At 35.7% G+C, this 72,089-nt stretch overlaps 7 protein-coding genes and 2 pseudogenes across 7 annotated transcripts; all 9 read left to right on the top strand.

Annotated features, from left to right (window-relative positions):
* Positions 1-3,085: 3,085 nt before the first annotated feature.
* On the top strand, positions 3,086-6,733 carry LOC116117262. The gene is made up of 4 exons (XM_031403296.1): positions 3,086-3,610; positions 5,224-5,407; positions 5,750-5,846; positions 6,250-6,733. The coding sequence occupies exons 1-4, from the start codon at positions 3,213-3,215 to the stop codon at positions 6,537-6,539; spliced, it is 969 nt and encodes a 322-aa protein (XP_031259156.1). The 5' UTR covers positions 3,086-3,212; the 3' UTR covers positions 6,540-6,733.
* Positions 6,734-9,104: 2,371 nt separating this feature from the next.
* Positions 9,105-10,151, top strand: LOC116117271 (germin-like protein subfamily 1 member 19). The gene is made up of 3 exons (XM_031403303.1): positions 9,105-9,161; positions 9,273-9,402; positions 9,547-10,151. Exons 1-3 carry the CDS (start codon positions 9,105-9,107, stop codon positions 10,149-10,151), a joined length of 792 nt encoding a protein of 263 aa, XP_031259163.1.
* A 4,423-nt stretch (positions 10,152-14,574) lies between these two features.
* On the top strand, positions 14,575-15,509 carry LOC116117275 (germin-like protein subfamily 1 member 13). Its single transcript, XM_031403305.1, has 2 exons — positions 14,575-14,734; positions 14,842-15,509. The coding sequence occupies exons 1-2, from the start codon at positions 14,617-14,619 to the stop codon at positions 15,372-15,374; spliced, it is 651 nt and encodes a 216-aa protein (XP_031259165.1). The 5' UTR covers positions 14,575-14,616; the 3' UTR covers positions 15,375-15,509.
* An 11,054-nt stretch (positions 15,510-26,563) lies between these two features.
* Positions 26,564-27,363, top strand: LOC116117264 (germin-like protein subfamily 1 member 13). The gene is made up of 2 exons (XM_031403297.1): positions 26,564-26,723; positions 26,831-27,363. The coding sequence occupies exons 1-2, from the start codon at positions 26,606-26,608 to the stop codon at positions 27,361-27,363; spliced, it is 651 nt and encodes a 216-aa protein (XP_031259157.1). The 5' UTR covers positions 26,564-26,605.
* Positions 27,364-31,375: 4,012 nt separating this feature from the next.
* On the top strand, positions 31,376-37,593 carry LOC116117265 (annotated as a pseudogene).
* Positions 37,594-39,564: 1,971 nt separating this feature from the next.
* On the top strand, positions 39,565-40,367 carry LOC116117270 (germin-like protein subfamily 1 member 17). The gene is made up of 2 exons (XM_031403302.1): positions 39,565-39,634; positions 40,072-40,367. Exons 1-2 carry the CDS (start codon positions 39,565-39,567, stop codon positions 40,365-40,367), a joined length of 366 nt encoding a protein of 121 aa, XP_031259162.1.
* Positions 40,368-48,979: 8,612 nt separating this feature from the next.
* Positions 48,980-50,112, top strand: LOC116117269 (annotated as a pseudogene).
* A 7,671-nt stretch (positions 50,113-57,783) lies between these two features.
* LOC116117268 (uncharacterized mitochondrial protein AtMg00810-like) lies at positions 57,784-58,461 on the top strand. Its single transcript, XM_031403301.1, has one exon. It carries the CDS (start codon positions 57,784-57,786, stop codon positions 58,459-58,461), a length of 678 nt encoding a protein of 225 aa, XP_031259161.1.
* An 11,747-nt stretch (positions 58,462-70,208) lies between these two features.
* Positions 70,209-71,194, top strand: LOC116117278 (germin-like protein subfamily 1 member 13). The gene is made up of 2 exons (XM_031403309.1): positions 70,209-70,366; positions 70,473-71,194. The coding sequence occupies exons 1-2, from the start codon at positions 70,249-70,251 to the stop codon at positions 71,003-71,005; spliced, it is 651 nt and encodes a 216-aa protein (XP_031259169.1). The 5' UTR covers positions 70,209-70,248; the 3' UTR covers positions 71,006-71,194.
* Positions 71,195-72,089: the final 895 nt, after the last annotated feature.

The raw sequence follows: 72,089 nt of genomic DNA, 5'->3' as shown, positions 1-72,089 counted from the left end.
TGAAAATGAAAGATAATATTAAAGTTTTGGGGTCACCAATAATAAAAGAGTCAACATGGATAATGAAAGGTATTTAATTCCTCAATACGAAACTGTTTAAAAAACAATTCACACGAAAATTTTTTATTTTCAAATAAATGTTTAATATATACCAACCATTTTACATGTTTAATTACATAAATATAAATATTCTTCACAAGAATTTTGACCATTATCAATTTAAGGGTGTTCAAAACCGATTAACTGAATTTGTGAACCGAACTGGTTTTTTGGTTAAGAAATTTTCTTGAACCAAAACAGAACCGGTTAAGGAAAAAACCGGTTAACTGGTTTTAATTTAATATTTTATATATTTTTATAATAAACCGGATTATTTTAATAAATAGTTTTATAATAAATCGGTTAATAAAACCAGTTTCCATATTGTCCCAAACTGGTAACCGAACCAAAAATTCGGTTTTTTATTTTCTTTGAATTGAAATCAACCCGGTTTTTTGGATAACCAAAAATTCAGTTCGGTTCGGTTTCTGCATTTTTTTGAACACCCATGACTATCATAAAACATATGTGGTTATATTCATTACCTTTTATAAACAATTGTCCCTTATTAATAGATATTGTAATTTTTATAGATAAAATTTCAAATTCAACCAAAGAGAAGTCAATCTTTGTTATCAATTATTGATAGTCATTAGGTTTCCCCATCCAAATGTAGAATGTTTTTTTTTTTTTAATGATCGAAGGTGTCCGGGTCAGTTCACTTGCACCTTAACTATCAATCGAATAAGAGTTCTAGCGACTATCCTTATTAGTAACTGGGGAGAGATTTGAATTTAGAATCTCTTGATTCATACACCCTAAGTCTTTATCGATCCACTCGATCACCCAGAGATATAATGTTTATGCTTTCACGATGATTTTCTTTTTAAGTTATAAACAACACAATCTCTTTTTTTTTTTTTTTTTCTCTTTCGTTGTTTAAGAAGTATCGTAATTCGTGATATAATAATTTATAAATTTGACTTAATTTAAAGAGTAATGTTACCGTCACCGAAGTATTGCACCAAATTTATGCAACAAATGACGTAACAAAATCCTAATCGTTGATTAGTATTAAATTAAAATTAATCAATAGTTAGAATTTTGTCACGTCATTCGGTGCACTACTGTCGGTGACTATCTTATTTTCCTAATTTAAAATACATTACTAATTAATAGTTATTTATAAGTCACGGCTTAAAACATAATGAAGTGACACATATGAAATAATCACTCCGTAGTTTCTCGTCTATCCACCATTAGATTATATCAAATCAAATATTTAGAATTTGTATCACTGTTTTAAATTAAAAATTAAGTTGATATAACCTGACTAAAAAAATAAAGAAAAGAATAAGGACTTTATTAATTACTATGTTACCTTATATTAAAAAAAAAAATCTCAAATTATAAAAAAATTAAATGATTTTATAATTTAATCTTTATTAAGTATTACCATACTACACAGTTTTGCATTTTAAAATTGAGTAATGCTACAGTTACCGACTGGTGTGTACCGATTTTGTGCACCGAATGACGTGACACAATCCTGATCGTTTATTTATTATCAGTTAATATTAATCAATGGCCAGGATTTTGCCACGTCATTCGGTGCACAAAATCGGTACACACCAGTTGGTAAGTCTATCATTTTCCTTTAAAATTTTCAAAATGTACGGCAATATAGCAAAGTTTAACCTGTAATTTGCTGGAGTTGTAACAATTTTTTCTCTTTTTTAATATTCAGGAGTGTCCGAGCTAGTTTGTGCGCCTCTCAACTAATCATTTGAGATCATAAAGTTAATTATTAGATAAACTCTAGTAGCTATCCCTTATTAATAGTAATGCGAATTTGAATTTAAGATATTTTAAGTAATACACTCAAAAGTTTCATCAAACTATTTAGAAGTAGTTAATTGTAACAATTTTTTTGTTTTAATCAATTAAATTATTAGATTAATTAATTTTGGTTTGAATTTTAAAGGAAAAATTTGGAGAAAGTCATTTATTATTTAAAAAAACGTTTAAAGGGAGGAAGCATGAGAGAGACAAATCGGATAGAAAATGGGATTTCTTCCAGTTCCATCCTATCCAATTATCCACAAACACCGCTTCAAAAAAGTTTCAGTAAAATAAGGTAGGGCTAATTCCCTGCTTGCCCCTAATTTTTAGATTAAATTTTAAAACCCCTTTAGTTTTCAAAATTATCTCACGCCTCCTTCATACATTCTCTTAACCTTTCCTGTTTCTGGAAGGTTAGTGATGGTTTAAAAAAAAAAAAAAAAAAAAAAAAACATTTGTTTCAATATTTTTAAAACCAAATTCTATTTTATTCAATTCAAAACATTTAATAATTATATTTTTAGTAAAGATTATCCAACTCAACTCAATTATATTTGTTATGCATAAAAAAGTAGGGCTGACGTAGAGCCCTATCAGCATAAACAATCAGAGCTTAGGTAAGTCCTATAGTCATTCAGACACAGTCACGTCACACGCTGATGCAAGTAACATGCTCCTACTAGTGCAGTGGGTATGCGCCAGACTGGTGAAAGGTTGGAGGTGATCCACGTGTCCAATCCCTGCACACGTCGAGTAAATCACTCGAGCAGGTGAACAACAAGACGTAAGGAAGGATTTGTATGGCAATTTGACCCACTCACAGATTTAGTAATCATTACCTTAACTAATCCCACTATAAATAGAAGGTTCATCTCCCGTTTGTGGGATTAGCTAATTTCTCCATGGAATAGCATATATACTCTCTCTCTCTTGTAAGTCAGCTCGTTGAATGTGACCTGATCTCGTATATTAATACAATACTAGTAGACGTATGATTCGTTTACTTAAGCATCTGAATCACTTTAAACATTATTCTTCATCTTTTATTCAGTTCAATACTTCCATACATATAAGTCTTCTGAGTCAACTCAATATTTTTTAAGTACGTTTAGTTGGTATAAAATCACACATTAACAATATTCATTTTCAAAATACTATTCTAAAGGGCATCTGAACAGTAAACATGTTTTTGGAATTACGATAAAATTTAGCCAACCAAAAAAGTACAGTAGAACTAAAAGGAAAGCAAACGAAAACGCTTTTATATTTTAGTACAAAGAAAACGGAGAAGATTGCAAAAAAGGGCCATTCATAATTACTTTTATCAAATCATGTTTGGTGGAGGCAGAAGCATGGGAGGAGGGATGTTAAGAACAGTTGGGAGAGCAGTTACGAGAACTGGAGTTACAAATCTCCAAGAACCCATTTCATCATCTTCTTCTTCAAATTCCACTACTACTACTGCTCCTACTTCGCCTAGAAGGACTACCCAGAGCAGGCATAACTCTCCCAATCATCTCTCCTTGTCTGCTATCACTTCGTCTTCACCTTTTTCTCCGCATAACGTACCCGTTACGGCTTATGGGGTGCCCACCTGGCCCTCTTTTGGGTGTGAGGATTATGAGTGGGTGTCTGTGGATGGTGATGATGGAAAGTCTCATGATGACTTTATTCTTGGTTCTGTTCCTTCCGTTGATGAAGTTAATAACGCTGTCTCTGCGCTTCAACAGTAAGGAATCCTTTATTTTCGAGGCTTTTTCAATTTTTTTTTTTTTTTTGTGTGTTTGTGTTGAGATAAATCTGTCGTTGCTTTTGTTGTTGTTGGGTTTTATGCTATGTTTGAATGGAAATATTCTAATTCTGTACTTCAGTATTTCTGCTGTTAATTGCAGTGTTGAAATTACAGATCGGTTTTTGGATTTGTAAAATTGTTGTCGCTACTGTTAGTTCAGTGATGGTATTAGTCTTGGGGCTACTGCTAATAATAGTGGAAGTAGTGGTTATTTTTGTGTTTGTATTTTGTTTATGTAGTTGTGGTGGTGGTGGGGGCCGTGGCGTCATCCATGAACATGATGATAGAATATGACATCTGCCTCAACTTATTCACAAGTGAATTCCCCATTCAAGTGCTGTAGATTAGTAGAAATCATATCAAGTATAATTTCGCAATCATTCTTTTTGTAGTGGGGATGATAGTGATGGTCATGGAAAAGTTCATGATCGATTATGTGTAAGATAACCTAGTTTCTCACAAAGAAAATTTTCTGCAAGACGTCAGTCAGATAAAGAGTTGAAAGAGAAATAGTTTGGTTAGCAGATTATTGACAAATAGGTTTTTGTTGCTTTCCTAGCAATATGAAGCAACTGTTAGACTTTTCAATTTTGAAAATTGGGGAACTGACTATAGACTTACTGCGCTTGTTATCTGTAATAGATGAGAGAATATGTTTTCAAAAATCAAAATGCTGAAACTGGAATCAGAGCTTGATGGGAAATGGGGAACAAAAAGTGGAACTCTTCTTCAAAGTAGTTGGCTCTTTGCTTCTAACATGATACCTGGATGAGAATAGTGTTGTTTTTCCCTATATTCACACTAATTCTAATATATAATAGGATTCAGGAATTTCTTATTTTAACAGACAAATGATCGCTGCATCTTGATCAATGGAGGAGTCCAATTTAATATCTAAAATAAAGTTATCAAAGGTTAATCTTTCTCATTATAGAACACCATTTTGCATAATGATACCCCTGAACCCAACTTATTAATTTTAGTACTGTGCAATGATGATTATGTTGTCTATTTTAAAGTAACTTGATTTGTGCAATTGTATTAGAATTCTTAATTTGTTTTGTTTGGAAGGTATATTTATAGCCTCAATAATAAATAGTGTGAGTTTTTATTTATTTATTTTTGGTTGTTTTGTTTCAAGGTCTATTACTTCACCTGATGAAATCCAAAATTCTGCCTCTTGTCTTAATCTTTTAATTTAATTTTCTTTTTCTCCTTCTGAGCTTTATAAATCCTATGCTAATGGTTTGTTTGCTGTTCATGGGTTTTGCATACGTGGAAAGGAAAATTTGGTCGACTTTGTCATGGTGGAGATTAATTAACTATTACTTCAACCTCGAACTTTTATAACTTGGCTGATGCATAATTTCGACGGCTTATGTTTAACCTTGATTCTTGCCTTTGCACTTGTTTGTTAGTTTTATCCAACTTGAGGCTAATGTATATGCCTAATTATAAGTCTGTTATTTTTCTGTTTGAAAACTTTAAGCATTGCAGATTTGAAATCATACTTACAATCGAAGTTGACTTGTAAGATTTTGAATTTGTAGGGCTTTCGACCCTGCTTCATACTCCCTCGTGAGAGATAAGTATGCCTATAATTTGGACAAGGATGCTGAGTTGGATTGGGTAGAGCCCTCACTGCATCTGAGTAATTCAAGAATGTTGCAGCCTTATGGACCTGACAGAGTTTATGATGCTTTTCATTTATTACAGACGGAGCCATCTATTCAGGTGCCTTCCCTATTTCAAAAAATTGAAAGAATAGAAATTTGCTGCTTTTTGGATTTTAAGTGTCAATTCAGTGCATTTTCCTGGAGCCAAGTGCAATAGACTGCATAAGTATAGGTAGTATAACGCAAATAGAATACTTAAGTCACAAAAATAAGAAACATGAATATGTCACCGAGCTTTTTACCAAACTTAGATGTAATCAGAACAGTGATTTTTCTGTTTCATTTTCTAACAAGAAGGGAGCATCAATTTTATGTCTAGAACTTATCACAGGTTTTTTCTTGTTTCAAATTTTATCCGTAACACTATTAAGGGTCCCTTTTTTTCTTTCAAATTTTCCAGAGAATGGTCGTTTCATTATCTTCAGATCAAGCTGTTTGGAAAGCTGTTTTGAACAATGAAGTGGTTCGGGAACTGAAGGAGTCTTTCTATGCAGCAGGTTGGTAGAAAGTTAGTGAACATCTTTAAGTTAAATTTTTGACTTGTAATCATAATCTCATGAGGAAAAGTTATATAATTACTACTGGAGGGGCCTTATTTGTGTTTCATTGACCACAAACTTGGTGTCATATCTTGATGGCTTGAATTGGGTGTTCTTTTTATTTTGCAGCATGTTTTCCTTTTAGATTCTCTGCTAAGTTTTAGTGTGGTATTTTTGACATACAGAGGAGAAAATCTAGTCATGAGAGTCAATACTTGTTATTTCGTCGAAAACATGATCATCAATTTATTGTAAGGGATATTATGGATCCTTGTTAATGGATATTTTCTAGTTGATGGTAGATTTAAGTAAAACTCATCTAAATTGTTTACAAACATGAGATTTTGGATTATATATGCAGCTGAAGACAGCGAATCAGAGTGTTCAACTGAGATTTGTGATGACTCCAACCCTGCAATGAATATCATCAAGTGGATTTTTCACAACACTAAGGCCAGACTCATTGAAGTAATTGATAAAATTACTCATATCGTGAATGAGGTGTTCAAGCCTTCTGATGACGAGACGCCAACAACAGGATCTAAAACAGCAGGAGCTACAGATCCATTTGAGGAAAAGCTGAGAACTTCATTCCTTCTATCCGTCATGGTGCTGTTGTTTGTGGTTGTGACTAGAGCTGGCAGGGCTTGACTGTAATTTGACGACATGACAGGTAATACATTCTGGTAGGGTGACTTGTACTGCTAGTCTTATATATGAAGTTATGCTTGTAAAATTAAAAACAATGAAAGTAGGGAGACTGAAGTTAGCACATTGATGTGCAGTATGTAATGATATGAATATTGGGACGTGTTTATATTTTGTAAAGAGAGTGACTTTGACTCTACTGTGCTTACTGCTTAATTCACTCTGGGGGATTTCAAAGTTGAGCTGTTTTTGTTCTTTTCGTTTTCTACTTATTTAAGTCTTAGTTGCTATGGGATGTCTGGCCAGTTTACGCGTATTTTAATTAATTGTCTATTAAACACTTTACAAACTCAAAGGACCGGGTCAGTTACAATATTATTGTGGTAGGTAATTCTAAGATTTGAACCTAAACACTCAAGGATATGAGAAAACCTTCTTGGCCGTCAGACTAACCTTTTGGAATTTATCAGTAATGACATTATGATATCTAGTAATATATTTCATACAAAATTACAAATAATTATATTATAATTAAAGGATGCACATAAATAAATTTTAAATTTAATTGAATAAACAAAAATATAACTAATTACTCTACAGAAACAATAGAATATAAATTATATTATATTAATAAAAAATAAGAATGTATATAAACCAAAATTTAACACTCCATTTTAATAACCTAAAGCCTAGCTCTTCTTCTACAAAAAAATATTAAAGTATATTTCATAAAAATATTATATTATAATTAAAGTATGCACGTAAAGAAATATTTCACACTTTAATGACCAGCTTTTTCTGATAATGTTTTACGACTTAGCTTAAAATGAAATAATATAATTATGTCATCAGGAGTTATTATTATTTGCAAATCAAAATAACTAGAAATTATTTAGAGAAAGGGATTGAAATTGTATAAAATATTCAACTAAATGAAAAATAATATCATAGAAGCAATATAAGAATATATATATTTTAAAGCTCAGATAAATATTTTCTTCAATTTATTGTACAAATTGCACTTATATTATTAAATATTTATGCTGAAATTGTGTTGCTGCAGAAATTACAGTTTTTATAATTTAATTAATTTTTATTAGAACTTAAAAATAGTTAAAACTATTAAATAAACAAGACCATGAATGAAATTAAATAAACTATTAATTAATTTAGAGAATAATTCTGTTGATCTTCATACAGATATTGGCGGATGGCCAAAGCATAGTCATCATTATAAAGCTCCGTCTCATCTTCAAGTAGTAATGGTAGTTGCACCATGGTGGTGGTGGTAACGGTTGTAGTCCTAGCCGGCAGTGCTGTCGAGTGGTAGCGATTGAGAACACCTTACCCCTCTTGTTCTTCTTTTCAGAATCCACTTCTTCAAACTTTGCCCTCTTGTTTTTCTTCAGAGCTGGTTCGTTCTTTCTTATACGGCAAACCACGTAATTGTTATGTTGATTTGGACGCAGCAAAGACGAATCCAAGCTATACTCGTGCATGATCCGGCCACCATGCTGATCGGAGTCTTTGTTCTCATATCGGAATATCTTTTTAGACCCAATTTTCTGATTGTAAACTCTGTACCACCATCTTCTCCTTGCCATGTCCCTGTTCCAACACTACGATTGATTCTTGAACCTTTTAAAGTCTTTTTCTTGAATTGGGTGAAGATATATAAATCTTCATCACGCTCCTCTCCAAGCTGTTGTTTAAAGATGTTCCAGATCTGTCACGGCTCTTCAGAACTATAAAGGTTATATTCTGGAATTAATAGATCAATACCAGGGATGGGTTGGTTTGCTATCTTGTTGTAAAGATAGAAACCCACCAATTCAAAGTCTTTGGGATCGAAGACGTATCCAAAGGGATGACAGAACTCAACTACTTCCATGGTTTTTTTTCTTCTTGTGCTGAATCAGATAATTTGTTACGGGAACTTTCTCATATTATCCCACCAAATCTAAGTTGTTCCAGGAACTTTCTCATATTATCCCAAGTTAACCACATTACTGAAGATGGAACCAATGTCTGGAGTTGCAACACAGCCCGTTTAACAAGTTCTCCAAGAACGCAATAGGTTTCATCTTTTTGGTTGATTGCCGCAACATTTAGAACAGACATGCAATCTGAACCAGGTGAAAACTGCAAACAGTTTGACTCAACATACAATCAAAACAAATTATGACGAGATTTCAAAAAATTATAACTTATTACAGTGTAAAATTTATTCTTATTTATAATTGACCTAAGTTTAGGCCAAAATTTGTTATAACTACATAGAGGTTATTCCTATGTAAAGTATAGAGGTTGTTTTATATATATATATAACATGCTACAAAGATATCTCTTTCTTTGGTGATATTCACTTTGTTTAATAACTACTCACAGAGTTCACTTTGTTGGTATCACATTTATTCATAGAACACATAGATCAATAAAAGAGAAGGGCATATGCAAATAACTGTAGACAGAACAATAATCACAATATCATTTAAATTGTTTTTGACAAAACAAGCATCATTTAATGGTAAATGTATTGAAATGCATGACAGCAAAATAATCCTGATAATGGAAATTCTTCCAATGAAGCAGACAAACCATCCATCGTTTCATTATTCTAGAGCTGTCGGACTTCAACCTTTATCTTCAGCCGGAGCTGGTCCAATGCACAATCGGTGTCTCCCTATATAAAGGAAAAAGAAATAAAATCATAAGCACAAAAAAGCATGCCTGAAGTTAAAACTACAAAGCTTGCTGTTTCTTTTGGCTTTTGTTCTCTTGGCTTTGGCTTCCTCATTGGCCTCTGCTTTTGATCCCAGTCCTCTTCAGGACTTCTGTGTAGCCGTTGATGATCCCCTGCACGGTGGTACGTTTTAAGTTTCTGTCACAATTTCTATTTTTATATTTTTGAATGTACATTAGCAGCGCACATGCAAACACACTCACTGTATACATCCTTTCTATGGCTAGGCATGTATTCGATATTAATTCAATTCTTTCATGTTTTCAGTGTTTGTGAATGGGAAGTTCTGCAAGGACCCCAAGCTTGCCAAAGCTGGGGATTTCTACTTTTCAGTTAAGATGCCTGGAGACACAAACAATCCAGTTGGTTCAAATGTTAGCGCTGTGAATGTCGATCAAATTCCAGGACTTAACACACTTGGCATTTCAGCTGCGCGTATTGACTTTGCTCCTTATGGCCAAAACCCACCTCACACTCACCCTCGTGCCACTGAGATTCTTGTAGTCCTGGAGGGTACTCTTCTTGTTGGTTTCGTTACTTCCAATCCAAACAACACACTTATCAGCGAAGTTCTTAACAAGGGTGATGTGTTTGTGTTTCCTATTCGTCTCATTCACTTCCAATTCAATATTGGAAAAACAAATGCGGTTGCTTTTGCTGGTTTAAGTAGCCAGAACCCTGGTGTAATTACCATTGCAAATGTAGTATTTGGATCAGATCCTGCCATTGATCCTGGTTTTCTCGCTAAAGCTTTCCAGTTGGACAAGGGAGTACTGGTGGAAGATCTCCAGAAAAAGTTCTGGATGGATGAGAAACATATTGTCAAATCCAGTGAAATATGTTTCCTACTTCTGGCTAAATGTTTTCATTAATTTATTTTACAAGTTTCAATTGATGACGTAATAAAGAGAGGCTACATACATGTTATGTACACCTCGAGTGTGTTTTTTTTTTAGTTATGTTACATTTTGTTGCTTTACTCTTTCATTGGACTCCCTCATCACCAAAATACTACAAAATTTCAATGTGTAAACTTAATGAGAATAAAAAATACATAAACTACAAGTCATTGGAATATTTTAATTAGGTATTACACTTTAGAAAATGATATCATGGATAAGTGTGTACTTCTATTTTAACGATACATCATGTATTAAAGAATTAATTACTTGTATTTAACACATTTGGCAAAAATCAAATGCTTTTCGGCGTTAATTAAAACATTGCTATAAATCATAAAAAAGTGAACTTTTTGGATAATCCAATCTCAAAAGGGCAATTAATTTGACTTCCTCCTAATTGTAATTGACCAAAATGCTATGAGCCAGCATAATATCGCTAGGATGCCTAACTTTTATAAAACTGACAACTCCCTCCCCTTCCCCTGTTCATTTGACACGTTTTGTTTATTATATGTTGAATAAGGATTTATATTTTATTTATGATACAATTACACATGCATTTAAGGGTAAATGCGTAATATTTTACAGTTTATGGCTTTATGCTATTTCTTGCATAAAATAATAATTTTGGATTTTCATTAGTTGTTTTTTTTTTTTTTTTTTTTTGTAAAACCTCGACGAACTTCTTGTTATTTATAAAGCAAAATCTAAAATATTAGCGAGGTACTACGTTATCCAGAAAGGGGGCTGCGGAAAACTTTGATGATTTATGAAGACCCTTTTGCTGAGTGATGCTATTTATCAAACTGGTAAGGTGGAAGTATATAGTAACAATTTGAGGTGTTGATCAGTTATAGAATGTAAGGAATACTTTGTTTTTTAAACTAAGAGGAAGTTCATTATAGTAGTATTTATTTGATTTTCAGCTGTTCCTATCCGATAAGGTCTCTCTGATGGTTATGTACATTATGATGCCTTGATTAATAAGTCAGACTAGATTAAGAGCCTCGATTATCTATTAACTTGTAGTAGTCTCCATGTAAGACAAAGTCCTCCTTTTTTAGAAAATGAATTAATGCAATAAGACTTTAATGCATGGATGTCTTGTTAAGTAATAGCATATAGTCTCAGAGTTTCCTAATAGAGTGAACGACTTTTTCACACCCAAGGTTTGCCTTAATGACAATTTCTTACTAAAAAGGTTTCAAATTATCACTTTCTCACCTAAAGTTTATAATCAGTTAATACTCAAAATATACTTTACTTTCTCAATTGGTGTTCAACAGTTACTAGAAGACAGGGTAAGAGGGGTTTTGTAGAGTAGAGGTCGTTGGATCGAATGGTGATGATCAATTAAATAGTCATACACAGAATCGGTCAGAAATCAACTAAGAATAAGAAATCCTAAGTTTGCCCTTTGACTGTCACAAATTAATAATTTTTTTTTTTTTATGCTTTTGATAACAGTAATTGTGTTTGAATCATATATAACTTAAAATAATATATTTTGGTTCAAATACATTTTGATTGTGAGTCAAGTTCAGAATTTTGTCTAACAAAGTGGTTTGATTAATGCATGCATTAATTCATTTTCAGAATTGATTACTTGTTCATAACTTATATTTAACATATTTTGTAAATTCAAATGCTTTTCGGCGTTAATTAAAACATTGCTATAAATCATAAAAAAGTGAACTTTTTGGATAATCCAAATTAAATTGACTTCCTCCAAATTGCAATTGACCCTTGTTAATCAATTGTAAAATGCTATGAGCCAGTATAATATCGCTAGGACGCCTAACTTTTATAAAACTGACCCCTCCTTCCCCCTCCCCTGTGAAATTTACACGGTTTGTTTATTTATGTGTTAAATAAAACAAAACGTGTAGGACAAAGTCATTTGTTGCCATTTGTCATGCAATTGCTGCCTCCCCCTAGTCTCATCCTTTTTTTTTTTTTTTTTTTTTAATCATTAATAAAATTTTAATATCTTGCATGACATCGAGATTAAAAAAAGAAAAAGAAAACGGCTGCCTTATTTGAACCAAATAAAAATTGACTCTCATTCCTTAATGAAAGTACTGAGAGATATTGAAGAAAAATATCGAACAAATAAACATAGATGGATTAATGGTAACCTTTAATTCAATGAACATGTGAAAAGTTTGATAGGACTATTGTATGGGCTAAAAATCATGTTGGACCTTATTAGACCCAATAACGAAATAAATAATCCACAGCCCAATGTCTTAACCCATTTCCGACTGGACCCACACTTAAATCCATCTTGTGGATTGACCATCTAATGAGATGTCCCATATTGTAAGAAGATCCATTATATGGGTTGGACCATTCTACGGATTGGTCCATACCATGAATCAGCCCTCTCCATGAGCTGGGCTACTTTACTAGTTGGATCACTCTACGATCAGGGTCATTCTACGAACTGGGACAAGTTTAGTTCCGACTAACTATACATCCCGCAGTTGACGTAAGGCCGTGCTCCGACCACTTTATGCTGATAGTCTTGCCTAGTAAACACTTCCAATAAACCCTTTCCTGCTCTCAGCCTTAATTATATATTCTCTTCAATCGTATTGACTTAAGCATCGGAGTGCCTAAGACAGACACCACACTAGTGTCCCTCGAGCCTTCACGTTCGCTTTCTTTGTCCTTGTAGGTCTATGCGATTGTTAGTGGCCTCGTCTTCATATGATCATTCTCATTCGAGTCAACCATAGATTTTGCCGTCTACAACTACAATTTAAAATTCTAATTACTTAGGTCATGAGACATTTTTTATTTTTTTTCATTTCAATCTCATTGTAATTTAAAGACTTGTTTGGTCTGTAATGCAAATATGTTAGTTTCTTTCTCATCGAGAAAAAAAGAAAAAGTAATGAATTTAATAATTACAGTCATGAGTTTTCATAAACAATTTTGGAAACAATTCTTACAAACTACACAAAAAATTAAAAATCAATATATATATATATTTTAATGTTTTTGATAAGATTAATTCTGTTTGAATCATATATAACTAAAAAAAAAATATTTTGGTTCAAATACATTTTGATAGCGAATCAGAAGTTTAGAATTTTGTCTGACAAAGTGGTTTGATTAATGCATGCATTAATTCATTTTCAAAAAAAAAAAAAAATAAGACTTCAATTCATGGATGTCTTGTTAAGTAATAGAATATTGTCTGATAGTCTTGTAATATTACCAAAATCTGGATGTACAAGTAAGACCTAATCCAACTCTTTCACATTTGCAATTAATAATAAGTTTTCCTGTTTCCAACTGCTCGCATAGACCAAAATGATTTCTCTATATTTTTTTTTTTTTTTTCCCAATTATACCTGCTCAATATCTATCTTGTATGACTGAGTTTACATTATATGGGGACTAACCGACCTTATGAATTTCAATATGTTCAAATATTGTGAGATTATATCTCTAAGACAAAGTAAAAATGTTTAATAGCCTTAAAATTAAGTCTCTCCAATTGTTGAACTAATCAGAAAAATATAATTTTCATGGTTTGACATTTTCAAATTGTAATTGAACAATGAAATACACAAAAAGACTCTCCGTCTCTGAAAACAAAACCTAAGAGTCAATGTAGACCAGATTAGGTGTGACCTGATGGCAATTCTGCCTATATGGCTACATCTAGAACTATTATTATATTAGTATAATTATAGAATGCGTCACCCAGTTTATTTATTAAAGTCGAAAGGGCAGTGCATTGTTATCAATATTGGATCAACAGTTCTTGCGAATATTCTAACCTCTAGAATCGTTTTATAAGAGATTAAAAAATAAATAAAATTTAAATAGACATTTATTTTGTATTTAGAAGTTAATTATATATTCTGTGATTCTCTCTCTCCCAGTAAAAATCATGGCTTAGCAAATGCTACTAAGTTGGCATGCAGAAAATAATAATTTTTAAAGTGAAGCACATGGCAGCTGAATAACCTTCCAATAGAAAGTATGATATTCAATAGAGAATATACTTGAAATTTATGAAATAACATACTATGTAATTTATAGGGGACATTAATTTATGATGTAACTGTTTTTTGTTCAGTGCTGTGTCAGAATTTTCATCAACAAATATCAGTGTGGACTTCGTTCATTCTTCTAGATTATGTTATTGAAGATAGAGGACCATGTCCTTTTATCAAACTGGGACTGATTCAAGCAGTGAAGAACAATTTTACTCGAGCAACATTTGAAATTGTGTTTTGTGTTAATAAAGACTGAATCTAATTTGGAAATCTTCCTCATCTGCTTTGGAGCAGGGGAAACAATGATGACCAGTTCAATGGATTTCGTCTATAAATACAATAGCTGGCCTTGTAGCATTTCTTACCACTCACCAAGCAATATTTATCGTTGAAGTTCGTAGCTAACTAGCCTAATCACAATGAAAAGTTTCCTTCTGGCTTTTGTCCTCTTGGCCTTGGCTTCCTCATTTGCCTCCGCTTTTGACCCCAGTCCTCTTCAGGACTTCTGTGTAGCCATCGATGAGCCAAAGAACGCTGGTATTTACTCACTTCTCTTTATTTATATTCATATAATCTAGCTAACTCTTCTCCTGTGTGTAGCTAGGCATTAATATTATTCTTACTGATTTGATTGTTTGATGCAGTGTTTGTGAATGGGAAGTTCTGCAAGGACCCCAAGCTCGCCAAAGCTGGGGACTTCTACTTTTCAGTTAAAATGCCTGGAGACACAAACAATCCAGTTGGTTCAAATGTTAGCGCTGTGAATGTCGATCAAATTCCAGGACTTAACACTCTTGGCATTTCAGCTGCCCGTATTGACTTTGCTCCTTATGGCCAAAACCCACCTCACACTCACCCTCGTGCCACTGAGATTCTTGTAGTTCTGGAGGGTACTCTTCTTGTTGGTTTCGTTACTTCCAATCCTAATAACACACTTATTAGCAAAGTTCTTAACAAGGGTGACGTGTTCGTCTTCCCCATTGGTCTCGTTCACTTTCAATTCAATATCGGAAAAACAAATGCTCTTGCCTTTGCTGGTTTGAGTAGCCAGAACCCCGGTGTCATTACTATTGCCGACGCTGTGTTTGGGTCAAATCCTCCAATTAATCCAGATTTTCTTGCCAAGGCTTTCATGTTGGACGTAAAAGTGGTGAAAGATCTCCAGGCGAAATTCTAGATGGATGATTAGAGAAATGTGTCAAATACAGTGAATTAGCTTCTACAATTTGAATAACGCTTGCCTATTTTATTGTTACAATGTTGTAATAAATGGTTACACATTTATTTGTGCCTCCACCCAATTTGTTTGTTTAATGATATAATATTTTTCTTATTATTTCTCTCTTTTGATATCTATATAATTCATAGTATAAATACATTTTTCATAATGTGAAAACAAAATATGATCGATAATTGAATCCCATAATTCTAGGAATTCTTCTAGGTCAGTCAATAAACTCAATTCCTTTGAAAATATATATTTTATTTTGTAAGAAACTAATAATCTATTGTACGTATGTAGGATGAATTTTATGTGTACTAGTATATTCATTCAAAGTTTCTCATTGTTATAAGTTGTTCCGAAGACATAATAAAAAACATGGGTTCTGCAGGCTCTAGGAAAATCCTTATGAGAGATTAGAATGTGAAATTCAATGGAAAATTAAAGAATAATTGTGTAGTCAACAAGTTAGATTAACGTTGAATATTTTAACAATTATCAATTGATTAAGCATGTTTAAATTGAATCTTAATAATAGAGACCAGGATTCGAGGTTCATCCCCTTGTGGGCAATTTTTCGCAGCTTTAATTGTGTTTTTCAGGCTTCTGTTTGGGGGTCCCTCAGTTTCGGTTCTGGTTCCTGTAATAGTGATGGAACCGGAACCAGAACTGCATAGTATCGATTCCGATTTTTTAGAACTGGAACCTCGAGTACCTACAGCCGCATTGTTTTAAAACCCGGACCGGAGGGCAAACCGTTTTGCTGTCCGGGTCACGGTTCAATCGGTCCAACCGGTTGGACCGGTTGGTTGGACCGACGACGTCAGCAATATTTTATTTTTAAAAAATTACATATTAACCCCTCAAATATCAATATATTACAAAAATTCCCCTAAAAAGTTCAAATTAGTCCCTAAAATTTTTATTTATTCCAAAAATGCCCCAATAAAATTATCAATTAATCCCTAAACTTTTGATATGTCTTCAAAATACCCCTATAAAATTACAAAGTAACCCTCATAATTTTAAAATATTTCAAAAACCCCCTTGAGACCTAAACCGGACCGGAGAAGCTACCGGTTCCCGGTCCAACAAGTCCGACCGGCCGGTCCAGTCCGGTTTTCAAAACAGGGCCTACAGGTTCCAGTTCTACCCTATCTGTTTGCCCACCCCTACTTTCATCTATGATTAGCTTATGTAATTTATCCCAAGGGAACACAATCGGTTTACTTTTTATTTTATAATAAATTACCTCTTTTTGATTTGTAAATTAAAACAGGATAGAATGATAAAATTCCAGATGGATGATTAGAGAAATGTGCCAAATACAATGAATTAGCTTCTACAATTTGAATAACTCTTGCCTACTATTGTCACAATGTTGTAATAAATGGTTACACATTTATACGTGCCTCCACCCAATTTGTTTGTTTCAGTTAGTGATATAATATTGTTCTTATTATTTCTCTCTCCTCTATCGCAGATATCTATATAATTCATGATATAAATACATTTTTATGATGTGAAAACAAAATATGATTGATAAATGAATCCCATAATTCTAGACTTCCTCTAGGTAAGTTAATAAACTCGATTGCTTTGAAAATATATATTTTATTTTGTAAGAAACTAACAATCTGTTGTATGTATACAGGATGAATTTTATGTGCACTAGTATATTCAATCAAAGTTTCTCATTGTTATAAGTTTTTCTGAAGAAATCATAAAAAAGAAGGGTTCTCTAGGCTATATGAAAATCCATAAGAAAGATTAGAATGTGAAATTCAATAGAAAAATTAATATAACTAATGTTACATTTTGTTGCCTTATTCTTCCATCGAACTGTGCCTCGATCTCCAAAATCATACAAAATTTCAACGTGTAAATGATGTAGGGAACCATGGGTTCACTCGTTCCTGCGTAGGGCGACGCGTTCAATGAAGATAAAACGGCGCCAGACAAACCGTAGGATAGACGCCTACTAAAGATGGCGTAAGCCCACTAAGAATTTACGGATTGATGAATGCACACACAGGACAGTGAACCCACAAAGGATTCTACTTTTAGAGACCACAAAGGCTTATGAAAATATTCTTTGTATAATTCTTCAAAAGCTGCGTTTACAATGTGAAAAGTGCCTTTATATAGGCGCACAAAGCCCTAATAGAAATCTGACACTTGCCCTAAATCTTTTCAACTTTTATGACAAGTGCCCCTACTTTTTAATTCCTTATGTACACGTGTACCATTATAGAAGAAAGCAAGATAAAACATTTACACGTATTTTCTCTCAGTTATTCAATTCGCTAGTCGACCCCATTCAGCTCCTTATAACTCGCAAGTCGCTTTTTAGTCAGATCGCTTAACCCTCAGGTCGTTCCTCTGTCAGATCGTTGATTGCTATAATGACCTTTCACGATGCTCCTGTGTCATTATCAGATTCGACCTCGAATCAACGTCATCCTCTTCTATTCGCTCTTCGACGTTCTCTTCCTGCAGGTATGGTGATAAATCAGACACATTGAAGGTACCTGAGACTGCATGGTTACTTGACAGCTCGATCTTGTAAGCATTAACATTGATCCAAGCTATGGTTGCTTGGTAGAGTAATTAGTAGAATTCTGGGGTTGCCCGATTTGAAACCAACCTGTTTAAGCTATGGCTGCTTAGTCCAAGCTGAGGCTGGATTGGTGTTGCTTTAGATTGTTTAAGTTCTGATTGAATAATAATGTCATTATGTTTGCTATGTCTGAGGAAAACACTGAAGTGTGTGCTTTTGGATATACGTTTAATCTTTTACAGTTCTTGAGGAAAGAAATATACACAGATGCGAAGACCGATGAAATTAGAGGAGAATGAGTGATGTCCGTTTTCAGTTATTGATGTTCTATTAATGTTAAGGCGTCAATGAGGGAATAAATATATATTAAACTTTTGTTGAATGATATACTATTATTGTTGAATTTCGTTTAGTTAATTAGTGTGGCTCAAAGATGGTCGAATGTTTAAATTTATTTATGAATTGTAATAATTGTTGTTTGTTGAGGAATATTATAAAAAATTTCATTGTATTATTCTATTTTTTAATTGGTAATAAATTACAAAATAAAAATATTTAAAAAATTATATTTACAAAAAATATCCTTGATAGTTTTAAGACTATCTAGGATAGAAAATTATTATTAATAAAATTTGATTATTATTATTATTAAATTAATTTTTTTTGGTTAAAATCTTTTGATAGTTTGAAGACTGTTTAGGATTGGTTAAAATTTGACCTAATCTTTGACGGGTAATAACTATCAAGAGGTCTGTCAAGAAATTCTTGTCAGTTCAAAAATAAAAAAATGATCACTATCCTTTCTTGACACTGATTTCAATGATGGGTGAAGAATTGTTAAAAAACCCTCTTCTTGATAGTTATTACCGGTTAAGAAAGGGGGTTTTTCCTGTAGTGGAAAGAAATGAAGAGAAAACTCTCTTGTATTATTATTGCTCTCAAAATAATACAATACTTGGAATGAAAATAACTTAACATCAAGTCATCAACTATGAAGTTTTACAAGTAAATCTAACAGTCCAAATCCATATAAATCCAATAGATTGAATAACTAAGATTAATCATATCAAAATAAGAATCATAATCTTATTCTACAAAGTACTTGGGTAAAGAATATTCTTAAGCATCTTGAAAACTGATTTATTATCTAGATGTTTNTTACAAAAACACCCTTCTCACTCACTCTCATACTCAATATCCTCCCTTAAACCAAAGTATTCGATACTGATATAATACTTGGAACTCTTCCTTATACCAACATTCCCCTGTAAACTAGACATTCTTCAGCCTTATGCTGCTTCCAAGTTCAGCCTTACTTTGCAACAGCCTGCAACAATCAACTACTCCTATTCTGCGTTCTGCACCAATCTAAACATTGATTCAGTAAATTCCTAGCAATCAGAGCCAGAACAACAACTCTACCACAACTCATGTTGATCATTACTTGCATACTTTAACACCCTGAACATTGAATCAGTAAATTCCCAACAATCAGAGTTAGAACAACAACTCAACACATTTACCACTACTCATGCTGATCATGATTTGCACACTTTAACACCCTTATCAAAAATTCTGCAACACATCTAACCTGAACATTGAATCAGTAAAAGAATTCCCAGTAATAAGAATCAGAACAACAACTCAACACATTTACCTCTACTCATGCTGATCATGATTTGCGCACTTAACACCCTTATCAGTAGGAAGTTCAGATGTAACAGTGAGCTTATCTTGCAACATGGTAAACCTAGAGTTGGGAAGAGCTTTTGTTAACAGATCTGCAATCTGATATTCAGATGCAATGTACTGAACATTTAGGAGCTTCATGGTCACCAAATCTCTAACAAAATGCACATCTATTTCTATGTGCTTTGTGCGAGCGTGAAAAACAAGATTGAAAGAGAGTGCTCCAGCACTCATGTTGTCACACCAAATGATTGGAGTGTGACTGATATGAATGCCCAATTCTGTGAATAAGTTTTGCATCTATACCAGCTCCATAGCAGCCTGACTAAGTGACCTATACTCAGCCTTTGTGGATGACAATGAAACTACTTTTTGTTTTCGAGAGGACCATTGAACCAGATTACCACCTAGGAAAACAATGTAGCCATTGGTTGATCTCCTGTTAGTTTCATCCCCAGCCCAATCGGCATCAACAAAAGCTTCTTGTTTGAGAGGTTGCGTTTTAGTGAAAAGAATACCATGGTGTAAAGTGCCTTTAACATATCTTAGGACCCTTTTGCAAGCTGTCTAATGAACTTCAGTAGGCTGTTGTAGGAATTGGCTAAGCTTGTTTACATCAAAAGCTAAATCTGGTCTAGATAAGGTCAAGTATTGCATGCCACCAATGATGCTCCTATATAGAGTAGGCTAATCAAACATGTTACTATCTTCTTTTCCAAGTCTAAGACCAGTAGCCATAGGAGTAGAGCAGGGTTTGGATTCTACCATTCTAGATTTTGTTAGAAGGTCTTGTACATATTTGGTCTGAGTCAGAAGCAAACCATCTGCATTTCTTTTAACTTCAAATCCCAGAAATATTGCACTGGCCCAAGAGCTTTGAGAGCAATTTTTTTTATCTAAGTCAACAACTAGAGTTGAAATGAGTTGATTATTGTTTCTTGTCACAAGAATATCATCTACATATACTAGTAGATACATGAGGATAGAATCCATCTTATAAAAGAATAAACTAACATCTGAAACTAAATTTTCAAAACTCCAATCAACTAATGCAGATTTTAATTTATCAAACCAAGCTCTAGGAGCTTGTTTGAGTCCATACAAGGCTTTATTTAGTCTACAAACCTGCTGTGGATTGTACTTATTCCTTGCACAACTAGAGTAGCCTTCAGGAGGTGGCATGAATACCTTCTCTGTTAGGTCTCCATTCAGAAAAACATTGTTGACATCCAACTATTCAATGGGCCAGTTGTGATGTGGCTGCCTTAACCACTGGTGAGAATGTGTCAAAATAATCCACTCCTAGAGTCTATTGGAAGCCCTTAGCGACCAGCCTTGCTTTGTACTTTTGCAAAGTTCCATTTGAATTTAGTTTGGTTTTAAAAACCCAATTGCATCCTACCACATTCATGCCTTCTTCATAGGGAACAAAGTCTCAAGTATTGTTCCTTAACAAAGCCTACTATTCAGTGTCCATAGCATGCTACCATTCAGGAATCAGTAAAGCCTCCGTTATAGTCTTAGGTTCTGGAAGTATGGTAGAATTAGTAACTGCAACTTGATAGGCAATGTACTCAGGTTTTGGTTTAGAATGCCCAGTCTTGGATCGAGTGAGCATGGGATGAGTGTTCAGTGCTATAGTAGAGATACTAGATAGACCTACTTCTAACTTAATACCAGGGATACTATTGTGAGAAGATGTTGATGCTGAATGACAATGAGTACTAGGGATAGGAGATAAGCTACAGGCAGATTGAAGTTGTCTGGCAGATTCAGAAGTGTTTAAATCAATTGTAGAAGTAATATTTGTAGATGAATTATCACATGAAACAACAGGTCTTGGAGATTCCAACTCAATTATAGAGAAAACAAGTGAATGCTTGGATGTGTCAGGATGTAATGGCTGTGCTGGAGAATCAAAATGTGGTGGTTGTGTTGAAACAGACTCAATAGATAATGTTACATCAGAAACTGATGTTGGTATATACCAAGGCATAGTAGAAACACTGATGAGAGAAGTAGTTTGTGAAGCACAATCAGTAGTTGAAGAGAAAGAAGGATCAGTTTTAAAAGGAAAATCCATCTCATTGAATCTGACTCGTTTCACAATGTAAACTCTCCTAATAGATGCAAGGCAGAGATACCCCTTATGGGAAAGGCTATAACCAAGAAAAACTCATTTTTTTGTGTGATAAGTAAGCTTATGTTGGTGATAAGGTCTTAGATACGGATAACAACTGCATCCAAAAACTTTCAACTCTGAATAATCAGGTTCTTGGTGAAATAAAGTGAGATAAGGTAATGAGAAGTTAAGGACTGAAGTAGGTAATCTGTTGAGAATGTAGGTTGCTGTGCTAAAGGCTGCCCACCAATATCTTAAAGGCATACCCGCATGTGCTAAAAGAGACAAACCAAATTTTGTAATAGATCTATGCTTCCTCTCAACTCTCCTATTTTGCTGGTGCAAATAGGGACATGAATGCCTAAATATAACCCCACGCTGCTGTAGATAACCAGTAAATGTCCTATATTCTCCTCCCCAATCAGTTTGCAAACACTTCAATTGATATCCTAGTTGTTTCTCTACAAAACAATGAAATTGTACAAATGTGGAATATGCTTCAGATTTAAATTTCAGTGGGTATATCCAAGTAAACCTACTAAAATCATTCACAAAAATGATGTAATATCTGAATCTTTCTCTAGAATTAACTAAAGCAGGTCCCCACAGATCTGAATACATTATCTCTAAAGGGACTTTGGCCCGAGAATCTGAAACAAGGAATTGACATTGCTGCAATTCACCATATTGATAAGCCTCACAAAAAAAATCTTTATTTCCAGTCAAAGATTGTTTTACGTTCATCTTATTCAAAACAACATTAAGTGTCTTCACATTTGGATGACCTAGTCTTGCATGCCATAGCATGAACATATCTATATTGGCAGTCTTATTTATATGTCTAGTGGCATGGTAAGTATTGGGAGAGTCAGCAGCTGCAACTTTATTGACTGGAGAAGTAGAAGTTTCTGATGACAACAATGCAGTAGGTAAACAAGAGGCAGAATCCAAGGGTGAGCTACCAACATGCATGAATTCAAGCTAATACAGTCTATCCTTGATTGTGCCTTGAAGTAGAACAGCTCTATTGTGTTTGTCCTTTACCAAACAACAATTTGAGTGAAACTCCACAATCACACCATTATCCTTAGTAATTTGGGAAATACTGAGCAGATTTTTCACAATTTTGGGAACACACAACACATCCTTAAGATGAATAGGTCTATTTGCATCATATGAAGGTATTAGCATCATACCTGAATGAGTAATAGGAACAGATTCCCCATTACCAACCCACACTTTGGAGTCTTTTGTATGAGCAGATTTGAGCATCAGGTTTGATCCATCGGTTGTCATATGACTTGAGGCGCCAGAATCCATATACCATGACTTGTCTTGAAGGGTCTGAGGTGTAGCAACAGCTTGATAAGATGCCGGTGATGTAAGAGAAGTACTATTTGTAGTGGTTGACAGATGAACACCATGAAGGTCTGTAAGAGAATTATGTTGAAATCCAGGGCCAGCATTGTAAGGACTGAGTAGTCATGAAATCCACCAAAGGAATTAGTTGGAGCCACAGTATTAGAGCTATTTGGTTTAAAGCTGGAAAAGTTAATGTAGCTTGGTGTGTAATGGTTAGCAAATAAGGTTTGAGCAGAGTCACCAGGTCCTTCAGTTGGAGTATTAGATGAAGGAGCTTGTAAAGTGTAGACATTAACATTGGTCTGTGTTTGAGGATTGTAGGGAACAAAACCTTGATATTCTTGATCAAATCTGTGATAACACTGTATGGTTGAGTGTCCTTATTTACCATACACTTGGCAGATCAACCTTGGCTTAAAGTAACCCCGACCTCTGCCTCTGCCTTTAACCATATTGTTGTTAAACTGAAAACCTCCAGTATTAAAAGGCTGTGTATTAGGCAGATAACCAAGTCTATTAAAGACTGTTCCTAGGTAGCTACTGTTCTCAAAATCAATATTACCAACATTATCGACTGCAAGATGTATAATACCAGGAGTAGTTATACTAGAGTTTATGTTATTCTGATAGCCATAGCTGAGAGTAGATCCTGGAAGATTTTGTATTGGTATTTTGTGAACAGGTACACTATTTTGTGGATGAGCAGTAGATGAGTTACCATTTCCTTGTTTTGATGCAAAAAGAGCTAAGTTGAAATGCTCATAAAGGTTTGCCATAGCATTATGTTGTCGTTCTAACCTCATTTCATGCTTATGAAGCATGAATTGAGCTTTTTGAATGCTAGCAGTGCTACTGCTGTAAGTCAAACTCGTGACCACTGCATCATATTCTAGTCCTAAGCCATCCAGAATATATAACAGCAACTCCTCATCTCCAAGATTAACACAACTATCCACTAATTCATCTCCTAGTTCTTTCATCTTAAGCACATATTCATTAATACTCAAGTCACCTTTCGTAGTTGTTTGTAACAGGTTTCTAAGATGCAGAGTCCTAGCTTTAGAATAGGACTGAAAATGTAACTCCAAGGTGTTCCATATTTCATAAGAGCTGGTACACTTAGCAACATGTCTAAACATGGACTCAGAAATCGACAATAAAAGCCAGCTTACTAAGAACTGGTCTGTCTTTTTCCAATTGAAATATTTAAGGTTTGGTTCTTCTAACAATTCCTCAGATTCAGTAGACTTTCTAACTTGAAACATAGGTGGACAAATATTCTCACCTGTAATGAAACCATCAAGTTCATGGGATGCTAGAGCTGGAAGGATCTGAGATTTCTAGTGACTGTAATTTCTTTCCACGAGCTTCACTGAAATTGTGGGAATTGTTGCATGCATAGCTGAATTGTTTGCGTTGGCACATCCAGCTTGCTCCATTTTTTACTTGAAGAGATATTAGAAAATCCAAGATTCAATTGAGCCATTGACGTTTGTTTAAAGCTCTGATACCATGAAGATTCTAGAGCGGACTTGAAAGAAAAATAAAAAATAGAAAAATGTTCGAGAGAGAAGTAAATTGAGCTAAAGAATTGAAGAACAGAAATTTTTTATTAATTGATTAACAACACTTAAAAACAGAAGAACGATGCACTTATATAGCAGTTATAAGATGAACAAAACGCCACCATATGATAATCAAGTCTTAATCTTTTACAAAACAGACTCTAGAGTATTAATGTAACTTCTAATTGTTACAAAAACACTCTTCTCACTCACTCTCACTCTCATACTCAATACTCTTTTACTATCTGGGTACCCAGTGGTGGTTAAAAAAAAAGAAGAGGTTTTATTACATAAATCAAATATTGAATTTATACCCAAAGCATATATTCTTATTTCTGAAAATGTCGTATTTTAAAATAAGAAAAATGTTTCAATGTTTATAAATGAAGTTTTTAATTATAATCAATGTATGGGACATTGGCTTGAATTAATGTAAATAGCTCTTTTTCTTTTTTAGTTGTTACATAACTTATCGTTTATAAATATCAACATATTGTTAGACAAATCATGTGTATATCTAACCAAAGATTAGCAAAATCAAAATATATCAAATTAGTAAAGCTAAGTTTGTGAAAAAGTCCATTCCCTGTTCATTCTCCAATAATACATAGAAAATTGGAAACAATTAGTCCAATAGTTATTTCTCTTAACAATTTCAATACCAAATTTCTTCGTTCTTTTTTTTTTTTTTCCTCTAAAAATCCAAATATCTTCATCATTTGCTTTGCAAGGCCGGCTTTGAAATTGGAGTCCAAGTAGATGACCCTGCAATTTTGAGGACTTGGGGTTCCTAAAATCTTAGACGACCAAATATTATGCAACATCGATGAATCACATGAATTCGATCCGTTAATTTTGCATTTATGAATTTTAATAACTCCTAGACTAAAATTACTTGCCTTATCTTGACCTTAAGTGCATAACTTCCAAGTAACGGCTTTGCCAAGTCAATAAAGTATATTTGTTCATCTTCTTCATAATAATATTATATTTAACAAGTAAAAACCTAATCCAAACTCTTTCAACATTTGAAAAAACTCTTATAGTTAAATTAATACTAAAGGACTTTATCTAACATTAGCAGAAAGTGATGGTCAACATTTAGAATCATAATGGATACCTGCAGAGACGATTTTAAGACTCAAATATATATTTTCCTCCAACTATTTCTGCAGAATACCTGGTCCACATGTATCATATGGCTTTATATATGATAAATAATCGATTAATAAAATTTTAGGTGCTAATAAAATTAATTATCATCTTTTTCCTATATAGGAAAAATATAATAATTTATTCAAAAACTATCTTTTACATTATTTCTTCTCAATCATTAATTTAATTGATTTTATGACTATTTAATTGATTTTCTATCATTGATTTTATGATTCATAAATTAATCATTAATAATTTCACAAATACGATTGATTTAATTTTAAACATTATCTCCCTTAAAATTTGACACTTTCAGTAAGGGGATTAATTTCTGAATAAGAACTTGTTATATATGTCATAAAAAAATGATGGTTTCAGAGTTTTTCATAATCAAATATATGTCAGTACTCTGAGCATCCCATGAAACTTTAAGATAAAAATAATAAATGCAAAAATATAAAACAGGACCATTTCCATGTGTAAAAATGTGTTGATGTAAGCAAAGAAGAAATTACAAATTTTACTTAATCAAATAAGTACAAACTAAGATAAAGATAGCCAATGAAGACTTAGCAACTGCAAATACTCTTTGTTATCTGCTTCGAGCAGGAGGAAACAATCGAGACTGCTTCAATAAATTTCACCTATAAATAGAGTTGCTAGCCTTGCAGCATTTCTCACCCCTCACCAAGAAATATTAATTCTTGAAGAATAGAGCGAGAGCATAATCAAAATGAAAAGTTTCGTTCAGGCTTTTGTCCTCTTGGCCTTGGCTTCCTCATTTGCCTCCGCTTTTGACCCCAGTCCTCTTCAGGACTTCTGTGTAGCCATCGATGAGCCAAAGAACGCTGGTATTTACTCATTTCTCTTTCAGTATATTCATATAATCTAGCTAACTCTTCTCCTATGTGTAGCTAGGCATTAATATTATTCTTACTGATTTGATTGTTTGATGCAGTGTTTGTGAATGGAAAGTTCTGCAAGGACCCCAAGCTCGCCAAAGCTGGGGACTTCTACTTTTCAGTTAAAATGCCTGGAGACACAAACAATCCAGTTGGTTCAAATGTTAGCGCTGTGAATGTCGATCAAATTCCAGGACTTAACACTCTTGGCATTTCAGCTGCCCGTATTGACTTTGCTCCTTATGGCCAAAACCCACCTCACACTCACCCTCGTGCCACTGAGATTCTTGTAGTTCTGGAGGGTACTCTTCTTGTTGGTTTCGTTACTTCCAATCCTAATAACACACTTATTAGCAAAGTTCTTAACAAGGGTGACGTGTTCGTCTTCCCCATTGGTCTCGTTCACTTTCAATTCAATATCGGAAAAACAAATGCTCTTGCCTTTGCTGGTTTGAGCAGCCAGAACCCCGGTGTCATTACTATTGCCGACGCTGTGTTTGGGTCAAATCCTCCAATTAATCCAGATTTTCTTGCCAAGGCTTTCATGTTGGACGTACAAGTGGTGAAAGATCTCCAGGCGAAATTCTAGATGGATGATTAGAGAAATGTGTCAAATACACTGAATTAGCTTCTACAATTTGAATAACGCTTGCCTAATTTATTGTTACAATGTTGTAATAAATGGTTACACATTTATGTTTGCCTCCACCCAATTTGTTTGTTTCAGTTAATGACATAATATTTTTCTTATTATTTCTCTCTTCTCTGTTGCAGATATCTATATAATTCATAATATAAATACATTTTTCATGATGTGAAAATAAAATATGATTGATAATTGAATTCCATGATTCTAGGAATTCTTCTAGGTCAGTCAATAAACTCGATTCCTTTGAAAATATATATTTTATTTCGTAAGAAACTAATAATCTATTTTACGTATGTAGGATGAATTTTATGTACATTAGTATATTCACTCAAAGTTTCTCATTGTTATAAGTTGTTTTGAAGACATAATAAAAAAGATGGGTGCTGTAGGCTCTAGGAAAATCCTTAAGAGAGATTAGAATGTGAAATTCAATGGAAAATTAAAGAATAATTGTGTAGTCAACAAGTTAGATTAACGTTCAATATTTTAACAATTATTCAATTGATTAAGCATGTTTAAATTGAATCTTAATAATTGAATCTTAGTAGTGTCTTTGCCATGGAAAATGAAGGCATATTAGAATAGCTGCAAAAGGTGGAGCCATATCTCACTTGTGGGTAAGAGACAAACATTACTTTCCATTATTTTGTGATATGATCTATTGGATGTTTAGCGTGAGGATCAAACTACAAGCATTTGATACATCTCATGTAGCAGCATGACTTTTGTATGCTATGCACTTGACTGGATGATGAATGCTGAAATCTAGAATTGTAACTTCTCCGAGGATGCATCATTTTATCACTTCATATATTCTATTATACCTTAATTAAGTAAAAAGAAGATAAGTGTTTTCCATTGAAGGATACAACTATGATCAAGTTCTACAGATATAATTAATTCTTGAGCATCTTGGTTTATGCTCTTGATGTGAGAGTACTATTGGTGTTGATGAATCAGTAGCTTTTATTCCTTCAACCAAACTGCTTATTCAGAAAATCATTTTGTTAGTTTATCATCTTTAGTTTTCCAATGCAAATAATTTGTAAGATGTTGCCCTGGTGTGGATTAATGATTAACCCTTATGTGCTAAATACTCTTAGCTTTAAGTCAATGGAGATAGTTATAATGTTGGTTTTTCTTGGGTATTTCACTCAGTACTGATGAGTTCCAACCTCCATAGGCTCACCTTTAACACCAATAGTAGCTACTTTTTATTACCTTACATTTCCATTCTCTCTTAAGAATGTCAACTTTTGGTGAGTTATTTGTTTAGCATTAATCTCTCCAAAACTACATATATTTTAAACCTGTATCTAATTTTTATTGCTTTCTATTTTATAATTAAATGGTATTCCCTGATTGATGATAGATGTAGTGTGTATTTAGCATATGATCTTTTTGGGAAGCAAGACCTATTTATATTAGTCTTCTATGCCTTTTGAATTTTGGTGAATGTTGTGTTAGGAATCAGTATATTATTTGGTAACATATGTTATTTGGAAGGTTGAGCTCAAACTGGCTTCAACTTAACGCAAAAGCTACATATCTAGAAATACAAAGTTCATGATTTTTATGGAGATACTTTAGTATGTTCTGATCAAATTAGTTGTTGGACAGTTGGACTCTGTCTTAATCATAAAATTAGTTGACTTAAATTAAATTATTGAATCCTGCCATCATTATATGTTGTTTTCCTCTCATTTGTGTAGGAGGTGATTAAGATAACTAGCGTAACGGTGTTTGTCAGTCCTTACTCAGAACTAGATGAAGAAGAGGAAGAGAAGGCCAAAGAAGGGGAAAATGTTGAGGATTAAGATAAATTTCATTCCAGGACTCTTTTAAATATCAGCTACCTTTAGAAATTATCATTATTGAGATGGCAACAAATATTTGTCACGCCTATATTATTTTGACAATAAAAACTTTGTCATGTAAAAGTATTTGGATAAAAATTTATTTGTCATGTTATTAAATTTTTTACAAAATTATTTCAGTCACTTATACAATTTTTTATAAATAATATTGTCATATAAACAAACATGTGTCAAAATAAATGTTGTCACAATAAAGTGAATGACAAATAAAATTATGTCACTATTAAAACTATGGGAGAATAATTTAGTCACTATTCACAATTTTGACAAAATCAATTTTGTAATAATATATTATTTTCTCACAATAAAACTTATCATGTGGTCATTAAATGTAAATCAATTGTGACAAAATATTACCTGTAATGACAAAATATTGCCGTGCCTAAAAATTCAAGGCCCATCGTGCCGTGGGCCATGTCGCGCCAAGACCCGCAAAAATTCATGCTCTATCATGTTGTGTCGGCCCACCAAATTTGAAGGTCGATGGCATGGCATGCTATATATCATGCCGTGCCTTAGGCCGTGTCATGAGCCGTGCCATGGGCCGGCCCACGTGCTTTGTAAAAATATTTAATTTTTTTTTTTTTTTTGGGTAAATGGAAATATATAGTATAAAGAATGAAAGAATGAGACCCCCAACAACGGAATATCTATAAGAGTTTAAGCATCCTGGACATTCCCAAGAAGTTAGGAACCAATCAATATTTTATATGTTATATTTAGTGAAATTTTGTATTTATATTAATTAAAAATATATATAATCACTATGAAATATAATAAAATAATAAGACATTGAAATATTAATTAAATTTCAAATACAAACTTAGAAATTAGGATTAAGAATTATTATACATCTTCATTTTCATTCATTTCTAAATTCTTATAATTTTGTTTTTTTTTTTTTTAAATTTTTTAAATTTTTGTGCCGTGCCATGCCAGCCCACATACCTTTTTTAGGCCCATGGCACGACCTGCATATTTTCGTGCCATGTCATGCCATGCTCCTTTTCGTGTCATGCCTTGTCGTGTCGTGCTTTTTTCATGCTGTGCCATGTCGTGTCGTGCTTTTTTCATGCTGTGCCATGTCGTGCCGCACCGCCAGCTCTAATTGTTACAAATAATTTATCATAATACACTAGTTTAAAGTGACAAATTATTATTGTCATAATAAATAATTAGGCTATTGTGATCAAACACTTTTTTATCACCATACACTTAAGAGTATGAGCTTAATGTGACCAACCAGGTGACCAATACAATTCCTCACATTAGCGAAATGGTCACAATTTTGATATTTTTAGTAACAAATTATTTTATTGCGATAAGCCTAAATTCTTGTAGTGTGGACAAAGAAAATGAAAAAAAAAAAAAATCCAAGTTTGACGTGATAGAGCCTAATGGTTTAATATATGTATTACGTTGAACCTTCACCTATAAGCTTAAGCTTTTAGGTGGGATGTCAACTTAACATCAGCAAATGCACAATTTTTCATACTTCCTTTTATTAGCTTCGGTAAAAGATTCTATTCCTTATGTTACTGAAATTCAGTATGCAGTATTGGGAATTAGATTATGTCTGATTTAAGAACTTAATCTTGCTCTAATTAATTTCTAGAAGATCATGAAGACGATACACATTTTTTTGTCTTATTTTTGAGCAAATACACGAGTCTTGTTATATTTTTGAGCAAATCTGTGTGAATCCATTCGCTATTTTCTTGATCATGCATGTTGGACAATTTAGTCAATGAAATTTAAAAACACCAGCGGCCCAGTGAGACACAAAAGCGGACCTCTTCTATACATTTAAATGCAGCGATGTAAGCAATGAAGAAAAAAATTTACTTTTAACAATTTGATTTGGTTGTTAAAGACCTGCTCTTGATGGAAATTTAAAATAGATAACCATTGAAGACTTGGTAAGTATTCATCATCTTCTTTGGGTAGGGGAAACAATGAAGACTAGTTCAATGAATTTTATCTATAAATACACTAACTTGCCTTGCAACATATCTCACCTTTATTACTAAAGCAATACTACTTGAAGAATAGAGAGACTTAACACATTCATCAAGATGAAAAGTTTCCTTTTGGCTTTTGTTCTCCTGGCTTTGGCTTCCTCATTTGCCTCTGCTTTTGATCCCAGTCCTCTTCAGGACTTTTGTGTAGCCGTGGATGACCCCCTACACGCTGGTATGTTTTAAGTTTCTGTCACAATTTCTATTTTTATATCTTTGAATGTACATTAGCAGCACACATACACTCTCTCTATATACATCCTTTCTATGGCTAGGCATGTATTCGATATTAATTCAATTCTTTCATGTTTTCAGTGTTTGTGAATGGGAAGTTCTGCAAGGACCCCAAGCTCGCCAAAGCTTGGGACTTCTACTTTTCAGTTAAGATGCCAGGAGACACAAACAATCCAGTTGGTTCAAATGTTAGCGCTATGAATGTCGATAAAATTCCAGGACTTAACTGTTGGCGTGAGTTGTATATTAAAGGAATTGGAGTAGTTATAGGAAGTTAGATGGAAAGAAATTATCTCCTTCATACGGTTAGCGTAATTATAGGAGAAAAATCTGTATAGAAAATATATCCTGATATGTACTTATAAAACAGAATTGTAACAGGAATAAAAATATAATTGATTGAGAACTTTTTGACATGGTATCAGAGCCTAACCCTGGTACCCACCTACCCTAAACTTCCCATCCCTCACCTTGCCCACCATGTCGTCAAACTCTGATACAGAACCCCCGACTGGTGAGTCTTATTCCGATTCTCTCTTCTCTGACTTCATGGCTAAGATGATCGAAGCTCTCACCAAAGTCCAAACCCCGACCCCGACCATGATCACCGAACCCTCCGCTGCTCCGATCGGCATCACGTTGAATGAAACCAACTATGCTCTCTGGTCCCAAGTTGTCGAGATGTATATCTCTGGCAAAGACAAGTTGGGATATATCAATGGTGATATTCCACAACCATCTTCGACAGATCCAACATTTCACAAATGGCGTACGGACAATGCCATTGTCAAAGGTTGGTTGATAAACTCCATGGATCCCTCCTTGATAGGGAATTTCATTCGGTTTCCTACGGCTAAGTTGGTGTGGGATTCCATTGCTACCACTTACTTTGATGGTAGTGACACGTCTCAGGTCTATGATCTTCGACGTCGAGTGACACGGTTGAAACAGGCTGGAGGTTCCCTTGAGAAATACTACAATGACCTCTAAGGCTTATGGCATGAGATTGACTTCCGGCGGCCTAATCCTATGGAGTGTGCCGTTGATATCCAACATTATAATCTTATCCTTCAAGAAGACAGAGTATATGTTTTCTTGGATGGTCTGGATGATCGACTCGATAAGATCCGGGGCGACGTGTTGCAGCTTCGCCCATTCCTTACTGTGGACCAAGCATATGCCCATATCCGCCGTGAAGCCCTCCGTCAATCTGTTATAATCACTGGCAATGCAGATGGTGTATCTGGCGCTGTTCTCGCCACCAAAGGACTCAGACTTGGTTCCTCTGCCCATCCTCTTACCATGCACAATGGCAAGCATAAATCTCGTGCATCTTCCGACGATTTAAAGTGCTCTCATTGTGGCAATTCGAGACACACTCATGACACTTGCTTTAAGCTGCACGGGTATCCTGATTGCTGGAATGATCTCCAGGCTAAGAAGGGTCATGACCTTGGCACTAAGGATGCAGGCTCTGGTCAAGCAACCGTGGTTATTGCCGAACCTCAACTCTCTTTCACACCACAGATGGCACTGGTTCCAGACTCAGGTAACTCTGGTTGTGCTTGTTATACTTCGACTAATGATGCTAACAGTGGTGCATGGCTCTTGGACTCTAGCGCCACTGACCATATGACGTTTTCTACCATGGATTTCATCATGACTTCCTTACCGAAACGTACGACTATTGCCAATGCTAATGGCGTTACCTCTCCGATCACTGGAGCGGGCATTGTGGCCTTATCTCTTATGTTACAGCTGCATAACACTTTACTTATTCCATCTTTATCTCATAAGCTTCTCTCCGTGAGCCAACTAACCTCTGATCTTAACTGCATGGTGTTAATATATCCTACTTTCTATCTTCTCCAGGACATTCTAACAAAGGAGATCATTGGGTGTGGTACTAAGAGGGGGGGACTCTACTATATGGAAGATGTGAGTGTGGGCCAAGCACATCATACGCATCATTCTATTGGTGTCAAAGAAAAGGAACTTTGGCTTTGGCACCGTCGGTTAGGACATCCGTCCTTCACCTATATGAAACATTTGTTCCCAGATTTATTTTCTCAGTTGAATAATTTTGATTTTCAATGTGAAACTTGCATATTGGCAAAAAGTCATAGGACTTCTTTTCCATTAAGTTTGAATAAAAAGGATATTCCATTTGCTTTGATCCACTATGATGTGTGGGGTCCTTCCCCAATTACTACTATATCTGGCTTCAGATGGTTTGTGTTGTTTGTTGATGACTGCAGTCGCATGACTTGGCTGTATTTGCTCAAACATAAAGATGAAGTACTCAGTGTGTTTAAATCATTTCATGCTATGGTGCAAACACAATTTTCTGCTAAGGTTCAAGTCCTTCAATCGGATAATGGTGGTGAATATGTCAATCACCAATTTCATGAGTACTTTCAACAACATGGCATTATTCACGAGACTTCATGCCCCTAAACCCCTCAACAAAATGGCATTGCTGAGCAGAAAAACCGCCATGTTCTTGAAACCGCTCGAGCTCTCTTAATTGGTGCCCATGCTCCTAATCGGTTTTGGGCAGACGCCATCACCACTGCTGTTCATTTGCTCAACCGGATGCCCTCTAAGGTGTTGAATTTTAGAACTCTATTACAAGCCCTCTTGGGCTACACTCCGGTGCCTGCAGTCTTGATGCTTCCTTGACGTGTATTTCGTTGAGTAGCGTATGTCCATCTCCATAAAAACCAGCGGACTAAGCTGGACCCTTGTGCTCGTCGATGTTTTTTTCTAGGCTATGCTTTTCATCAAAAAGGTTATAGATGCTATGATCCTACTTTTGGTCGCACCTATATTACTATGGATGTCACCTTCATGGAAACCGAACCATTTTTTCCACCCACTTCTCCTCTTGAGGGGGAGACTAGACAAGAAGAGTAGAATTGGATGGAATTAAATTGGCCGAACTTATTTGAAACGCATGTGGAACCAAGGCGAACAGAACATATCTCTTCGGGGCGAACATAACATATCTCTTCGGGGCGAACATAACATATCTCTTCGGCTAATGAAAACTTATCTGAAACGCATGTGGAACCAAGGCGAACATAACATATCTCTTCAGGGCGAACAGAACATATCTCTTCGGCTAATGAAAACTTATCTGAAACGCATGTGGAACTAAGGCGAACAGAACATATCTCTTCGCTACTGAACACCATGAAAATGATCACGAAGTGCATGTTTCTTCCCCTTCTGCAGTACCCGAAGACCCAACTCCTGAGAATGGTCTTGAGGTAAGCCTCTTTAACACAAATATTGTGACATCTCCTGTTAGTTATGTGTTACCTAATAGGCAAAATCATGGCAAGCCCCCAAGCCGCTACTCACCAGACATTAAGGAAAAAAGATCAAGATACCTTATTGCCAATTATGTGTCCACAAAGGAGCTGAATGATCCTCTCAAGAAATTTGTACATAGCCTGTTTGTGTGTCATGTTCCAACAAGGGTGGAGAAAGCCTTAGAAGACCCGAAGTGGACTCAGGCAATCAAAGATAAAATGGAGGCACTAATGAAGAACAAGACATGGAACCTAGTGCCACTACCGGAAGGAAAAAGAATAGTGGGGTACAAGTGGGTGTTTTCCATTAAACACAAAGCTGATGGATCTATAGAAAGATACAAGGCAAGACTCGTGGCAAAAGGGTACACTCAAACATATGGTATAGACTATCAAGATACTTTCTCACCAGTAGCAAAATTAAATACTGTTAGAGTGTTGCTATCTCTTGCAGGAAATTTAGGATGGCCACTACATCAGTTGGACGTGAAAAATGCCTTTCTTCATGGTGAGCTTGAAGAAGAGGTTATGGACATCCCTCCAGGCTACTTAGTGACCACAGGAACTAATGAGGTGTGTAAGTTACAACGAGCTTTGTATGGGTTAAAACAATCACCACGGGCTTGGTTCGGGCGATTTAGCTTGGCAATGAAGAAGTACGGTTTCCAACAGAGCAACGCAGACCACACCTTATTTCTCAAAAAATAGCAAGGCAAAGTTATGGTTCTTATTGTTTATGTCGACAATATGATCATTATGGGAGATGATATTGAAGAAATCTCACGGCTCCAATAGCAGTTGGCTTGCAAATTCGAAATGAAGAATCTAGGTGGGCTCAAGTATTTCCTTGGGATAGAATTTGCTAGATCACCCCAAGTCATATTTTTATCCCAAAGAAAATATATCCTAGATTTATTATCTGAATTTGGATTGTTGGAGTGCAAACCAGTGGATATCCCAATTGTCCAAAATCATAAACTTGGGGTATATCTGAACCAGAAACCAACTGACAAGGGAAGATATCAACGATTAGTTGGAAAACTAATTTTTCTCTCTCATACTCGTCCAGATATTGCTTATGCTGTGAGTGTAGTGAGTCAATTTATGCATTGTCCAAGTGAAGAACACATGGAGGCTGTAATTCAGATACTAAAGTACTTGAAGTCTTCTCCAAGAAAAGGGCTCATGTTTTCTAAGAAGATCATGTGGAAGTTGATGGCTATACCGATGCAGATTGGGCCGGGAACATCTCTGATAGGAAGTCGATGTCAGGGTATTTCACATTTGTACGTAAGTGGAAACCTTGTGACATGGAGAAGCAAGAAACAAAAGGTGGTGGCACTCTCGAGTGCAGAGGCAGAGTTTCGTGGGATGGTCAAAGGGTTGTGTGAGCTCCTTTGGCTGAAAAGACTATTATCTGAGATTGGTTTTGCTCCCAAGTCTGAAATGAACCTCTTTTGTGACAATAAAGCTGCTATAGACATTTCAAACAATCCGGTTAAGCATGATCGAACCAAGCACGTAGAGGTTGATTGACACTTCATCAAACATAACCTAGAGAATAATACAATCCAGTTCCCATTTGTCAAATCTGAGGACCAGCTTGCAGATATACTAACCAAAGCCGTGTCCAGCAAAGACTTCCACAACTCACTGATCAAGTTGCGCATGAAGGATCTGTATGCATCAACTTTAGGGGGAGTGTTGGCGTGAGTTGTATATGAAAGGAATTAGAGTAGTTATAGGAAGTTGGATGGAAAGAAATTATCTCCTTCATACGGTTAGCATAATTATAGGAGAAAAATCTGTATAGAAAATATATCTTGATATGTACTTATAAAACAGAATCGTAACAGGAATAAAAATATAATTGATTGAGAACTTTTTGACATTAACACTCTTGGCATTTCAGCTGCCCGTATTGACTTTGCTCCTTATGGCCAAAACCCACCTCACACTCACCCTCGTGCCACTGAGATTCTTGTAGTTCTGGAGGGTACTCTTCTTATTGGTTTCGTTACATCCAATCCTAATAACACACTTATTAGCAAAGTTCTTAACAAGGGTGACGTGTTCGTCTTCCCCATTGGTCTCGTTCACTTTCAATTCAATATCGGAAAAACAAATGCTCTTGCCTTTGCTGGTTTGACTAGGGGTGTTCAAAAGCGGTTAACCGAACCGGTTAACCGCTTTTTTGAACCGAACTGGTTTTGAGGGAAAACCGGTTAACCGCTTTTTTTAAAGCGGTTAACCGGTTTTCCCTCTTTTTTATAAAACTTATTTTTTTTATTTTTTCCTAAATTAAATTGTAAATATAAATAATACATATCCAAATAAAAATTAGACATTCATATATATCCATTGACCACTACTAACAATACATTAAAAATATTATTATTTTTTATTTAATATATAATATATTATATTTTGTAAAACTGGTTCAAAAAACCGGTTTCGGTTAACCGCTTTTTATTTTTTCCCGAACCGGAAATTCGGTTTTTTGAATTTTTTGAACCGTAACCGAACCGTTTTTTCGGTTAACCGGTTTTTGGTTCGGTTATCGGTTCGGTTTTTGCATTTTTTTGAACACCCCTAGGTTTGAGCAGCCAGAACCCCGGTGTCATTACTATTGTCAACGCTGTGTTTGGGTCAAATCCTCCAATTAATCCAGATTTTCTTGCCAAGGCTTTCATGTTGGACGTAAAAGTGGTGAAAGATCTCTAGGCGAAATTCTAGATGGATGATTAGAGAAATGTGTCAAATACACTGAATTAGCTTCTACAATTTGAATAACGCTTGCCTATTTTATTGTTACAATGTTGTAATAAATGGTTACACATTTATATGTGCCTCCACCCAATTTGTTTGTTTCAGTTAATGATATAATATTTTTCTTATTATTTCTCTCTTCTCTGTTACAGATATCTATGTAACTTATAATATAAATACATTTTTCATGATGTGAAAACAAAATATGATTGATAATTGAATTCCATAATTCTAGGAATTCTTCTAGGTCAGTCAGTAAACTCGATTCCTTTGAAAATATATATTTTATTTCGTAAGAAACTAATAATCTATTGTACGTATGTAGGATGAATTTTATGTGCACTAGTATATTCACTCAAAGTTTCTTATTGTTATAAGTTGTTCTGAAGACATAATAAAAAAGATGGGTTCTGTAGGCTCTAGGAAAATCCTTAAGAGAGACTAGAATGTGAAATTCAATAGAAAATTAAAGAATAATTGTGTAGTCAACAAGCTAGATTAACGTTGAATATTTTAACAATTATTCAACTGATTAAGCATGTTTAAATTGAATCTTAATAATAGAGACCAGGATTCCAGGTTCATCCCCTTGTGGGCAATTTTCCGCAGCTTTAATTGAGTTTTTCAGGTTCTGTTTGGCGGTCCCTCTTGGCCACCTTTGGGCCTTATTTGCAAAGCCTTTTCATGTTGAGCTCATGCATGTTACAAAATTTGGCTGTCTTTCTATTTGGATGACAAACGTCAGTGCCACTCTCTTTCATCTAGGGGTAGGCAAGTCTAGGTACCCGCCCAAATCCCATGAAACCGGAATAAGAACCAAAACCAGTCGGTTTTTAGGATTTGGAATCGGAATCAGAACTGTCTGGTTCCGGTTCCTAAAAGTCTGGAATCGGAACCTCAAACATAGGTTTCGGTTCCAGATACTCGAGAAAATTACGATTACCCTTACTATTCACAAAAATGACAAATACACCCAAAAAAATTAAAAATACATTTCCAAAAGTTTACAAAAATTACAGTTCAATCTCGACTCTTACCCAGATACCTAGGTCTCAATTCCGGTTTTGGTTCCTGTAGTGATGGAACCGGAACCAGAACTGCACAGTATAGATTCTGATTTTTTAGAACTGCCACCTCGAGTACCTACCGGTTCAGTTCTACCCTATTTGGTTGCCCACCCCTACTTTCATCTATGATTAGCTTACGTAATTTATCCCAAGGGAACACAATCGGTTTACTTTTTATTTTATAATAAATTACCTCTTTTCGATTTGTAAATTAAAACAGGATAGAATGATAAAATTATTGATATATTATACTATTGAAAAAATAAAGAGTCTTTTTACTACGTCTGATACCTTCAAAGCACAACTAATGGATACATAACCAAAGACTTCTGTCTGACTTAATTTCTAAGTAATTTATAACTGTATATGGGAATGGGCTACCGCCAACTTTCATTTTGAACCACCTTGTCAGCTATAACATATGGCTATTCTATTTATTGCATTACGTGTCTCAGATTTTGTTATTAATATAAGGAAAAGGAATAAAGGGGGTCTTACTTTTTGAAGCTTTATATTTAACGTATGGGACAAGGACAAACAATAGAAACTTAAAGATGACTTGCTTTTTATGATCCTAACAAGCAATTGATAGTAATAAATCGAAATAAAAAATAATCATAAAATTATATCTTCATTATACAACATAAATTGGTCTCCGTCAAAATTTTTGGTATTCTTTAGTTTTTATTATATTGGTAAGAACGTTGAATTTTATATCGAAAGCGGTTATTCTTAGTTACAAATATGTGGTATTAATTTTACCAAATATTACCTGTCAAGATATAAGCTTAAGAGCAGTCTGATTTAAAATGCAATTTTGGAGAGTAGTAGGACTAACTTGTTATTTGATTGGGTTAAAATGTCAGAAGTCAAAGTTTGTAAGAAACGCAGTGTTTTCTATCAACGGCTTTATGAAGATCTGTGCGCACGTTTGTTAATGAAGAATTCAAGAATTTCTTCTAATTGACTAGAAAATCTTCACTTTACCAAATAAGCAACATGCTTTGGTGTCTATTGGTTTCATGTAATTTATATGAAGATTTTAGTATTCCTCTAACTTTAATCAATGAATGGGACACGGCTTGAAATAAAGTGAATGGTTCTTTTTTTGTTTACCCTGGTTCCATAACTAACGGTGTAATAAAATCAAACTCATTATTAAATAAAGCATATATATCTAACTTTATATCAACAACCGAAAGATTATCAAAATTAAAATATCATTAGAAAGTCCATCCATACATGATGCATAAAAAATATAGGAAACAATTACAAACAATAAGGTTCGTCTCAGTCCCACGAAAATAGTTATAACAGTTTTTTCTTTCTGTAACAATTTCTATACCTAACTCCCTTTAATTTTTAGTTCTGAAGGGTACTCTTCCTGTTGGTTTCGTCACTTCCAATCCTAATAACACACTTATTAGCAAAGTTCTTAACAAGGGTGACGTGTTCGTCTTCCCCATTGGTCTCGTTCACTTTCAATTCAATATCAGAAAAACAAATGCTTTTGCCTTTGCTGGTTTGAGCAGCCAAAACCCCGGTGTCATTACTATTGCCAACGCTGTATTTGGGTCAAATCCTCCAATTAATCCAGATTTTCTTGCCAAGGCTTTCATGTTGGACGTAAAAGTGGTGAAAGATCTCCAGGCAAAATTCTAGATGGATGATTAGAGAAACATGTCAAATGCAGTGGATTACCTTCTATAACTTGAATAATGCTTGCCTATTTTATTGTTACAATGTTGTAATAAAGTGGTTACACATTTATAAGTGCCTCCACCCAATTCGTTTGTTTCAATTAGCGATATAATATTGTTCCTATTATTTCTCTCTTCTCTATCGCAGATATCTATATAATTCATAATATAGATACATTTTTTATGATGTGAAAACAAATTATGATTGATAATTAAATGAATCCCATAATTGTAGGACTTTCTCTAGGTCAATCAATAAACTCGATTGCTTTGAAAAAATATATTTTCTTTCATAAAAAACTAATAACCTGATTGTACGTACATAGGATGACTTAGACTAAAAAATACGATATAATTGAGAATTGGAATTATTGATATATCTCTTATTTATGCAGAAAACTTAAGAGTATATGATTCTTTCTTACAAGACTTACGTATCTAACATGATAATCCCCTCATGTGTTTAAAGTTAAAATCATTTGACCATCAAGTAAGATTAGAATCTTCATTGAAGAACTTAACAAGGCTATGATAATATGGGAAAAAAAAATTAAATTTGCTTGAAAATAACGTCATAACATGCATACTAGTTTTACTCTAAGAATTACTCTATCTAGTATTTCTCAAGTCAATCTATTAATTGATCATGACCAATACTATGATTTTAGTATTTCATGTAAAGAGATACAAACATGTTGATGTATGATTTTGATACCAACGACCCACAAGTGCAAAGTGCTAAGCTGTTTTTAAAAATTACACGTGATATGATTAATTCAAGAGTTAATCAGTATAATTGAATACAAAGACTAAAGTGGTTCGGATGCTTAAAGCAATTCCTACATCCACTGTTTCTTTGATATATGAGAGTTTATAAGAGGTCACGTATAACAAACAGCAAGCAACGGTAAAATAACTGAGCATTTAGAGAGAATATCAATTAGTCTCTTTCTCGTAGGTTATCTTTGCTCTGAAAATAAATATTACAATCAGAATCAGAATCCCGAAATTGAGAGGAGGGAGGGGGGGGGGGGGGGGGGGTGGGGGGGGGGGGGGGGGGGGGGGTGGGGGGGGGGGGGGGGGGGGGGTGGGGGGGGGGGGGGGGGGGGGGGGGTCTCTATGTATAAGGCTATTGGTGTGACCATGTAGGTCCACCGTGGATTAGCCATGAGCCGGTTCTGGATGAATCTGAAATCCTGTCCGGGAGCTCAACGACTATGGTAAACATCTAGCAATGTGCCACAGTCCCTAAACCACGATGAGAAATACTTCATCGAACTCATTTCAGATCATACGTACCATGCAGGTAAAGTCCCTCCTTGAAATATCCTGACCCGAGGACGGATTCATAGAACTTCAAAATCCTAAACTCGATCTTCTACTCACGAATCGTCGATCAATATGTCCGAACGCGTCATCACAAACTGCTTTTGTATGACTAATAATATTCTAGCTAGAGATTCTGATTTCCAACATTTATCGATGTTCGTCTAGGAACTCGAATCCGGATGGAGTCAGCGGTACTCCCGATCCTATATTTTCGAGTCAATGGATCCCCTCTTGACCATCGTTCGTTTCCGCATATGAACAACGCATGACCAAATAGGCTTTATTGTACGAAACATGATTAGTCTCGTACTTATACACCGTATGAACCATACGCATCCATATCGGATCCGACTACAATGTCTCAGGTCAAAGGACTACATCGTGCACTGATATAACCAAACGATAAATCATTGACTACATGCTTTTCCAAGTGATTTGTCGTTATTCGGTCACGTTCGAAAAACAGTTCACCAACTGCTAATCCATACCAATGCCCCAGTGACGTGACTATCATCGTCATCCGTACTTATACCAACTCATGATATCTTTCGGAAGCATCCGATATGCCTACTGTGCAATATAGTTGCCCAAATTATATTGCTTCTGTAGGGAAACCTTTTTGATAATTCATTTACCGATTAAATGAATCATCTGGACAATTCATATACATACTTTATTTTAAATGCATGACTGAATAAAGGAAGCAATTTATATATATGAATTGAAGAACTCTTTCTTCTGTTATTTATGATATATAGATACACGACAAAATGCTCTGAAACCAATAACACGAATGGTTTCTAGGGCATACACTAATATACACTAACAGTTTCCCGTTATCAGAGATGAGTGTATGAGGAATCCCATAGTGACACACTATATTCTTGAAGATGAATTCTTTGAGCTTCTTCGTAGTGATCGCGGCCAAAGACTCTGTTTCGACCCACTTAGTGAAATAATCCATTGCAACCACCGTATATTTGATGCCACCTTTATCGATTGGCATGGGTCCGATGAGATCAATTCCCTACATAGAGAATGGCCAAGGACTGGTCATCGTTGTTAGCTAATGGGAAGGAGCTCTCGGGATGTTAATGAATCTTTAGCACTTGTCACACTTATTCACAAAGTTGAAGGCATCTTCATGAAGTAAGGGCCAATAATATCCCTAACGGATAATTTTATTGGCAAGAGATTATGCGGCAGTGTGATTACCATAGATCCCTTCATGTATCTCTCTCATGATACAGTCTACTTTATCATCTATTACACATCGAAGGTGGAGAGTGCTAAACCCTCGTTTATACAATTGATCTCCGATGAGAGTGTAACAAGCAGCTCTAGTTTGTAGGAGTCTTGCCTCAGTCTTGCTATTAGGAAGAACCCTATTTCTATGATACTGAATAGTCAAAGTCATCCAAGAAACGGATTCAATTGCAACTACAACCTGCTCAGAATAGTTGATGCTACGAACTTTGATGCACTTAACCGGGATACTATTTGGCATGTCGGAGTCTAGTGAAGAGGCTATCTTTGCCAAAGTATTTGCGATAGAATTACTATCTCTCGGGATCTATTTGATCATATAATGCTTGAAGAGCTCGAGTGCGGCCTTGGCTTTCTTGAAGTAACTGATCATATTCTCTTCCTTGGCTTGATACTCTCCCAGAATCTGATTGACAACTAGCTGGGAGTCGCTATTGATGTCGATCATATCTGACCCCATTTCTCTTGCTAGTCACAGACTAGCAAATAGTGTTTCATATTCGGCCTCATTATTCGTAGCTTTGAATCCAATCCTAAGGGCTCCATAAATGCGAGTCCCCTCAAGCCTAATGAGCAGAAGACTAGCTCTGTCTCTTCTCTTGTTTGAAGACTTATCAACATAGAGACTCTAGGTTGACAACTTTCAAACAGTTTCTTGGACAACTTCGCTTGCTGGCTGTTCAGATTTCTGATTTGGTTGATGAGTGAACTCCGAAATAAAGTCAGCAACATCCTACCCTTTAATTGCTGCTTTTGGTCTATAATGTAGATTGAACTGGTTTAGTTCCATAGCCCACTTAAGCAACTTACCCGAAGCTTCTTGCTTCTGAAGGACCTGCCTGAGTGGGTAGTTGGTTAATACATGAATGGTGTGAGCATGGAAGTAAGGTCGTAACTTCCTGGAAGTGATCAGCAAGGCATAATCCAATCGTTCCATCTTTGGATACCGTGTCTTGGCATCCAGTAGTCATTTGCTCATGTAATATACTGGCCATTGAATTCTGCCTTCTTCTTGAATGAGAGCTACGCTGACCGCATACTGAGAGACGGATAGGTAGATAAATAAGATTTCCTTAGGAAGAGGCTTGGACAAAAGAGGTGGCTTTCTAAGATGCTCTTTTATTCTCTAGAAGGTTTGCTCACACTTTAGAGTTCATTCGAATCACTTGTTGGCCCTAAGTATATTGAAGAACGACAAACAATGATATGTTGCTCTCGATATGAAGTGATTGAGAGCCACTATTCTCCCATTCAAGCTCTGAACTTGCTTTTGATTAGAGACACTTTTCATATCTAAGAGAGCTTGAATCTTCTTGGGGTTAACTTTAATTCCCTGATGGTTAACCATATACCCTAGGAATTTCCCTGAGGATACTCCGAATGAACACTTAAGAGGATTAAGTTTCATTCAATATCTTCAGAGTATATCGAACATTTCTATGAGGTTAGCTATGTGATCTGAAGCGACATCCGATTTGACAAGCATGTCATCGACATAGACCTCCATTGCTTTCCTGATGTGCTCAAAAAACATATGGTTAACCAAACGCTAGTAGGTCACCCCAGCATTTTTCAGACTGAAAGGCATGACTTTATAGTAGTATAGTCATCAATCTATAATAAATAAGGTATGCTCCTCGTCGGACGTGTATATTAGGATCTAATTATACCTCGAGTAGACATCCATGAAGCTTAACAGCTCATGCTCGGAAGTGGCATCAACGAGCTGATCGATCCTAGGCAAAAGGAAACTGTCCTTTGAACAAGCTTTGTTGAGATATGTGAAATCAACATAGGTTCGTCATTTGTCATTGGGTTTCTTCACCAAAATAAGATTGGTAACCCAACTTGGGTAATGAGCCTCCCAAATGAACCCGATTGAGAGGAGCTTATCCACCCCAATCTTAAGAGCATCATAACACTTTGGGTTCGTGGCTCTTCTTTTCTAGCGAACTGGCATGACCTCACTATCGATGTTCAGTGCATGACATATTATATTCAGGCTGATCTTGACCATGTCAGCATGAGTCCATGCAAAAACATCTATATTCTACTTGAGGAAGCTCGTTAGATCAGTAGCGAGTTGAGGGCTAAAATTGCTTCCGACTATCAACACATGAGTCAGCTCATTCTGGTCGACTGATACCTCAGATAGAGTCTCAACAGGCCTACTGTGGGAATACTCTTTTTGAACATGAGGATTAATACTGTCTTTCAATGGACTGGGCTGTGGTTCGATCTTACTAATCGCTATTGCCTGCTCGAGAACGCCCACTGGTTTTCCTTTCCCTTTGCATGTCATCTACACTACTCTTACATAGCAGTTGCGAGATTCACGCTGAAACCCCTTGACCTCCCCACACCTTATCGGAGTGAGAAATTTCATCTTCAGATGATAGATAGAGGTGACAACTTTGAAGTTTTGGAGTAGAGGTCGTCCCAATATGCCCTTAAAAGCGGACGAATAGTCTACCACTAGAAATTCTGTCATCTTAGTCATTTCGTGGGTCTTAACCAAAGTAACAAGAAGTGCAATTGTTCCCTTGGGAATAAGATGATCCCTAGTAAACCCATAGAGGGGGATAGAAGAAGGCTTCAAATCTGCCTCTTCCAATTGCATTTCCATTAATGTTCGCTAAAACAGGATGTTCACGACGCTTCCATTATCTACCAACATTATGTGGACTTTGTACTGTCCTATTTTAGCCACGAAGACAAGTGCATCCTCATGAGTGTGATGCAATCATACCGTATCTTTCTTTGAGAAGGTAATCTCCTCTTTTCTGCGCACCTTAGCAAGTTGCAACGCCATGTTTAATGCACTCATGGGATCATGATAAGCTTCTCGAGCGTACTTCTCCTCAACACCTCAAGAATTCCTCGCGATGTGTTATCCTCCAAATATAATCCCAATGAAATAGAGACCTTTGCGACCATGATGCTTCTTCCTATCGTCCTCTTGATCCTCTTCCCGAGTGGGAATTGGATTATCAACGTATTCATTGAAGTGCCCCTTTTAATGAGGTCTTCAATAGCCTGTTTAAGAGCTTAACATTCATCGGTATGGTGCCCATTATCCTGATGATAATGGCAATATTTCTTGTTGTTTCTTATGGAAGGGGGATTTTTCATGGGCTCTGGCTCTCCGAGCAAATTAGCTTCTTCTGATTTATCTAGAATAGTTGATACCAATGCGTTTAATGGAGTGACGAAATTCTTGTCGTGATCGCGACTAAAGACTTGGGCATAATATTTCTTGGGCTTAAAGCACTGTGTCTTTCCCTTTCTTTGATCGTCATTAGCCCATTTGTGATAAGGTCTTCTACTACTTACTCCTCGGTTTTCATGGGTTTTGGCTCTCCGAGCAGATTAGCTTCTTCTGATTTATCCAGAATAGTTGATACCAATGCGTTCAATGGAGTGACGAAATTCTTGTCGTGAACACGACGAGGGACTTGGGCATAATATTTCTTGGGCTCAAAGCACTGTTTCTTTCCCTTTCTTTGATCGTCATTAGCCCATTTGTGATAAGGTCTTCTACTACTTACTCCTTGATTTTCCTCCCTTCGATTGGGAGCCCTAGTCGAAGGATTGGGGTCGTAGTGATTCAAAACAGCCATAGAATTTTCAATTCTGAGATATTTCTTAGTGAGGTTGTAGAAGCGACTGAGGGAAATATCGTCCTTAGGCCGTAGTTTCTTCCACAAGTCGATTTATAGGCAAACTCCTGCAATAATAATAGTTTGAACTGAATCTTTGGGTGTATTAGCCACCTTATTCAACTCCATGTGGAACCTATCAATATAGGACTAGAGATTCCTCTCTTGCCGTATGTTGTTGAGATTGTTCAATGGCATTAAGAACTTCCTATTAGCCTAGAAGTGTCTAAAAAATAACGGACTCATCTGCTGCTATGAGTTGATAGATCCTAGTGGAAGCGATCTAAACCAGCGCTTAGCATAGGCAGTCAGAGTCACTGCTAAATAGCAACATTTTGCCAAGTTGGAAACTTGGTGAAGCTCTATGGGGTCGTTAAACTTATAGAGATGATCATGCGGATCATAATTTCCATCGAATGCTCACATATCGGGCATTCTAAATCTTGATGGGAGAGAAGCAGTCAAAACTGCTAGAGAAAAAGGAGACGCCTCAGCAAGTTGCCCTCGCTCATTTTGCTGTGCTCTAAGCTGATCTAGAGCTCGCTGTAACTCCTTAATCTGAAGAAGCGAAGCCACCTGGGGATCACTCTTGCAATGTGGGTTTGCTTTCTAAGATTGCGATTAAGGAAAGACCGTAATTAGACTCTTCCATGTCTCGGTCGGGGGTCTTCGGCATGCCTTGGCACATGCTAGCTGGAGCCATGTGAAGGTACTGAATGGCTTGGGGAGTTACCCTGACCTCCGCGGTGGTCAGAACCAAGCCGCGGATGGTAGGTATTTCCCTTGCGGTGATGGTCAAAACCATCATTTCATTGATAATGGGAATCTCCATGTTGAGCACTTTTGTAGGGGTGCCCTTATGATGTGGCACGAGACGACTTATGATATGACATATCGCCAAGTCGTAAACTGCCGGTATTCTACCTGTTTCACGACCGGTATTCACTAGCCCTTTTGAGCCTTTTATTCCATTGTCAACCACCAGTTTTCCCTTATTTTTACGTATTGTAGTACACATGGTATGAGCTTTCGCCCATTTCCACGCTTTAGCGTGACCTACAAGTTTTTTTGGAGGTGGCACCGCCTTGTCAGAAATAGGCGGTATGACTTTATCCAAACGATCTAACCTTCGGTTAACCGTTTGGAGAGTATTATTAAACCTCTCCAGGTAGTTCATTACAGCCGGATCAAGCTGAGAGGTTTAGGGGATTTTCGCCGTGGTACCTTGAGGAATTGGAGGTACTTGGGGAGATGTAACATCCTATACCTCGGGGATCTCCTCATTGTTGGTGCTAGTACACTCGGTTTCAAGACCACAAGCCATTTGTTCGCAAGTAGAACTGGCTGATCAGAAATTTTGAATGAAGAGCAGATATAGAATCTGGCCGGACTTCTAGCGCCAAACTGTTGATGCGTGATTTTGACACCAATGCTCTGCACGTGCAAAGTGCTAAGTTGTCCTTAGAAATTCCTACGTCCACTGTTTCTTTTATATATGAGAGTTTACAAAAGGTCGCGTATAGCGAACATCAAGCAGAGGTATAATAACTAAGTATTCAGAGAGAATATCAAGTCAATCTCTTTCTTGTAGGTTATCTTTGCTCTGAAAATAAAGATTAGAATCAGAATCCCGAAATTGAAAGGGGGAGTCCTCTATCTATAGTAGCCGAATTCAAGGTAATGATTACAAATCTGCAAGTGGGTAGGTGTCGTGCAAGTCCTTCCCTACCTCCCATTAGCTGATAACTTAGGAAATATCTTCAAATTACCTGGGGTTTGGACAGGTGTACGGTCCTCAGTCACTTATAGACAAAACCTGAATTTGCTAAGTTGATGACAGTTGTATTCTTTCTATCTTGGGGTGACGTGGCAGCTCTTAGACGGCGCAAAACCTTTATGAACTCCAATTGGGCTTGTTGATGTAAGCTTACGTCAACCCTGGTTTTTTTATGCATATCAAAACATATTCAAGATTAAGAGTGTATATTAGTCTTTTTAGAATAGTATAAAATATTAGTTAACTATCGAAATGCTTTTTTTTTTTTTAAATTTCGAAGAAAAATTAATAATGTGTCTGCTGCTCAAATAGTTTCAAGGGATTTTTTCTTTTAAAAACTAGCCATTTTCCGATTTAATCAAATATTAATACTACCGTGTTGTTGTATATTGTTATATAACATGCACTAAACTACACGATAACAAGCCTATGCGATACATAATGAAAGCAATCACTTTCAATAATATTTATATGTATAATACACACATTGTGCTCATTGTGAAAGGAAGACAATATAATAAAATATAATAAATATATTATGACATGTTGTCATATCCCTATTTCCTTATAGAGTTGGTTTGAGAATTTTTTTTAAATACTTTTAAAATCATGCTATACTTACAAAGACTTTATACAAAGTATTTCATATAAAGCGATAAATCAAAATATGATTGGATGAATTAATATAAAAATCCCGACAACAAACTTTTCACCAAAGTTCAAAACAAGGGTGATATGTTCATCTTCTTCTTAGTATTGTTCCTCATTTGCCTCCGATCCTAGTCCTTTTCAAGACTTCTGTGTAGCCATTGACAACCCAAAGAACAGTGGTATGCATTCAGTGAGTTTTCATTAATTCTTAAAACCATACTATCAAATTATTATTATAATTTGATTCTTTGTTGCAGTGTTTTTGAATTTATTCGTCTAATATGTATGTTAAGCATTCACCTACTAGCTTAAGCTTTTAAGTGAGATGACAACTTAACATGGTATCAGAGCCAAAGGTCTCAAGTTCGAATCCCACATACAAACTGGATAAAGAAAATGAAAAAAAAATCCAGGCTTGATGCAAAAGGGCCTATTGGTCTAATATATGTTGAGCCCTTATCAATTAGCTTAAGCTTTTAGGTGAGATAGCAACTTAACAAAATGATAAGTTTTAAAAGGACCCAAAACTTGCCAAAGCAGAAGATTTCTTCTTTTCAGTTAGAAAGCCTGGAAACACGAATAATCCAGTTGGTTCAAATGTCACTGTTGTAAACGTACAACAAATTTCAAGACTCAATACTCTTGGCATATCAGTTGTCCGAATTGACTATGCCTCATATGGCCAAAACACACCCCACATTCACCCTCATGCCTCTGAGATTCTTGCCAATCCTGGAGTGTACTCTTCTTGTTGGTTTCATCACATCCAATCCTAATAACACACTTATTAGCAAAGTTCTTAAAAAGGGCGATGTGTTGTGTTCCCCATTGGTCTCATTCACTTTCAATTCAATATCGAAAAAACAAATGCAGTTGGGATTGCCGCTTTGAGTAGCCAGAACCATGGTGTTATTACCATTGCAAATGCAGTGTTTGGATCAGAACCTACAATAAATCCAAATTTACTGGCTAAGGCCTTCCAGTTGTATGCAAATGTGGTGAAATCTCTTCAGGCAAAGTTCTAGATGGATGGCAATTAGAGGAATTTCGCTCCATGAATTGAAGTTGGTGCTTGTTTTATTTTTTTTGTAGTGATATTTACATATTTCTTGAGAAATGATGTAATAAAAAGGTTGCATATAAATGTACCCTGTGCCATTTGTGTGTTTGATTTTAGTTAATGATGTATGTTACAGTAAATGATATTATTTACTGGTATAAATTATGTTATTGGTAACGTGCCGAATGCACCAAATTATTTAACCTTACTAACCTAACAACTAAATTGTATATAGGGTGAGCAAGGGTCGATCCCACAGGGAATGATTCGATTAAATCCTATATTCTATGCCAATAACCACAATGCAAACAACAGAAAAATACAATAAAACCCTAAACAGTAAACAGGACAATAGAGTAATGAAAAGGGGTGTGGTCAATGCAATCTAAACTAAAAACAAATTATGGTAGAAAATATCAGATTAAAAACACCAGTTCTCAGTTCAAGATCCACCTAAACATGCATTGGACATACTAATTGTAACATTATTCTGTCTCGTTATTACAGAATTATTGACCCTAGGAAACACCAAGCTCTATTACCCGAATTTTCCTTTAATTGTCACTACTAAAATAAGCTCTTCAGTTAGATCCTAACCCTTGAACAACCTAGAATAAACTCTCTAAGTTTAATTCAATGGCAAGCCTTAAGAATTAGGAAAATAGATCAATCCAAGCAACAATCACGCAAGTTCGGATTATTTATCTTAGGTTATGTTATTCAAGGTGACAGACTGAAAACTTGTCCATAATCATCTATCACCATGTGTTACTCATTGAATAGAAACAGGACAATTACGTATCACAATTCCTAATTCTAACAGATAAAATTCCGATTAAACAATTCAGCAGGCCATTACTAAATCACTCAAACAGAAAATTATAAACAATTAAAACAGAACAACATAAATAATTCCAATAAAAACGAGATTGAGAACAATGTTATTGAAGTTAAGTTACACCAATGACATGAATTCAGGCTTCAAAATCCCCTTGAACTAAAGAAGAAAGATCAGCCGCACATCTTGACGTAGCAAGTAAAAGAAAAAAACTGAAAAACAAAACTCCACTGCCATCTCTCCCCCCTTTAACCTAACAACTCATAAATAATAATGTGTTTTTTTTCCTAATTCTACCCCAGGAATCACGAAAATTACTTTTCTAGACGTTCCTAAAAGATAGACTTCCAAAACTGTCAAAATCTTATCAGATATGGAAAACAGAATTCGTCTCCAGTTTGCACTAGGATTCTCGCAATGAAAAAGAACTTTTATGGGCTCGGTCACTTCACAAAATTGTAGTCCTGGATGTGTAGATGAATCTTGGCTTTTGAATAACCTGATTTCGAATTTCTTAAGCTCTAGTTAGGCCCATTCGAAAACTCAATACTCAGCCAGGAAATTCTTCTGCGACTAGGATTCCAAGTCCGGTTTTGCAACAACTAATGATGGCCCAAACGAAATCAGATTCTCTCGCATAATACCTTCCTGAAAAACTTGATTCGTCTACTTTACTTTTTCTGAAGAATACTTTTGCAATAGAGAAATATAACTCCTTGAAAAACCTTAAAAATGCAGCACTAGTCAGAATAACAAAAAATCTGGAATTTCCTAATATTTTCTCAACTATTTCATAAAGTCTATCTAAATATGCCAAACCTACAAAATAAACTCTAATCAACTCAACTAGGCATAAAACGTAACGAAAAACATAATATGGAAGGAATAAAAATATATAAATTACACTCTTATCAGTTATCATTCTCAAAGAAATTCATTACTCATTATTTGTTGTTGGATATAAATTAATTGTTTTCTCTCAGTCAATAATATTATTGGTAAAACGGTGAGTTTAGTATTACTTAAATATGAGTTTACTTTTTTTTTTTAAATCTTATTTTATATAATAATCTAGAAATATCTCTTCCCTTGTAGCCCGATAGCAAGCCCTTTAGCCATTGGGGTTAGCTATACCAAGAGGTCTTGTGTTCGAGTCACAGAAGAGACACTTATCACATTTGTGCAATTACCTTGGTCTATTAGGCTTGTAGGATGTTTCATGCCCCTAAGATGAGGCGGTAATGTAATATCCTTATGCATGACAATAATCATTTCGGTTGTCCGTTGTTGTGGTTGGAATCTATTATGGATTTCTGACCACATTCTTCATAAGAACTTCTTTTCTTTTCCTTCTCTAAGCTTGTGTTATAAGAGAAGGAGAAGAAGGAAGGTATCAACAATAACTGGTTTTACTGCAGGATAGCTCAAGGGCTTGTTAATTTGATTTGCAATTCATATATTGACTCTTAATGTTTACTTATTCATATATTTTTTGAAAATGAAAGGTGGAAGTGCAATTTTAAGAAAATAAATTTGTTGGAAAAAATTGAGAATTATGTAGTTTCTTATGCAATTTGAAAATTTAACTTTTGATATTTAAGTAAACAATAAACTAATGTTCTTTTTTATGTTTAATTTCAATGAGTTGTGTAGACCTTATATAAAGTAAAATTACAGAAGTCCTCTGAAAAGATAAAACTGCATGATGAAGTAATATTAGAAAGAAACCCTTAAAATTTATCCCACTATCTCAAATAGAATTTTAAAAAGACCCTCAATACTTTGATGTTCAGGCTTTCAATTTTCAAACGCAGCCTGGGCCTGACCTGGGCAAGCCTAGCCCATGCCCAAGTTATTTACATCCTACTGAAAAGCTGAAGTATAGAAAAGCGGCATTATGTATATTCTCAAGCACTAGTACAGATGTTCGTAAGAGAAACAACTAATTAACTAACACTTTATGATATAAAAACGTCTGCCTTTACCAAGTTCAGGAACAAAGTCAATAAAGTCTCATTGCGTGTTCTCATTAGCAAATTCTACCCACCAAGTAATAGCTACCTAATCCAACTATTTTACATTTTCAAATCAAGCTTATACTCACATGCAATTGATCATTTCATCAAATGACTTATACCATTTTTCTGCACTTCTAGGAGTATCAACTCATTCTTAATCATACCAAGTCAAAATCTACAGTGACACTGAATTCACATTTGAACATTTCTATTCATAGTCCAAAACTCCATATACATTGCTAATTCATTATCATTATGATTTGAAACAAACATGTATGTGAGCTTGTTATAACTCAAACCCAAGGGAGAGTCCAACCTAAAATACTGGTCTGATAGGTGGGAGAGCCTCTAGGCTTAAGTACTATACTTGGTGGGTGTTAGTAAAGATGAATACTGCCATTTACTTTTTGTTAATATCAATTGTATTTTAACAGTTAGTTACTGTTATATCAGAGCACTATAAAAGTGCCAGTGATTGTGCAAATCTGCTTTAAGAAAAATAACAAAAGAATTCTCTCTTTCCCCTTTTTACATTTCTCTCTCTTTGTTTTTGGTTCCAAAGCTTAACAGCTCACATGGTATCAGAGCCACTTGACAAACGTCACAGATGGCCAATTTCTTTCAATCTTCTTTTAATCAACACGATTCAGATCACAAACTGACATATGAACCTATTAATTCTGCAATTTCTCAAACAATGGTGTCCTCCACTCTACCTGTAATATCTCTTAAATTGACTAGGGATAATTATAGATTCTGAAATCACAAATTCTGTTTGCTGTGGGTTCACACGACCTGGAAGAGCATCTCACTTGTTTGATCTCTTGCCCAGCTCCCTTCATCAAATTTCAAACTGAAGGTTCAATAGACATTGTAGAAAAGAAACCTAATCTAGCGTATAACTCGTGGAAAAAGACAGATAAATTTCTAGTAAGTTGGCTCCTCAGCTCAATATCTGAATCTATGTTTACAATTGTGTCGAAATGTTAGTTTTCTTCCGATATGTGGATTGCATTAGAAAAGGAGTTCCTCACTGAGTGAAGAACTAAAATGCTTCATGTTAAGAATCTGTTGCACAACACTAGAAAGGACAATTTGAGCATTCATGATTACTTCATGAAAATGAAAATTTTTGCTGAAATACTGAATTCCAGTGGAACCTTAGTTATTGACGAAGAGCTATTAAACTACATACTTGATGGCCTTAGTTTTGAGTATGATGTTGCTGTAGTAAATATCACCACAAGATTAGAATCCAGAATTGATCCTTTGACTGTTCAAGAAGCACAAGTTATTTTATAGAAATATGAACTGAGATTAGAAAGAGCCAACTTTGGATTGAACTCACTCGTGAATACTGAATTTCAAGGAAGTTCTGTTCATTTGGTTAACTTGACAACCAGTGACAATAACAAGAAATATTACAGTGAACAAAAGAAATATCACAGTGAACAACCTCAGCTTTCAACTATTCAATCTTCTGGTTTTTCGCAACACAACCCTAGTTCTGGACTTAATCGCAGGCAACTGGTACATCTAGTCTCTAGCCAGTTTGTGAACTTAGCATCAAATCAATTTGTGCATACTGTACCAAGTCAGTTTATAAATCCAGCACCACATCCTACCTTTTATCCTCCTCAGTTTGCTGGAAATAGAGGAAGAGGACAAGGAACTGGAAGAGGCAGGTTTTTCTACCAGGTTTGTGGTAAAACAGGGCATTTAGCTCTAAACTGTTATCATAGATTTGGTACAAGCTTTACCGAAGGAAGCAACTCAATGATAAGGTCTAATTTTGCTCCTGCTTACTCCACTAGACCACCAGTTGGTTTTCTAGGATTGATGTATTCCTCTCCAAGTCCTCATCAGCCTCCTTACAATCTTGCATTAATGACTTCACCAGCTGGCTTTCACTCAAGTCCAATGTCTACTGCAACTGGTTATTCTGGAGCATCTTTTTATAATAACTTTGGTGGCTAGAACACTGCTCAAGTTAACCAAGTTAATCCTCTAACAGGATTTAACTCAGTAGTCTCAGGAAAGCCTCAAATGACTCATGATGGCACAACATCCACTGCTTATAATCAGGTGATTCTGTCATACAATTAGCCATCACATCATGCTAATCCTACTGCCAATTATGTTGCAGTACCATCCACTGTCTAGGATGCCTCCTGGTATAGGGATTCAGGTGCCACAGATCATGTGACAACAGATCTCTCTCAGCTCACTGGCAACTCTACTTACTCAGGCATCAAGCAACTTCAGGTTGGGAATGGTGAGCTTCTAACTATATCTCACACTGGCTATACATCTTTACCATGTTCTTCTAGGTCTCTTTATCTTAGAAATGTCTTATGTGTTCCCCATATTACCAAAAATCTGCTCAGTATATCTAAATTTACTAGAGACAACAATGTAATTGTTGAATTCCTTGCTGACCATTGTGTTGTTAAGGACAAACAATCCAAAGTGGTTCTTCTTCAAGGACGGCTTAAAGATGGTCTTTATCAACTTCCAACTCCAATCACTCCATAGTCGAACCTGTCTGCTGATTTTCCTCAATCTACTATCTCTGTTTTTCATTCCAGCTCAACCTCCTAGTCCATTTGAATCCATAAAGGCTTTGTTTTCTTCAGTACTAAAAGACTATACTAAAAATAATATCAATATTGGCTGTGTGCCTAAGAATAACGATGTGTTTTTAAAATTTCCTGCATTTGTTTCTCCTTGTAACACTGATGATGTTGATAATAATAAAAGTGTTAATCAAAATGTTCAATCTTTCTCTACTGCCAAAACTAATGGAATGTTGTGGCATACATGTTTGGGTCATCTTAATGCCTCAATTCTTGCCAAAATCTTACATCTTTTACAAATACATTACACTACTTCACCCACCTTTGACTTCTGTTCAGCATGCCAATTCGGCAAGCTACATCAGTCCACCTTCCCTAGGATAGATTCAAGAGCCTCTTAACCTTTAGAATTAATTCACTCAGACCTCTAGGTTCCATCTCCTATCGCATCCCCTGAAGGATTCAAATACTACATTTAGTTCCTAGATGATTATAGTAGATTCACCTAGGTCTTTCCTCAAAAAAAAAAAATCTGAAACACAACTCATATTCAAACAGTTTCATGTCATGGCAGAAAAACAGTTCAATACTCCCTTAAAATGTGTTCAAACAGATTGGGGGGTGAATATAGAAGTTTGGTCTCATATTTTCTTGATCATGGCATTATTTTTAGACATCCATGTCCCTACACTCATCAAAAAAATGGACGAGTTGAAAGGAAACATAGGCAAATAGTCAAACAAGGTCTAACCCTTCTTGCTCAAGCTAGTATGCCTTTGAAATACTGGTGGTTTGCCTTTGAAACTACCTCCTACCTCACAAATACTCTGCCTACACCTGTCTTGTCTGGTCTTTTCCCATTTCAGGTTCTCTTAAAACAAATTCCAGCATATGAGCATATTAAAGTCTTTGGATGTGCTGCCTATCCTTTCCTAAGACCTTACAACTCTTATAAATTTGATTTTCATACTAGAACATGTGTTTTTGTTGGGTACAGCATGCATCACAAAGGGTATAAATGCATTGATCCTAAAGGAAAAATATACATATGTCATAGTGTAAAATTTGATGAAACCAGGTTCCCTTTTGCTACTGACCCACATTTCAACTCCAAAAACACTGCCTCTTATCCCTCATTTACTGCTGAAAGTTTGTTCCCTACTTGTATTTCATTATCACCATCCATTTCCAATCTTTCTTCTACTACTAATGGTTAGCAAAGTCCAACAGATGCAATGTTGTCTCAGTTACCTTCTGCATCTGAAAATACATGTTAGTCACCATTACCATACGTTGTTGTTTCCCCAACCAGTGGTCAGCAAAGTTCAACAGATGCAATATTGTCTCAGCCACCTTCTGCACCTAAAAATACAATAGCAGATTCCTCACCTTCTGCACCTGAAAATACTCCACCATCAGCTTCAAATTCGCAGCCTACTTCCTTTGAGTCTATTCAGCTAGCAGTAGAGCTACCTTTTGATAAACACTTATCCATTCCCATTATTTTAATAGAGTCATCTGATTCAGGTTCCTCACATTCCCTAAACACTCATCCTATGATCACTCGGTCAAAGTCCAAACATCATAGCTCCCTTTTAACCACCACCATCAGCCCTTCCTCTTCCTTAGATACCCATGAGCTAGGTAGTGTAGCTGAAGCTCTCTCTCACGCCTCCTGGAAGGCTGCCATGGACAGTGAGTTTCAAGCACTGATATCTAATCATACATGGGAACTTGTACCAGCTGAGTCTCACATGAACATTGTAGGATGCAAGTGGGTGTTTAGAATTAAACAAAATTCTGATGGGTCTATTCAAAGGTTCAAAGCAAGGCTTGTCGCTAAAGGTTTTCAACAAACACCCGTGGTGGATTACCTAGAAACATTAAGCCCTGTCATTAAATCATCCACAATTCGAGTTATTATTAGCTTGGCTGTCACATATGGTTGGGATATTCAATAAGTTGACGTTAATAATGCATTTCCAAATGGAGAGCTTACCAAGACAGTTTACATGGCATAGCCCCAAGGTTTTGTTGATAGCAAAAAACCTCTTCATGTATGCAAACTGATAAAGGCCCTTTATGGTCTTAAACAAGCTCCTCGAGCTTGGTTTGAGAAGCTTAAAAATGCTTTCCTACAGTGGGGATTTACTTATTCAGTGGCTGATTTAAGTCTTTTCATTTATAACCACAATGGTCAAGTTATGTATGTAGTGGTTTATGTTGATGACATTATATTGACTGTGAATGATGCTAAATTGGTTCATGCTATTGTTCACAAGCTGGATATTGAGTTTGCATTGAAAACTCTAGGCTCTCTCAAGTATTTCTTAGGCTTTGAGGTACATAGGACAGATTCAAGCATTCACATGAGTAAGGATAAATATGTTAGAGATCTCCTGATAAAAACTAGTATGAGTGACTCCAAACTGTGCTCAACCCCTATGGCTCTAGGAAACAAATTGACATTTGAAGATAGTGAGTTGCTTGACAAACCTTCTCTTTATAGAAGCACAATTGGTGCCTTGCAATATCTCACTCTATTAAGGCCTAATATTGCCTACTCCGTTAACAAGTTAACTCAATTTCTCAAAGCCCCCACTCAACTCCATTGGCAAGCTTGTAAGAGACTTCTTCGCTATCTTAAAGGCACAACTGATTTTGGAATTCAGTTCACTAAAATTCAACGATTTCATCTTGAGTGTTTCACTAATAATGACTGGGCAGGGGACATTCAAGACAGACGATCAACAAGTGGGTGTTGTTTATTTCTTGGTTCCAACATATTGCAATGGAGTTCTAAAAAGAAGAAAGTAGTGTCTTTGTCATCTACGGAGGCTGAATACAGAGCTCTTGCTCAGGGAGCAATAGAAATTACTTAGTTTCACAGTTTGTTCTCTGAAATTGGTCTGAACCTTCCTAAAATACCTGTTATCTGGTGTGATAACCAGAGTGCTGGTTCTCTTGCATCCAACCCAGTCTACCATGCTTGAACTAAGCACATTGAATTGGATGCCCACTATATTCGAGAACAAGTTGCTGTCAACAACTTGAAGGTTCAATATGTCCCTATAGAGCATCAGATTGCTGATATTTTTACCAAGTCTCTGTCCATTTCCAGAGTTGAGTATCTTCGAGAAAAACTTACAGTAGTTCCATCTCCTATAAAAGCGTCTTCTCCTTAACTAAATGCATCTAAAGTTTCTTAAGTTTGCAAAGTTCTGAAGCCTTAGGGTGATTTTGCAGTTGCCTCAGTTTATCTTGATAAAATGACTATCAGTTTCCTATGTCTGTAAAAGTACAGAAGCATCAGGATGGTTTTACAGTTCAGTCATTTTCAGTTGAAAGTATCAGGTTCAGTTAGCATCAGTTGAATTTGCTTCAGTTTCAGTGTTATCAGTTTGGAGTATGGAGTATTCAGAAGTATGGAATATAGTAGTTTCAGTTTGCTTCAGTTTGGAGTGAATTGTTGATTTTGCTGTAGTTTCATTTTGGAGTGAATTGTTGAATTTGAAGCAGTTTTAGTTTGAAGTGAATTGTTGGTAGTTTCATTTTAGAGTGAATTGTTGAATTTGCAGCAGTTATTAGTTTGGAGTGAATTGTTGAATTTGCAGCAATTTTATTTTGGAGTGAATTGTTGAATTTGCAGTAGTTTTAGTTTGGAGTGAATTGTTGAAGTTTGGAGTGAATTGTAGTTTTAGTTTGACTCAGTTTGGAGGTTTGGAATGACTGGAATAACTTGCTGGAAGTTTGTTTCTTCAGGTTGCTTCAGTTGCTTCAGTTTTGATGCATTTGCAGCAATTTCAGTTTGCTTCAGTTTTGATGCATTTCAGCAATTTTAGTTTGCTTCTTTAGTTTCGCAGCAATTTTAGTTTGCTTCAGTTTGAAGTATCAGAAGTTACAAAGTGACTCTTAATGTTTCTCAAATCCTTGCCTCAGCTCAGCTTACGAGAGAATGTTAGGAAAAGAGTCCAGAGTAAAATTCAGAGCTATCCAGCTTAAGGGAGGATGTTAGTAAAGATGAATACTGTCGTTTACTTTCTATTAATATCAATTGTATTTTAACAGTTAGTTACTGTTATATCAGAGCACTATAAAAGTGCCAATGATTGTACAAATTTGCTTTAAGAAAAATAACAAAAGAATTCTCTCTTTCCCCTTTTTACGTTTCTCTCTCTCTGTTTTTCGTTCCAGAGCTTAACAGCTCACAGTGGGTATGAGATCCTGATGTGGAATCCTAACCCCTTCTAGAGTCGACTTCCATGGTGGCTTTCACTTTATTGACACTAACTCGACAGTAGCCCTTTCCTATTTTGGGCGGCTTCACTCACTTATTAGTTATTGATGCAGCTCCCTCTCCCAAGGAGAGCACACTGCACCTTAATCTAGCATATAGGTAGCCCTTTCTGCAGCTCAACTCTCAACGAAAAGCACTAATGTTAAAACTCAAACCCAAAGGGGATCCCAACCTAAAAGACCGGTCTGACAGGTGTGAGAGTCCCTAGGCTTAAGTACCACACTTGGTCGGTGTGAGATCCCAATGTGAGATCCTAACAGAGCTTGTACAACTAATTAAAGAGTTAACTACATTTAACCCTTTTTAGGTTTAATATGCTATGATCTATTCTGTAATTATAATAAACATTAAAGAAAAGAGGTAGAATGAAGCTTTTAAAACTGAGATAATATCAAAATGAGAGATATTTTGGTTTTTAAACAAAAAAATCATCCCAATTAATTGATTATGTAAACATTTTTTTAGTTCAACGAAGATAAATCCTAGTATTTTAAAACGCAAAACCTAGAACATAGTTGACCAGAACATCAAGGTGGATAAAACATTTATATCCTAATTAAGATGTCATTCATGTAACCTTCACGTGGTCAATTAATCAGAAAAATTATTTTTCATGTCTAACGTTTTCAAAACATGATTAACCAATGGATTCATACAAGATTTCATTATAATGAAGAAGATAATTAAAAAAGACGATTTGACTTAGAAAGGAAAAACAAAGTCAAGGCATAACGGAGTAGGTGTAATTTATTATATTTATGTGTGTGTAGTGCTAATTTTGACTATAACTTTTTTTTTTTTAAACAAATATTGTTAGTGTAGAATATTTTTGTCAAACTTATGTTCTGTGTGTGCACAACAGTTGTGTGTGTAAGTAATTGATCTACCATACGCAAGGGAAAACAAAAATTTAATCGGTAAATCAATTACCTTTCTTTGCCTAGATCCGAGTATAGATTATACTGTTTACATGTTTATAAACAAAAATCTGTATAAAGTAAATCCATTCAAGGATTAGAATACTTATGTACAATTATTCCTTCGAATATCTCTGATTTTGGACAAGAACACTGTTCACGGTTACTGTTTGCCGTCTACTGTTCATGTGATTTTTTGCCAATCGATCTAAAGTAGGATCGCACTCATGGAAGTCCACACGAAGATAATCTGTAGAATCCTTGATTATTTTGCTAAAACAATCAAGGGCTTCAAGAATCAAAAAAGAAGAACAAGAAAAGTTTTCTTCTTGAGAGAGAGAGAGATAGGGTGGCTAGGGTTTTAATTGAATGAATAATTCTCTAATGTTTTAATTTTAAGTTGCATTTATATAGTGCAACAATTAAAACCCTATTCCACCTAGGAATAACCGTGGGCTCCAACCCTAGTTCACCCTTGCAACCAAATACACCCTTTATGGTATTTTAATTAATTAATTATTATTATAATTAAAATCAATTAATATATAATAATATATTAACATTTAATTAATAATAATAATTCATTTAAATATATACATAGATATGTTTAAATATAATCTCACTAATTTAATTTTAATATTAAAATTAAATATAGGCAACAACCTCAGCAAATTTAATTGCATTGTGAGATTACCAAAATACCCTTTTGTCCTAAAAGACAAAAATACCCTTCTCACAAATTGATTCTTAAATTATCTTATAAGTGTGTGACCCGTAGGCTCCTTATCATATCGGTAGTGAATAGTATCACGATTAACACCAATTAATCGTCTCACTATACACACACACCAAGATTGGCACTTAGCAAGGCATCATGGCCACCCGATAAATTTAGATTCAGCGAAATCGCAGCCTGTCAATGGTATGGTTACCGTGCAATCAAATCCTTTCATCAACTGTTATCTCATCGAGATTAAGGTACATAAATAGTGTCAACCTCACATATCCTCAATATGTTTGTATTCAGTTACTAGACCAATGACAGAAATATTAAATTGGATTGAGCATCAACTTAATCCCATTGTGGCAACAAATTTAGTGTCATTGCCATTTACTGAATTACCCAGTGAGATAACTTCTTCCGTACCCAGGAGTGATGAATCCTTTGTCGATCCATCATAGTCTCGATACACTTCTCAATGTAGCCAATCACTCTCGTATTGATAGCTCTGAATAGAACTACGTTGGGCTAGTGTCAAACTATACCAATTGGTACACAAGGCGCTTCAGTGATCTCAAGTCGAAGGATCACATGCACCACCATCCGTTAGAGGATTTATTCCATAGACACTAGGGTTACCATCCATATGGAATCCTCTAGTGGGTCTGTCCAGTGAACTTGCCTCTAACAAGCACCCATGCGTTGCACTAGGTTATCGGCAAACAACCTTGACAAGTGAGACCAGTCACTGTCTTTCAACAAGGTCGTTCAACACTATGATAACCTTATCGTATTATCTATGTCCTTGATCAAAATAATATTGGTCTACGGACGTTTCTAGAATGGCCACCATATGTGATCATAGGGTTCTCACTATCAAGATTTGAAACACTTGATACCCTCGTCATGGTTATACCATCCTAAGGATATATATCATTACATACACGATATAGAAGAATATGCCTTTTATTGATAAATAAACATTTATTACATAATCAATTTTACAATAATTAATTGGCTCTATGGCACCTACTCTACAGTGTGTGTGTGTACAGGTTTGCCAAACTTACGTTTTTGGCTTGTTCGTCTCTATAAAGGCTATTTAGAGTGAAAATTTAGTAATCTAAAAACGCAGAATAAGGATTGAAAAACTAAAAGAAAACAAAGTAGAAATGGCAATTGTTTCTCATTAATTTTTCTAAGTACAGGGGACGTTCTTTTATATTGCAAATGCTTGAACAAAAATGGAAGAGAATCTCAACCATTGAACTATAAAAAAAAAAAAGAGAGGTCTTGACTGTCGTTGATTTTGCTGGGAAGGAGATCAACTTGTTTAGCAGGTTGACCAACTTGCAACAACTTGATCAACTTGCCTAACTACCTATACCACTTGGCTTGCAACTTGACTTTAGGCGGGAAGCATAACTGAATTTTGCAGTTTTAGTTCATTAGAGAGTAGCAGTCACTAGCAGTCTAGAATCCAATATTTGTTTGTTTTTTTGAGTGCAGCTTGCATTCTTAATATCGTCCCTCAGGCCAGCTCAAACAAAAAAATAATGGAGTTTTAGATTTTCACCATTACCTTGTTAATGGACTACAGCCAACCTATATTTATGACATCGTCCCTTAACCATTTAAAAAATACAAGCAAACGTTGATGTGAGCTAAAAACACAAAGGTTGATCTGAACTGAAAACATTGAACTGAACTATATCGATGCATTGATCTGAGTAACACTACAACATTGAAATGTATGGAATCAAGTTTCTTTGCCACTAACATCAACGTGATGCGATTCAAGTTTTGGATGACTATCCCTATTGTACCCCAGACAAAACTTGGATTGAATAGAAGAGGAAATGGGGAGAACAGAGAGTTTCTCATGAAGCAAATGAAATCTGGGACTCGAGAGTGGCTTGGTGAGAATATCATCTATTTGAAATTCATAGGAGACATATTGAACAACCAATTGTTTTGAGGTGACCATTTCACACACAAAGTGTACATCGATTTCGATGTGTTTTGTGCAAGCATGAAACATCAGATTGGAAGCTAAGGCAATGGCACTAGTGTTGTCACACCAGAGGATTGGTGATGAAAATAAGGGAATGCACAGCTCCTGAAAAAGATTGTGCATCCATGCCATTTCAGTGGAGGCTTGAGCAAGAGCACAATACTTAACCTCAGTGGAAGACAAGGTAACAACATGTTGCTTCTTGGAGCTCCGTTGGACTAGATTTGGTCTACTGGTAAAGTGACGATCAGAGAGGTTACTTGCCCAGTCAGCATCAACATAACCTTAAAGTTTCAAATTGCCATCAGAATGCAAGTGTAAACCATAATCAAATGTACCCTTAATATACCAAAGAATATGCTTACATGCCTACCAATGGTTGATAGAAGAAGCCTTGAGAAACTGACTGAGCTTATTTACGGCAAAAGATAGATCGAGTCTGGTCAAGGTAAGGTACTAAATAGCACCAATTGTGCTTCAATATATAGAAGGCTGATCAAACAGAGGGCTATCGTCTATACTCAGCTTGGAGCTGACAATTAAGGGAGTAACACATGGATTGCAATTTTGCATCTGGGTTTCTAACAACAAATCATGGACATACTTCTGCTAATTGAGTTGTAAGCCATGGTTTGTATGAATAAATTCAATGCCTAAGAAGAAGTGCAAATCACCAAGATCCTTTAATGAAAAAGTATGGTTTAAATTAGTGATCAGACGCTGAATCAAAAGATTGTTAGGTCTAATGATGACTATGTCATCAACATACACTAACATGTAAAGTGGTGTTGTCCCATGAGTATAATAAAAGAGGCTGGTGTCAAAGGTAGAATTCTCGAATCCCCAACCTATAAAAACTCTTTTTAGTTTGTCAAACCAGGCCCTAGGAGTCTATTTCAGGCCATAGAGGGCCTTGTTGAGTTTGTAGACATGTTGAGGAAACTCAAAATTGATAAATCCTTAAGGCTGAAACATGTAGACATTCTCGATTAGATCTCCATTTAAAAAAGCATTATTGACATCAATTTGTTTGATTTGCCAACCATGAGTAACTATTAAGGATAGAATAATGCGGATGGTAGAGGCTTTAATAACAAGAGAGAAAGTCTCTAAATAATCCAACCCGGGTGTTTGATGAAATCCTTTAGCCACAAGTCTGGCTTTGTACCTTTGTAGACTCCCATCAACATTATATTTTACTCGAAATACCCACTTATTTCTAACAATGTTCATATCATCTGAGTATGGAACTAGAGACCATGTGTTGTTGTTTAAGAGAGCATTGTATTCGTCAATCATTGCTTGGTTCCAATTAGAATCTTGTAGGGCTACTGAAGCTAAGCATGTTCTAGAGTGGAGGAAGATGGAGAAGAAGCTGTTAACGTGGCAGCTTTTGTCCGAGTAATCATAGGATGATGATTCTGAATTGGAGGTTTAGCAACTTTAGTAGGAATCTGCAAGTCTACATATAAGGGAATGCTGGGATAAGATGTGCTAGAGGAAATAGTTTGAGGGGACTGAATACTATCAAAGGATTGTTGGGACTGAGGCATGACATAGCAAGAAAGAGTGGTGATCTTGGAGTAATCATGACTGATGGTGTAGAGGAGTTGTCTGATGCACTGTTTAAGCACTAGGAAGAGATGATGGAATGGTCCAAGAGGGGAGTTATGCTGGTTGCTGGGATGAAGTTGAGTTGGTAGAGGTGAGAGAAAAGCCATTTGCAAAAGGAAATGTGTCTTTATCAAATTTGACAGTTTGGGCTGTGTAAGCCTTGCTGGATTTTTTCAAACAAAGATACCCTTTATGATGAGAGCTATAGCCAAGGAACACACATTGCTCACTATGAAATGAAAATTTGTGTTTTTGATAAGGCCTTATGAAGAGATAGCATAAACATCTGAAGGTGTGTAATGACTCATAGTTGGGCATTTATGAAACAATCTGTCAAAAGGTGACCGATGATTTATCACAGCTGATGGTAGTATATTGATGAGATACACAGCTGTATGAAACGCAAACCACTAGAAGGAGAGTGGCATAGAAGCCCGGGCAAGAAGGGCCAAACCTATCTCTGTGACATATCTATGTTTGTACTTTACCTTGCCATTCTGTTGATGTACATGGGGACATGGATGTTTGAAGTGAATTCCATGAGAGGCAAAGTAAGAGAGCAATGGTTGAAATTCTCCACCCCAATCAGATTGAAAGCTTCTGATTTTGGTGTCAAATTGTTGCTCAACAAGCTGATGAAATTGTTGAACAGCTAAACTTACCTCTGATTTGTATTTTAATGGATAAATCCATGAATATCTAGTGAAGTCATCCACTAGCAATAGATAATACTTGAATTCTGTGGAGGAAACTATAGGTGCAGCCCCCATGCATCGGCAAAGATTACTTCTAAAGGCATTAAAGAAGAAGTTGTGGAAGAGGGAAAAGATCTTTGAGTTAGTTTGCCAAAGATACAAGCTTCACAAAGATCTCTTTTATTGCTTTCAGAGGTAGGTACATGTAAGTAATTCATAACAGACTTTAACACAGCTACATTAGGATGACCCAAATGCCAATGCCATAACAGCATAGTTTTATTTGATGCTGACTTATTATGAACATCTATAGGACTATTACAAGTAGACTACTCATTATTCATTATTGATTCTTCAGATGACGCTAGGAAGGACTTCACTGGAGAGCTTTGAGACTTTCTTCTGGAATTAGCGAATGTAGATGATGATGTGTGGATAGGAATGGCTAGCTTATAGAGACCGTTTTGAAGAAATCCATGTAGAAGAATTTCTTGACAAATCTTATCCTTTACAACACAAGCATCATCTAAGAATTCTACCAAGACATTATTATCTCTAGTAATCTTAGAGATGCTAAATAGATTCTTTGTCACATCAGGTACACATAGAATATTTTTGAGATATAAAGATCTATTTCTTAATGTGGAAGGTAGAGTAATCAAACATGTATGTGATATGGACAGATTTTGCCCATTGCCGACTTGTAGTTTTTCTGCTCCAGAGTAATTAGTCTTGAATGAGAGATTTTGTGGATCAGTAGTGATATGATGTGTGACTCCAGAATCAATGTACTAGCTAGGATCTGCTAGAGTGGCTGCAAGTGAGATGATGATCCAGATGGATATTGTCCCACATTTTGGAAGGTTTAAGGTTGTTGAGAGGCAACATTTAAGCCCTGTGCTGATTCTGGTGAGGTGATTATTGCCATTGAACTACTGGTGACTATTAGGATTCCAATTGTGAAACCTTAGTTGAACATATCCAAAATGCACTGATTTATCAACCTGTGTTGGATTTCTTGAAGCATTCATGTTTGAGGCAGTGAAGTAAGCTTGATGAGCTTTCTAAATATTCTGCAGCAAAATTTTAGTTCTAGGAGGTGAAAATGTTCCATGATTCTGTCCTCCCTAGAATGAAGTGTCAAATCTATGAAAGAATTGTAACGCTATACGTCCAGATTTTCCACATACTTAGCAGATGACGCTTTGTTTGAAAAAGTTTTTGCCACGACCTCTGCCTTTGCCAACATTCAGATTAAAGTTGTGATCATATGTGTTCTGAAGTTTGGATTGTAATTGCTTCGATTGAACTGAGTATTGTATGAATTTGGTGCAGGTACATTAGGCTAAAGTGGTATATAATTTTGAAAGGTTTGGTGAGTATTTGGTTGACTATAACTAACTGAGGAGGATTGGTTTGTAGGCAGGTGTTTAGTAGACAGAAAAGTTGATGCCTTATGGAATCCAATGTATGCAGATTGCTATCTCTCTAACCTCATTTCGTGTTTATGGAGCAGGAACTGAGCTTCTTAAAGAGAGATTTCACTGCTTCTTGAAATGTGATTTGCAACAATTGCATCAAATTTAGGTCCTAGACCATCTAGAATGTAGAGTAGTAATTCCTCATCTCCGATCAGAACTTCACTTGCAGTTAGGGCTCTAGCAAATTCTTTCATTTTCAAGATGTATTCATTGATGCTCAAGTTATCCTTCTTGGTGGTTTGAAGCATGTTTCTCAAGTGCAAAGTTCTGGCTTCTAAATCGGTAACAAAATGCATTTCCAATGTATGCCAAATATCAAAAGCAGTACTACAATGAGCTATGTGTCTAAACATTGTTTCAGAGATTGAGGATGTAAGCCAACTGACCAAAACTTGATTTAGTTTCTTCCACATATTATACTCATTGTTAATTAGATTACTTTCTTGTTCTTGTTCATTTGATTTCTTTAAATGATAGTATTGAGGACAAGATTTTTCACCAATTACAAATCCATCCAATTCATAAGCAACAAGGGCAGGAAAACCTGTGATTTCCAGTAGACATAGTTGTTCTTTCCTAGTTTGACGGTAACAGTTGGAAGTGACACCATGACTAAAGAAGTTGAGCTCGGGAGCTGATTGCTGTTGTTGCTTTTGACGACTGGAGTTGACTGATCAAGATTTGCCATATTAGACGTTAGTCTTCTATAGCTCTGATACCATGTAAAGGCTATTTAGAGTGAAAATTTAGTAATCTAAAAATGCAGAGTAAGGATTGAAAAACTAAAAGAAAACAAAGCAGAAATGGCAATTGTTTCTCTTTAATTTTTCCAAGTACAGGGGACGTTCTTTTATACTGCAAATGCTTGAACACAATTGGAAGAGAATCTCAACCATTGAATTGTAACAAAAAAACAGAGAGGTCTTGATTGCTGTTGATTTTGCTGGGGAGGAGATCAACTTGTTCAGCAAGTTGACCAACTTGCTTAACAACTTCCAGCAACTTGATCAACTTGCCTAACTACCTATACCACTTGACTTTGGGTGGGAAGCATAACTGAATTTTGCAGTTTCAGTTCATTGGAGAGTAGTAGTCACTAGCAGTCCAAAATCCAGTATTTGTTTGTTGTTTGAGTGTAGCTTGCATTCTTAATAGTCTAGAGTGTGTGCACAATAGTTCTGTGCTCGCACACTCACATAAGATATTCTCAACTTGGCATAAATTGCGTTTTTGTCTAAAGCAGCAAAGATATTTATTCCTATTTTTTGAGCTATCTTAAGGACCACATACAGATGTCACAATACCCTCTTGTGGTCCAAGGGAAAAACCATTCTTTTTCTCGATTTGCTTGTGGTCCAAAATTAAAGTTGGAATCTTTTCCTCATTTGGACAAACATGAGTCAACCCTTGTTTGTTGACTTGACACAAATTATTGAGCAAGAAAACTCTTCTTTATATTCTTCATTCTTGTGTATTTGTGAACTAACCCTTTAATATTTCATTTGCTTGTGCTCTGAAATTTTCAGAGAGTTTTATTCCTCAAAGGTTTACCTTATGTTATTGTGCCAAACCTTCATCATCTCATATCCTTGTTGAATGGCGGCTAGAACTTGGTTCCATTGTTGATGCTAGAGTGTGGCTTTGGCGTGTGAAGCTTGGGTGCAGCTCAAGTGTTCTCGGGTGTGTTCCCAATGTGAAGAGGTCCTTGGAGCAACAGGACACTACTAGAGATTCAAAGGGTGGTGTTTAGTGTAACTAAAACAGGGAGTTCTCTTTCCTATAGCTAAAATCAACTTTTAACTATATCTTGTAATGTTTGTTGTTTAGTGGATTTGCTTCGATCTGGACAAGGTCCTATGGATGTAGGCTAAAGAGTGGTTTTAGCTGAACCATGTATATGCTGGTATGATTTACATTTTCTATTTATGGATGTTGATTTAAGCTTAACCTAATAATCATTAATCAACTTGGTAAAAACTTCCGTTGCACTTTAAAAAATAGGTACCTAAACGTTAACTAGAGTTCACCAACTCTAACAGTTAGTTTCTTCATGGTTATTGTTTTCGTTTTCTCAATTTCTTATGGTTACTAGTTATATTCTTATGCGTATATAGGACAAACGCTAGAAACTTATAATGGATCAACTACCAGCGATTCTCAAATATTATTGATGTTGTTTTCATCCATCAATTGTTAACCTCTGTTTGTTCTTTAAAAAGTAAGATTTATAGACTCTTAATTATAAGCAACTTGGAGCTAAAGCAATCTGAGCAAGAGAATAATACGTATCAGTCATTAGTTAAATGAACTGTATACAGGTCAAGAAATTATAAGTGATATCTTTTCTTGAAAACTCCATCATTCACAGAGACTTTTTTGGTTTTAAAAAACTAGTTTTTTAATTAATTATTTATGACAATTTTATTGAGGATTAATTTCTGAAACCAGCATACTGTTATATCTAACAAGAGCTTATTATAAATCCATCTAATTAAGAGACAAAATGAAGCGTCAGTTTTTAATTAAAGAAAATTGGTACCTTGAACAGCAAACGAAAATTTAAGATGAATATAATAGCTGCCAGCCTCTTTCCTTCTATTCCGAAACCTAGAAAGAGAACTCCCAGCTCTGGAGCTGATTGAATGAAAGAGGACCATTTCTATGTAAAAAATGTGTTGATGTAATCAACGAAGAAATTAAAAATTATACTTAACTAACATGTACAAACTAAGAAAAGAGAAAAAGAAAATGATAGCCAATCAAGACTTGGGAAATGGAACCACTCTTTGTCATCTACTTCAAGCAGGGGAAAACTATCGAGACTGGTTCAACAAATTTCACCTATAAATACAGTAGCTAGCCTTGCCGTATTTCTCACCCCTCACCAAGCAATATTAATACTTAAAGAATAGAGCGAGAGCATAATCAAAATGAAAAGTTTCGTTCAAGCTTTTGTCCTACTGGCCTTGGCTTCCTCATTTGCCTCCGCTTTTGACCCCAGTCCTCTTCAGGACTTCTGTGTAGCCATCGACGAGCCAAAGAACGCTGGTATTTCTCACTTCTCTTTATGTATATTCATATAATCTAGCTAACTCTTCTCCTATGTGTAGCTAGGCATTAATATTATCCTTACTGATTTGATTGTTTGATGCAGTGTTTGTGAATGGGAAGTTCTGCAAGGACCCCAAGCTCGCCAAAGCAGAGGATTTCTCCTTTTCAGTTCTAAGGCCTGGAGACACAAACAATCCAGTTGGTTCAAATGTCACCACTGTGAATGTAGATCAAATTCCAGGACTTAACACTCTTGGCATTTCAGCAGTCCGTATTGACTATGCACCTTATGGCCAAAACCCACCTCACACTCACCCTCGTGCCACTGAGATTCTTGTTGTCCTAGAGGGTACTCTACTTGTCGGTTTCGTCACTTCCAATCCTAACAACACACTTATCAGCAAAGTTCTTCACAAGGGTGACATTTTTGTGTTTCCCATTGGTCTCATTCATTTCCAATTCAATATCGGAAAGACAAATGCTCTTGCCTTTGCTGGTTTGAGCAGCCAGAACCCTGGAGTCATTACAATTGCCAACGCAGTATTTGGATCAAATCCTCCGATTAATCCAGATTTTCTAGCCAGGGCATTCATGTTGGACGTAAATGTGGTGAAAAATCTCCAGAAGAAGTTCTAGATAGATAACAAATAGAGAGATTTTTTCAAATGCCTGGTAATATGCTGGCCTTTGAATTTGATTGAGTTGTGACAATGATGTAATAAAGGGGTTACGTTTATTATTTATATGTACCTCCAGTTGCTTTCTATGTTTTTGTTACTGATATAATTAATTTGATTGCAGTTTGTTGTCTATTTTTTCACTTCTCTCTTCTCTCTTCTCTATTAGTTACATTTTTTTTTTTCTTTTTTTTTTTTTTTGGGTAAATAAGTATTCATAAGAAAAGAAAAGAATTTACCGAAGGCCATAAGAAAAGGGCCAACCTACCATAGGATAAGCCCTAGATTAGGCTCAAAAAAATCAAGTAATCACTAAGACTACTAACAAAAAACTAAAGTAGGCACCTAAAGCCAAAGCCAAAAGCAAAACCAACCACCAACACAAAACCAAACAATGAAAGCACACCTTAACCAAGGCTGTCCATCAACAGTCACTCCTCTTGTTTTACAATCTCAGGATATGCCCTTAGTTAGGAACAATGCTTAGCAAAACAAAAGAAGACACAAGGAAACTCAAAAGAAGAACCCAAAACAACTTAATCTTCATCCAAGGCATCAATCGAGCAGAGCGGGAACAAACGAAGAGGACTTGAAGACAGCCCTAGGGAGGCCCCATGAGTCTGCCAAAGTCCTATTAGTAAAGGAGGCCTTGAAGTTTTTAAAGTCAATAGCTCTTTCTGTCACAATGCATTTGATCGAATCAAATTGTTTCGAGATTGTTCACTTTGTAACAATGTTGATGAAGAAGAGCAGAAAATCTGCAGTTTGGAGAAGCTTATATAAAAAGAGGAAACGGAAGGCCATGTTCCGTTAAAAAGAATTGCTAAGAGAGTTAACGGAGTTGCAGAGTCGTCAAGGTCCGTTCAAAACAGAGCACAAGAGCTACTGGTTGAGATGTCTATGTAAACATTTGTACTATGCATTTTGTTGTTTAATGAAAATACTTTGCAAATTCTGTTATTCTCCGCTTCGTTTGCTCTGAATCTTTGAACAAAGCCTAACGCCAGAAAACTCAGTTTCAATATTTTGCAATTAAGTGTTTT

This window comes from Pistacia vera, unplaced genomic scaffold, assembly GCF_008641045.1.
Source record: "Pistacia vera cultivar Batoury unplaced genomic scaffold, PisVer_v2 Contig801, whole genome shotgun sequence".
Classification (NCBI taxonomy): Eukaryota; Viridiplantae; Streptophyta; class Magnoliopsida; order Sapindales; family Anacardiaceae; genus Pistacia; species Pistacia vera.
The sequence above is the reverse complement of the archived record's forward strand: the minus strand, read 5'-3'. Positions and strand labels throughout refer to the sequence as shown.

Bases quoted from the DNA above. Each gene is read 5' to 3' on its own strand.
- LOC116117262 (XM_031403296.1), top strand. From the start codon at position 3,213: ATGTTTGGTGGAGGCAGAAGCATGGGAGGAGGGATGTTAAGAACAGTT. The intron at 3,611-5,223 runs GTAAGGAATCCT...TTGAATTTGTAG, and splicing joins GCTGTCTCTGCGCTTCAACA to GGCTTTCGACCCTGCTTCAT. The intron at 5,847-6,249 runs GTTGGTAGAAAG...TTATATATGCAG, and splicing joins GGAGTCTTTCTATGCAGCAG to CTGAAGACAGCGAATCAGAG.
- LOC116117271 (XM_031403303.1), top strand. From the start codon at position 9,105: ATGGAAATTCTTCCAATGAAGCAGACAAACCATCCATCGTTTCATTAT. The intron at 9,162-9,272 runs GTCGGACTTCAA...GCATGCCTGAAG, and splicing joins CGTTTCATTATTCTAGAGCT to TTAAAACTACAAAGCTTGCT. The intron at 9,403-9,546 runs GTACGTTTTAAG...TCATGTTTTCAG, and splicing joins TGATGATCCCCTGCACGGTG to TGTTTGTGAATGGGAAGTTC.
- LOC116117275 (XM_031403305.1), top strand. From the start codon at position 14,617: ATGAAAAGTTTCCTTCTGGCTTTTGTCCTCTTGGCCTTGGCTTCCTCA. The intron at 14,735-14,841 runs GTATTTACTCAC...TGTTTGATGCAG, and splicing joins CGATGAGCCAAAGAACGCTG to TGTTTGTGAATGGGAAGTTC.
- LOC116117264 (XM_031403297.1), top strand. From the start codon at position 26,606: ATGAAAAGTTTCGTTCAGGCTTTTGTCCTCTTGGCCTTGGCTTCCTCA. The intron at 26,724-26,830 runs GTATTTACTCAT...TGTTTGATGCAG, and splicing joins CGATGAGCCAAAGAACGCTG to TGTTTGTGAATGGAAAGTTC.
- LOC116117270 (XM_031403302.1), top strand. From the start codon at position 39,565: ATGTCAGAAGTCAAAGTTTGTAAGAAACGCAGTGTTTTCTATCAACGG. The intron at 39,635-40,071 runs GTTTGTTAATGA...TTTAATTTTTAG, and splicing joins TTATGAAGATCTGTGCGCAC to TTCTGAAGGGTACTCTTCCT.
- LOC116117268 (XM_031403301.1), top strand. From the start codon at position 57,784: ATGTATGTAGTGGTTTATGTTGATGACATTATATTGACTGTGAATGAT.
- LOC116117278 (XM_031403309.1), top strand. From the start codon at position 70,249: ATGAAAAGTTTCGTTCAAGCTTTTGTCCTACTGGCCTTGGCTTCCTCA. The intron at 70,367-70,472 runs GTATTTCTCACT...TGTTTGATGCAG, and splicing joins CGACGAGCCAAAGAACGCTG to TGTTTGTGAATGGGAAGTTC.